The 54,637-nt window shown below is 41.7% G+C and overlaps 2 protein-coding genes across 2 annotated transcripts; both read left to right on the top strand.

Annotated features, from left to right (window-relative positions):
- Positions 1-18,427: 18,427 nt before the first annotated feature.
- LOC142841459 (DDB1- and CUL4-associated factor 12-like protein 1) lies at positions 18,428-19,837 on the top strand. Its single transcript, XM_075958335.1, has one exon. The coding sequence runs from the start codon at positions 18,428-18,430 to the stop codon at positions 19,835-19,837; it is 1,410 nt and encodes a 469-aa protein (XP_075814450.1).
- Positions 19,838-39,147: 19,310 nt separating this feature from the next.
- Positions 39,148-40,614, top strand: LOC142841444 (DDB1- and CUL4-associated factor 12-like protein 1). The gene has a single exon (XM_075958286.1). It carries the CDS (start codon positions 39,163-39,165, stop codon positions 40,612-40,614), a length of 1,452 nt encoding a protein of 483 aa, XP_075814401.1. The 5' UTR covers positions 39,148-39,162.
- Positions 40,615-54,637: the final 14,023 nt, after the last annotated feature.

Below are 54,637 nucleotides of genomic sequence, written 5' to 3'. Positions count from 1 at the left end.
TCTTCTTGCCTTAGTACTGTCAAGACTTGTGGATATTTTTGAATGTTTGTGGTTGGAGTAACTTACACAGAGTTTCAGTGCCATCATTCGATGCAGGGATATTAAGTATAAGTGTAAAATGTATAGCCGAGAGGGCAGAAAACACACTGCTCTAAGGTATAGACTGGATATTTTTGCAGTTGCTATTTTTCCTCACATATGTTATATTTGAGCATGTATAAACTTTCAAAAATCGGCCTATAATTTAAGTTAAAAGAAAAAAAATGCAAAGAAAGAAAATGAGCCCATCCAGCTCACTGTGAAAGAAACGCCCCCTCTTTATAAGCTCCAAATTAATTAGATTTCATTTTGTGAACTTCAAAGTTTCTTACTTAAAAGTGGAATATGTGCGTTACCAAAGCCTCTCATTCTGTGCCTCTAAAGGTAATAATATGTGATTGTGACAATGTTGTATGATTTTCCAATAGAGGAGCTGGGGATTAAAAAGATAGGTGTGATTGAGGAACTTTGCCATTCAGATTAACAGAGGCAGTGGGATGCTATATAGGTGCATTGGACTTGTTCTTAGGCGAGAATACTGAGAGTGATAAAGCAGCCAGGCCTTCCTCAAAACTGGCCAGGATAGGTTAGCCCAGGATTGGTATTGAGCCACGTTTACTTTCCCTTAAACATCTGACATGTATTTTGCATTGGTGTTGACAAACTACATGCTGTTCAGTACCAAACCTAAATTGCTGAAAAGAATTACTTGTGAGTTAGATATACAAAATAGTCAAACTTTTGTTTATAGAGGTTATGCAGGTTCATTCCGCAAATTATACAGTTTTGCTACATATCTGTGCAGTTCTTTTGCTTGCATGTATGGTTCCAACTCTCTTATAAGTGATTTGAGAGCAGAGATTGTAAACTGCCATCTTTTATTTCTTTATTTGTGTACGAAGGCCGAACAAAGGCAATCAGTTATTATTTACTGATTTTTTTTTTTGCCAATGGAAACCTGCACTTCAAAGTGTAATAAATACTTGCTGTTGCATAATAAAGAACCTTGCTGGGTGATTCCCTCTCCTGTTTTTCTTTAAAATTTCCCTAATACATTTTCAGGGCATGTTGTAGAACTTCATCCATTCATAAATAAAGTAATATGTGATACTTAGAAGATGAACAAAATTTCACTCTTCATATATAACTGGACATTAATCCTTTAAAATAAAAAAATTGAGATTTGAAGATTTCTTTAAAACGATTGTTTTATTTTACCAGAAATGTATTTGAAAATTTTAGAATATAGGTTTTTAATTTAGAAATAATTTATATAGGTAATTAACTTGAAAAAAATTTCCAAACTATAAGCTGCCTATTGTCTTATAAGTAGTAGGGTATTGGGGTGTTCAAGAGAAATAAGTTTGGAAATACAGAAAAGGAATCCTTCCACATTGGATGAGATTTAAAATAAACAATAGAAGGTAAAGATTTAATCTGAATTCTTCTCTGACTTGATTCCTTTTTTTCGTGTAGGGGGGGTTGTTTATTAGGGGAAATGGAATGGTAAAATGGGGAAAGGTCTGAGTGACCAGCTTCTGGGGACAGGAGTAGCAGAAGAGAAGAGAGAGGCAGAGGCAGGGAGAGAGAGAGAGAGAGAGAGAGAGAGAGAGAGAGAGAGAGAGAGAGAGAGAGAGAGAGAGAGAGAGAGAGAGAGAGAGAGAGAGAGAGAGAGAGAGAGAGAGAGACAGAGAGAGAGAGAGAGAGACAGAGAGAGAGAGAGGAAAAGTGAATGTGCACTGAAGATGCTCTACGTGGCTGTAGCTGAGGACATGTCCTGTCAAGACGCTGAGAGCAGGCCAGTACAGATGCATGAATACTAACAGCTTAGCCTGGGACTAGCTACTAGGCAATCCTTAACCTCATCGTCTGTCTCTAGCTCCAGAGTGCTAGAACTAAAGATATGTATCACTAAACCTGGCATAAATAAACCTTTATAAGAAATAAAAGGTATCACTTATGATTCTGGGGACAAATTAGGAGGGGAGGTAGACACAATTAAATACATCTGAAACAGATGCAATACTATAACTTCATTAAATGAAAATTGAATTACTGTTTAGCCTTTATGAGTGTCTATGTGACTTTATTTTATATTACAACACATATAATCAGAGCATATTCAGGTGACAAATTCTCTAAAAATCTAATATGTACAGTTTTTGAGAATTCCTTGAACCTGGGCTTGGTGGTGCTTGCCTTTAATCCTAGCAATTGGGCAGCAGAAGCAGAGGCAGGCAGATCTCTGAGTTCCAGGACAGACTAGTCTATAGAGTGAGTTCCAAAACAGCCAGAGCTACACAGAGTAACCCTGTTTCAGACAAAGGAAAAAAATTTCAGTGTTAACATAATCGCCAGCTCCCTTTAAATGTATGATATTATCGGTTATATGCCTTTTAGAAGACAATCACAAGATTTGGCTAAGTTTTAGTAGCTACACAGCCTAATTGTGATTGTATTTTGAATTTAGAAAGTTGCAATAACTTTTAAATCATGAAATTCTGAACATAAGTGTCTATTGCAGTACATGTATAAACTGAATTTTGTAATATATATTTATTCTTTACAGTTTTCTCACTTATATAAAACATGTTTTGATCAAATCCACCCCCCCCCCGCACACTGATTCAACTTTTCCAGAATTAGAAATCTTTCTCGCTATATTTCTCTATAAACTTCATGCCCTCTAATTTCAGACCACTGAATGTAATTCCTCCTGCCAATATGTACCAGAGTGTAGGACCAACTCCCGGAGCTGTAGTTCTCAACCTGTGTATTATGACTCCCTTGGGGGTCATATATTAAGCATCCTGCCCTCAGATATTTATATTATGATTCATAGCAGTAGTATAATTACAGTTATGAAGTAGCAATGGAATAACTTTATGGGTAAGGGTCACCACAACGTGAGGAACTGCGTTAAAGGTGCACAGCAATAGGAAGGATGAGAGTGAGTCACCTACTAGGGTTCTCAACCCTGAAGAAAACTGGCTTACAATCCCCAAAAGTCCTCTGCTATCAAAAACTTCTCAACTACATGTGGGGCTCTGTGAGTGACCCCCTCAAAGATACCAAGCTAGTAAGACATTGATAGGACAGTCCACATTATGTCTATAATGTATGAGTTACCTATCATTGCTGTGTGAAAACTACCAATAACCACTCATTCATTTACTCCTGAAAGCATATTTCTGACATAAATGTTTATTTTCCTGTGCTTTATTCTTTGAAATGAACTGATTTCTATAATGTTTAAAGTAGAAGAAAAGATTTTTGAAATAAACATACCCACTGAGGGGCTGAGAAAATGACTTGGTGGGTAAAAATCTTGTTCTGCAAGCATGAGGACTTGCATGGAAACTTAGAATTCACAGAAAAATCCAGACACATGAATATGTATTCTGTAGCTGCAAGTCAGAAAAAGACTAAAACCTTGCTGATGAGGCTATTCAAAAAGGATAGCTCCTGGTTCCAAGGTAAACTGCAATAGAGGAAATGACCAAATGTCTGGCTCTGACCTCGACATACATTAGCAAGTACCAACACACTCATAAATATACACCATGCATATGCACTGTACATACAACACGTACACATGCACACACACACACACACACACACACACACACACACACCACCACCACCACCACCACCACCAAAGCCAGTGAAAGCAATTAAAGTTCCTCATCTAGCAAGAACATACATGTTAAATTTAAGCATTAATGACAAACCAAATTTAAACCTCTAGAGGTTGATTTTCTCTGCCTATACTTAATGTTGTGCCAATTGTCAAAAACATTCAGTTTGTTACTTATTTAGAGTGATTTTAGAAAACAATTCACCAAACCATCCTGGATGGTTTTCTCAGAGCTTTGCAATCTCTGCAAGCATGCAAACCTAGCTGCATTAAGCCTGCCCCCATGTGAGCAGCTCAAGAGGCACAGTTCACCCAGCAAGAACATTGTGTGCTAGTAGGAAAGGGAGAATGGAGATGGCACAAGCCATAAGAGTCCTTTCAAATACTGTTTCCTGCTGGATGCTCTACCTAATTGATTAAATTCCTAGAAATAGCATTACTGAAGATTATGTACATTTTAACTGCAGTAGTCATTTTACTCCCTCCCAAGGTTTATGATGTTCACATTTCTACCAGCAATATCTCAAGAGTATTGATTTTCTTAAATATCTGTCAGAAAAAGATGTTACAATTTTAAAGATATTACCCATCTTGTGGATATTTTACTTTATACTCACTCTAATTTGGGCATTTTCTTTTGAAAACAGGTTTCGGTGCATAGCTCAGCATAACCTCAAACTCAGAAATTCTCTTGCCTAGACTCCATATTTCTAGGAATCAGTTTTTAGTATCAATATATCCAATTTAACATTTGGAACACATATGCACTACAGTGTTAATCAGTGAATATTTGGAATGCAAATGTATGTGAACACTTTGTATACTAACTACTGATACTAATTAACTTATATACGTTATGGGAATCATAAGAATTTATAAGAGTTCCTGGGCTGACATGTAACTCAGTTTGTGGAGCATTCCCTTGGCATTCAGGAGCTCTGAATTCCATCCCCATCAGGATAAAACTAGGAGTGGTGATGCACATCTATATCACATGACTTGTAAAATTGAGGCAGGACGGTTAGAATTTAAAGGCCATCCTCAGCCACATAGTGAGTTTGAGGTTAGCCTGGGGTACACGAGACCATTTCTCAATAAACGAAACAAAATTTGTGTCCTTCCTGCTGTTTCAAGGAAACTCAATACAATGTATTGCTTACCAGGGACTCTCTTAAGCTACTTAGTATTAAAAGTAAAATTAATTTTACCAATATTCAACTAACAGATACACCATTACACTAGATCTCTATGTCAGTTTTGTATATAGGTAGAGAAGAATCCATGAAACAAATGGGCTATCTTATTACATTATAAGGCTGTTTTGACACACTGCAATTCACTTAATATTGCTTTTTCGGGGGGTGAATTTATGTAAGATATTTGCAGTATTTATCTTTTACAAAAATAATCTTTCCAAATTTGATGACCTATCATTTAGTGTCAATAATACATTGATACACTTAAAAATTCCAACATACAATTACAAAATATGTGTGATTAATTTCAGCATTGGAAATTTACTGGCAATTGATAAATTTATCACCGTAAACGAAGTCTCATTGTAGATAGTTTTCAAACAAAGGGTCGAATCTATTCTCTCCTCATATAATTGTGTCCTAAATAAAAAAGTTTATAGAGTGCAAAAGTAAAAGTATAAGCCTCAGAGAAAATGTTCTATGTTTTCTTTCAGTTATGGATCCTTATTGTAATGATCTGTCTCTTTAAGAGACAAGCCACGACGATTCCCTTCCTGCTTGCACCCTCTGGCCCACTCTCTCTTCCTGTTCCCTCTCTTGGGTAGGCTTTCAACTTTCTTTCCCCTCCCTCTCTCTTTCTCTCTCTTTTTTCTCTCTCTTTCCCTCTCTCACTCTTTATCTCTCTCTCTCCCCCTTCTCCCCTTTTGCTTCCCCTCCATAATTCCCTGAATAAATGTTTAACCTCACTCCGCATGTTGTGCCTATCCCTGTCTCTGTCTCTTACCTGCCTGCCATGTGTCTCCCTGCCCGAGACCAGCCATGGCGCGGGGACCAGCATCCTTCTCTGCCTGAGACTGGATGCTCTCAGGGCCCACTGCCTGCCACCGCATGGCCCGTTACCATTGCTTGGGGACCTACAGCATTTCTGCTGCCTGCTGCCACTGAGAATCCTGCAGCATTTTTAAATTTTCCATTACATTTGGTGTCGTGACTCTCCTACTCCAGTTGCTCTCCAGAGATTGGGGTACCTAATCAGTTTATTTTTCCTATTCCCACCACCAGCTTCCCTGCTTCCATTGGTGAGTCTCCCCCTTTCTGCTATGGTTGTTTCCCTTAACTAAAATTGTGTTTGGACTGACGTGGGGTCAGTAAGCCCGCTCTAGCACTGCAAACTCTGTGAAGTACATTCAACTGGGGACCCAGGATCTCTCAGATTCTTTGTCTTTTTTCCCATTTCTTCTCTTTCTTTCTTTTTCTTTGCTGTAAAACGCCGCCTAGAATGGATTCTGGACTCTCTGGCTTCCAGTCACTACTGGATCCAGCCAGGCCTTACCTTCCCACTCATGGCCTGGAGGGATGCTCCCCCATGAGTCTTGAAGGTCACATGCTGATTCACATCCTGCCCACAGTCAAGAGATGTCTCAGAGTGTGCCTAGTGGTGTTTTGCGTGTTTTCACAATTTCAGCTGTGGGTAGCAGCCACCCATCTCTGTCCCCCAGATTTTTTTAATTCCAGCTGTGGCATGGTGCAGCTTTTTCGGTTCTAGCCCTTTGCTAGACTCTGTGGTTTGTGGCGTGGTAGCTCAGCCAAAGTTCAGATCGCACCTTTATGTCTCTCTTATTAAGCTTAAAATCCCTGCAGCTCAAAAGTTGTTGCTTTTGCATACAATATGTGACTGCTGCCATTTTGATTGGTGTCAGGTGACTTTGCCACCATCACGGCTGAGAGCTAGGTCAGGTGACCAAGTTCTGGACTCTTTACTGAGGTATTCTCTGCCTGGTTCTCCAGTGTTAACTCTGTTACCTTACCGCCAATTTAGGTCAGGTGACCATGATCTCCCACCTTAACTGAAGTATACCCTGCCTTGACCCCAGTTTTCACTAAATTCCTCTTGTTGACTCTTTCACATGATGTTTTGTGCATTGGCATGCCTTTGGTAGGGCCTACGAAGAGCGTCTACTTTGCCCAATTCCTGTTCACTCTATGTGTGTGTGTGTTCATACATGTAACTTAAATAACCCATGTTTACTATTAAATATTATAATTGTTCATTTCATCTCATTTCAGAAAAAAAACCAAGTCTTATGTTTTAAACTGGTGTGTACTTTTAAGTATCTCACAAAAATACCTTATATTTAATTCATCCCTCATTTAAAATATATTAAGCTATTCTCTTCTATTGTCAGTTCTGCCATTAACCTTATATTGCAAGCAGCTTTTTCTTCTTTCTGCCTTTTTACGAGTGCAAATCTTACCTGTTAAGAGCCATTACAGTCAAGCATAGACCCAACCTTCCAGGCAGATTCTATACTGTAGTTAAACCTAATAAACAGCCCTCAAATGCTAAGAGATCTGGGGAGTATGATATTTAAATATTTGATCTTTAAAAACTTTTCATAACAAAAAGAGACAGGTTGGCTACTAATAGCAGCAGCAACAGCAGCAGCAGCACCCTTATTCCTCAAAAAAAAAAAAGACAGAAGACAAATGGGCACACAACAATGTCCATCTTCACTGGGCCAAACTGCCTTTCGTCTGAAAGATCTCAAACTGAAGATCAAACTGAAGATCTCCTGACATGGACAAAATTACTGGAATCAACAGGCTAGCTGCTCAGGTCAATGTAAGCTTGTCTTCCTACATATTTCTCAACCCACAGGATCTTCTGAAGCCTGGCAGGCTCTGCGCTAAATAGCAAAAGGCAAATGCAGCCTTCTGCAACCACGGAGGACCCTGAGGGTGCTCTGGGTGCCAACCAAGTAAATTCTTTGCCATTTTCTAATCAGTAATTCAAGTAAAGTGTTACCATTCTCTAAGATCTCTGATGCAGTTTCTGAGCTGAGAAGTTTTGTCAGTTTAAAAAAATACAACCTCATCAAACAAATTTCAGCTCAAATTTCTCTCTCATGATGCTTTGTATAATTGTGAAAATATTTTTCATTGTGCAAAAATACCTGTCACAGTCATTAAGACATAAATATGCTACTGTTTATGCAATGTATCTGTCTAAAACTAGTTCCAGGGAACCGAATGGAAGGGTAGACCTTAAACAGGTTAAATATACCCCCCCCCAATTCCCTGATCCTAATTTATTTTTCTTAATTTAACTTTGTCCTCTGTTCTGCCAATACCTTAACCAGGTGTAAGAGATACCAGACATTTCCATGCCACAAACACCGGACAGGAGCAAATAGACCAGCTATGCCAGGATGTGGCCAGCACTCAGCCTTCTCAGGTTCCCCTGCCCCAAAGATGAAAACTACAAATAAGCAGTCTTGAGAATCTGCTGCCCCAATTTCTTTTACCTTTGGTGCTAATCTCCTGCATTTTCTTATAAAAAAGAGATGGGAATATAATGTTCTGTCTCCTTAGGAGACAAGCCACGCTAATTCACTTTCTTCTTGCAGCCTCTAACCCACTCTCTCTTCCTGCCCCCTCTCTCAGAGAGGCTGCCAACTTTCTCCCACTCTCGCTCTCCCTCTTTTACTCTCAATCTTTTCTCTCTGCCCCCCTCTCTCTCCACCTTTCTCCCCTTTTCCTTCCCCTCCATAACCCCCTGAAATAATATTCAACCTCACTCGGCATGGCGTACCTATCCACGTCTCTGTCTCTTGCCCACCAGCCACGTGTCTCCATGCCTGGGAACAGCCACTGCTCGAGGACCAGCAGCCATCTCTGCCTGGGACTAGCTGTTCACAGGACCCTCTGCCTGCCACCATATGACCTAATACCACCGCTTAGGGACCTACAGCATTTCTGCTGCCTTCCTGCCTACTGCAACCAGGGATCCTGTAAGATTTTTAATTTTTCCATTACACTTATGTTATGAATGCACACAAAAGTATGTAGGTAGACAAACAATCAGAAGATGGATGACGTGAATCCAGAAAGCGGCTATTTAGAAGAAAAGGAAATAGTAGGAGAGCAAAGGGCAGCATTCTGCCTTAGGTTCAGGGAACATGCGAAAACTCACCGGGCACACACTGGGCACAGTGGGCTGGGGTGTCCAAGCTCACTCAGATTTCTAGGACCCGGAAAAGCATGCAGAAAATCTCCTGCTTCTGCGGGCTTCAGTAATGCCTCTTATAATCCACTGTGCCTGGCCTCCGCATTCCGGGCCATGTAAACTGTCCCATGATGCACCAGTTTGTAGTCAAGTGATGAGCCCACACCCTCTCAGATCTTCTGCAAATTAGTAAACTTCAGCTTTTGGGATTGGGCTCTCAAAATAGGTAACCCTGCTTTGTTTATCTCTCCATTATCTCTTTAACAAACAAAACTAGTTAGTGCCTCGGGCCTGTTCTTTATTTGTTTCCCTGGAGATAGCTTTGCTAAGCATTTTGTTTTGTTTTGAAACTAGGTCTCATTTTGTAACCCTGGCTCACTGAGTTTGAATTAACTCAATAGAGTACCAGGATTAAAGGCATGGGCCACAACACTCATACAGGATTTTCTAGGCACAACTTACTCAACTCAGTTGGTACAATGTAAAATTAACCTTAGACAGTATAAGAAAAAGGTCTTGGTCATGTTCTGACTCGCTTTATTCACACACATTTAAAATTCATAAATTGGTCAAAGAATCCTTTTCCTTTTAACCAACAATTAACCCCCCCTCCAAAAAAAGGAAAAAACCCTCGTAGAAAGACAGTGTGCCAGGTCTGGTGCAGACTACAGGCTGCAGACCCTGGCTCTAGGTGGGTGAACTGACAGACTTGTGGCCCAGATGCGACTCACACAAAGCAGAGACAGGCAGGACCAGAAGTTCAAGTCTGATTCCAAGGAGCCAGGCATGTCAAAGCTGCGAAGTCTTAGGTTTTTTCATACTTGATCCAGTTAATACTGATAAGGTCTGTGGGTAACAAGAGCAGGGGAAAAACGACCGTGTGCCAAGGAAATGAGTATAGGAGGTTGGCAGTGCTGGAGTTGAAATCCAAAAAAGGGTCCCCCTCAAGGCAAGTGTGCTTGGAGGGTCTCCGCCCGTTTCAGGTACTCAGCTGCCTTCTTCTTCACACCATCCTGACAGGCAGGGGACATGTTACTTCAAAGAGCAGAAGGTCCAGTCCCTTCAAAATCCCTGGCCAGAATGTGCCTCCCCCTGCCCTGAGTATTTCCCATTTTATAGGGGTATTAAAAACAGAAAGAAAATTCTGTCCAATGTCTCTGTGAGAAAAGAAGGCCCTGAACCTTCCTTGTTCCCTTAAAATACATTGTAGATGTGGGAGGTCAGTGTGGAGGTCACTGGTCAACCTCAGATGTAGTATCCCCCTTTTCCATCATGACTGTTCTCTGCTACACATGCCTGGCTCACCAGTCCTGTTTCTGTCTCTGCCTGACCTTGCCATAGGAACACTTGGTCCCTGAGCATGCTGCAGGATACCACTCTGTGGGTTCTGGGCACTCTAATTCAGTCCCTCATGCTGGCACGACAAGCACTTTACACACAGAGCCTTCTTCCCTTCTGTCCTTGCCTTCCTTACTGAAATACTCACCCGAGACACCCTGTAAAAGGATGGGCACCCTATCTTGGTAGTCTTGAGCACAGCCCCTTAGGCACCAGGCTTCCCTTTCTGCAGCGCTTGAGTGATGAGCTCTGTGGCCTAGATCAGAGAAGCTGGGGCAGGTTTGCCGTCTTCAACCTCTCTCTTCTCCTGTCCTCCTGTCTCCCAGGATTCCTGGTCCAGCCTTTTGGACTGTACCTCCATGGCTTCTAGCTCACCGGTGTGGGTGGGACTGGTTCCTGTAGTTTCTATAATAAAGCAGGAGGATTCAAGCCAGACTGGCCTTCTTTCCCCGGGTCCAGCCCAAGCTTATTTTGTTCATTAGTTTACCAAACTGCCCCCACTGGAGGGGACCAGAACCTGGAAATACAAAATTCACTTGAACAGAGAAAAACAGTGGTGTTCTGTTTGCTTGGTTTGGCTGAGTAACTTTTTGGAAAGGCTTGGTTTATCATTGCTGTTGTATAAACAAGCAAGCACAGGCATTAGTGTGCTGTTGGTCCACAAGTTTTAGGAGGGTTTTTTTCCACCCTACATGGATTCTGTGATGGAACTCAGGTTGCCAGGCTCACGAAACAAGTGCTTTCTACCCCTGAGCCATCTTACTGACCCATGCTCTTGAACTTCTGGTCTTTCTGCCTCTGTCTGTCTAGTGCAATGATACAGCCATATGCCACTTCACCATTTGTTTGTCTGTTTGTTTTATTAAAGATGGGATCTCACTATGTGGTGTTGTAATTAGAGTGGCAGGGCTGCATCCCCAGCACCACGGCCGCCTGGCTTGCTTATGCCCTGAAATACTACCAAAACTGTATTAATTTAAACACTACTTGGCCCATTAACTCTAGCGCTCACAGGATAATTCTCATATCCTGATCAACCCATCTCTAGTAATCTGTGTAGCATCATTCTTACCGGGAAAGATTCAGCATGTCTGACCTGTCAGCTTGCTTCATGGCGTCTGGCACAGAGAGAGAAGTATAGCGTCTGTGAGTTCACTTCTGCTTCCTCCCAGCATTCTGTTCTGTTTACTCCTCCCACCTATGCTTTAACCTATCAGGGCAAAGGCCGTTTCTTTATTGCTTGACCAATGAAATTAACAGATTGATATATGACACTCCCACATCACTTCCCCTTTTTCTGTAAGTGATGTGGGAGTGTCATATATCAATATGTTGATTTCATTGGTTAAGCAATAAAGAAACGTCCTTTGCCCATTTTATTGGTTAGTACATAGGTGGGTGGAGTTAACAGAACAGAATGCTGGGAGAAAGTAGCTGAGTCAGGGAGTTGCCATGGTTCTCCCACTCCAGATAGAAGCATGTTAAGATCTTTCCTGGTAAGCACAACTCGTGGTGCTACATAGACAATTAGAAATGGGTTAAGAGGCTGAAATTACTGGGCCAGGCAGTGTTTAAAAGAATACAGTTTCCATGTAATTATTTCAGGTAAAGCTAGCCGTGCAGGCGGCTGGGTGCCAGGAACATAGCACGCCGCTCTTATTACAACAGAGTGTCACCCGACGTGATGGACTAAATCCACTTAAAAACCTGAGAATTCTTAAAAATAAGGGAGAAAGTGTTTAACACAGATTCTTTCTGTTTGTTGGTGGTGTGCTATAGAGAGATTTCCTGATTAGGCAACAGCAGCAGAAAAAAAAATGCTGCGTCATTTTAAAGTGCAGCTTCTTGGGGCTGTGCTGCCAGCTTGCACTCTGGCTTTAAAGCATTTCAATGGCTTTTATGGGACTAGATGTTTGTGTTCCTGCTTGGGATCAGAAGGAGAGTGTTCTGAGACCTTGCTGATGGCTCAGTGCTGCCCGCCTGCACCTGGGCAGCCGGCCGAGTCAGGCTTAGGCAGGTGGAAGAGCATGGCGGATTCCTGCCGCCATGCAGAAATGTGTTTTTAGACTGCACAGTGCTCTGCATGTCAGGTTTGGCTGTAACTTGGATGAAAAGAATTTCTGTGCTGCACGCTCAGTCTCTGAATTAAAGTGCTGAGTGCCACTCCTACCTGGCAGCCCCAGAGCTAGCACAAAATGGTACATCCTCCATTTTGAAATTTTCCTGACTCAGCAGCAGGAAAAATCTCGCTGTTTTAAAATGCCGGCTTTCTGGGCTGTGCCGCCATTCCGATCTCTGTCTGGCTCCTGCCGGAGACAGAGCTTTTGAATGGAGCATTTGGAGTAAAGTGCTACGATTTGTTTGATGGCAACAAGACTCACTGTGTGCCTAAAAGGAAGTCATTGTGTGCTGTGGCTCAGAGGCACAAGCAGCTCCACCATGCTACTGGTGCAATGTGCAAGGATCAGAGACACGAGCGGCTCTGCCATGTTGGACTGGGCAGGGCAAGCAGGCAGTACCTGTTTTTGACCTAGGAATTGTCACAGCTTAGATTCTTAAGCGCTTAGTGATTTAAAGGCCCAAAACAAAGTGCTCCTGGATAGTAAAAAAAAAATTACATATTCACAATAAAACAGATTCATACACTGTTGGATGAATGTCCATAGTCTTGGGAGAGAGAAGAAAAAGAATATAAAGAATAAAGTTATTGTCTTAAAAAAAGGGTAAAGTCTTTAAAGGGACAGAGTACAGAGAGTTAAGAGATTAAAAGAAATAAAGAAAAATAAGCCACATAAAAATGGAAAATTCACAGAGAGTCTGGATTATGTACATTGTGTTTAAGAGACATTTCATTACTTGGGCTGCCAAGCTAAACCAGAATGGATATAAGGGTATTACGATTTCAAAATTTGGGTCTAAGGACACGATGCTTTGGAGAGGGTCTTCTTTTGTTTTCACAGAGGAACAGACCCTATGGATTGATTCTATCTTGATATGGTATGACAGACTACGACCTCCTGAAAAGTTGCTGTGAACACCCTCAAAAAATTACTTCACTCAACTGCCAACTGAGATAAACCTGGCACACAGGTTACACTCTAAATGATCTGAATAACAGTGTCCCCATTCAGCAGGAAGCATTTTGGAGAGAAAAAAAAACTGCACCCATGTTCCCAAATATATTTTATAAATGTTCTTTTACATTTAAAGGGTGATATGATATAGATACGAATAATTTACATTGGTATGGATTTTAAGGTCAATTTTGTTATATGTATATGTATTTCTGATATGGATTAAGGTATTGTGATTGTGTAGTTCATTTAAAATGTAATGTATAATAGGAAATATAGGTTGCTAATGGATAATCATCGATAATAGTCAAGTTTGTAGTCACGTTAGTTAAGGTTTTCTAGATGTGCATGGATATATTTCAGATAGGCATATCTTTCAAAGGCTAGAGAATATGGCATTTTAAATGTTTTAGTAACTTAGGGTTTTTCATGACAATGAGACACTCTGCTCCTGGCAGCACCAATCTACTTCAAGAAGAAGATGGGCATCGAAGAGGATCCTTATGGAGTTTGATAGCCATTTGGGCAAGAGACTGTTCTTGCCTGGACTATTGCATAAACTGGAAACAGAGAACTCGCAGAGAGAGGACTACTGAACTTGCTTAAAGGTGAGATGATCTTTCGGGGTTCCTGATTCATGAAAGAGTCTCCAAGACATTCTTCAGGACAAGCAGATAGTGACTGCCTTTGAAATTTCCTGCTTCATGGAAATGTCTGCTGGAAACTATGGGCCTGTAGGCCGAAGATGGATGCCCCAACGGTACAGAGGAACTTTGGGTGACTGTCCAGGCAGCAAGATGTCTCTGTCATTTCTAGAGTTTGGAAATTGCTTATTTCTTGTTTGCTTAGGTAATATTGTATCTTTCTGGAGTCTTTGATGGAGTTAAGAATACTTATTTATAGTTATAGTTTTCCTTAGTTATGATAAACATAAAATAGATGTAAATTTTGCAATTTTACTTGATAACTGTTTTGTTATATGTAATTTTGCTATGTTAAAGTTAAAGCCTTCCTTTTTTTTTGTTTTAACAGAAAAAGGGGAAATGATGGCGGAAGGTCATTGGTTAAAAAAATAAAGAAACTGCCTTGGCCCATTTTATTGGTTAGAACATAGGTGGGTGGAGTTAACAGAACAGAAGGCTGGGAGAAAGAAGCTGAGTCAGGGAATGGCCATGGTTCTCCCACTCCATACAGACCCAGGTTAAGATCTTTCCTGGTAAGCGCACCTCGTGGTGCTACATAGATTATTAGAAATGGGTTAAGAGGCTGAAACTACTTGGCTGGGCAGTGTTTAAAAGCATACTATTTCCGTGTAATTATTTCGGGTAAAGCTATCGGTGCGGGCGGCCGGGTGCTAGGAACATAGCCCTCCCCCCCCCCCGCTCCAATCACAACAATGTTGGCCTGGCTATTCTGTAATTTGCTATGTAGACTAGGCTGATCTTGAATTCACATATCTGCCTGCCTTTAACTCTCTGAATGCTGGGATCAGAAATGTGTGCCACCATAGCCAGCTTTTCCAGTGTCAAAAGGTATTACATGGTGCTGGAGTGTTAGCTCAAAAGTTAAGAGCACAGGCTGCTCTTCCAGATGTCCTGAGTTTAATTCCCAGAAACAACATGGTGGCTCCCAACCACCTATAATGGAATCTGATCTCTTCTGGAATAAAGTCAATAGAACACTCACAAACATAAAATACATGAATAAATGTAAAAGAGAAATGTTTAAAAAATTAAAAAAGAGAATATCTGTGTAATAATATAACAACATAAAACCCATCCCTTTGAATGATGAATATATGCTAACAATTATAATGTAAACTGTCACATGAACAAAACATCATTGGAACCTTTATTTCAAGCATATTTCAAAATCTCTCTAAATAAGGAACCTCAAAATATAACAACTTCTTTGTAGAAGTGCAAATTGCCAAGTATAATGAAAATGTTCAAAGAAGTAGAAAATTCACTAACTATAGTATTATTTAAAATGCCAGAAGCTACAACTGGAAAGCCATACCAATATGAATCCCTAAAACATGAGCCAGAATGGGAAAAATTTATGGAAAGAAAAAGAGCTATGAGAAACTAAGGAATGCAGAGAATTGGAGAAATTTTCTGCTCAAGTAAATATCACGCCAATTGGCTTCTAATACCAAGCAGTCACCCCTGAAACATAAGAAACACAATACAGACTGATAAAGTTGTGAAGTTGTATTTCTGCATTTAGAAAAATCACACACACACACACACACACACACACACACACACCTACTTCAGAAGCAACAATTAATGGAAAAAAAGAGACCATAAGTTTGAAAGCAACGAAGAAGGGATATACGGGAAGGTTTGAAGAAAAGAAAAAGGGGGAGAGAGAGAGTATAATTACATTATAATATGAAAATAAAAGAGAAGTTATACCTGCAGTTTTTGACTGGGATTAAATATGCATGATTTAAGAAACTCAAACATAATAGGCTGTTTCTAATTAAATCTTTGAAACTTTGTGAAATATCTTTGAGTTGTGACTGCCTTTCAACTCTTAAACTGAAACACCGTTTTAAAATACAGATAAATGAACAGAAAACCAAATCCTTAAATGGCTACATCACCAAGTATTATGCAATTTTAATGGCACTAAAATATTTAAAATAAACCAGTATTCTTTCAGGGTAAGTGCATTTTGTATACTATAAATTTAAAGTCATATTTTAGAATGTTATTTTATAAATTTATTACATTTAATATACTTAATAAGATTGTTCCAAGTCACCTGCACCAAAATATTTAGGGAGCCATATAAGGTGGGGTGCCAACTTATGAAGTTACTCCTGTCATCTTGATGAACATTAAAATCCAGGAGTTACTCATATACACCACTTGAACCTGTTCACATAGCTTTCTTATTTCTGAAATGTTTGTTCATCTCATATGTAACAATGGAACATACTGAGTCTCAGTGTTTCCTCCATGAGGCACTATCTATAATTTCTCATTGAACAGACCAAACTATTTCACATTTTCCTTTGCCATAAAAAGGATAACATAGAAAAGGATCAGAACTCTGAGACTGGAGCATGTTAGGGAGTACAAAGATGAGACAGATTAACTGAGATGGTGGGAAAGAACAACACATGGCTTGTACATGGAATTTACCCTTGAAGCGAAACTGCAAAAAGTAGTAAAAATAAAATTAGCAAACTGTTTTGGGGCGTTTGGGAGTCGGAACACTATAAAATAGTTCTTTTTTTGTATTCTTAAATGTCTTATTTATTTATTTATTTATTCAGGTTTCTAATTTATTTTTCCATTCAAAAATTTAAACTTCCTCAACGTTCCAGTTTTAATGGGAACTCACCAAATCCAGTTGGACCAGGACTGAAGGAGCATGCGATCAAACCAGACTCTCTGAATGTATCTGACAATGGGTGCTGACTGAGCAGCCTTTGATAAAGGCACTGGGACTAGTTTGTACTGCATGGACTGGCTATCTGGGACCCTAGTCTATTTGGACAAAATAGTTCTTATTTAAGAACTATTTTAATCAGAAAATTTTAATCAGAAAATTTTAATCAGAAAATTTAATTCATGGCTCCCATTCTCAACAAACTACATTTTGTGGAGGGCAAATAAGATATTTAGAGTCCGTATTATGCAAGAGCGTTTATGGAATGCATCCCTAATTAATTAAAGTCACACTTGACTAAACTACCAAGTATATGTCGGTCATGAGATGTGAGATCTTGAAGCAAAAAGAAATAAAATAAAATAAACGATATGAAATTTTCCGCTGTGACTCCTGAGCTTCTAGGAGCTAGACGACTATAGTTCTTTCCATTGTGTTCACATGCTCATTTTCCTCTGGAATATTCTCTGTCTCCGCATGTCCTTAAAATCCTGACCATCCTTCTTATTCCTAACTCAGAGATTCAGTGTTCTCTAAGGCCATGGACCTCTTAAACTCATGATGGGAACTTGTATCCCCAGCTCCTCACTTGCAGTTTTCTACCACCACTTCCTTAGTTCTCATAGCTAAAAGAGATGATGGTATCTCCAAAATACCCAACTTCACTTCTTCCTAGCCAATTCTCACAACCCACTTGACGTTAAAGACTGTGGTCAGTCATCAAGGCCTGGGCATCATCATAGGCAGGCAGGATGTGAGGCGCAATGTTCTGTCATTTGATATGGTCTGCTCCGATGATTGTGTTGCAGAAGTACAGAACATTTGAGGAGGGGGAAAGTGATTCGTGGAAAATAAATTACCAACAGCAGAAGGGCTGTTAAAAGGAACAGGGACTGCTAGTTTCAAACACTTTTATTTTCTGCCAAGTTCAATATAAGACCTTAGTAAAGACTCTTATGAGCACACTTTTGTGTTCTTCCACAGACAGGAAAGATCACGGCTCTGTCTATCCCATGATTGACGACATATTGGGTTTCAGATTATATTGCAGTAGAGATTTAAAGGATTTTGGCTGCCGAAGAGAAGGTGACTGAGTTTGACTTGTTGGATCCGGAAGGTGCTGGACTACTGGCCCTAGAGTGATGTCTCCCCATTCCTCCAAGCTCCTTTCTAGCTTTTGTATCGCTTTCCTATCTTCTTGGCTTTACTACTACCTACCATCCCCTTGTGGCTGGGCACGAGCTACCCCCTATTGCCATGATCTCCCAACCCTAAAGCTCACCCTTCCTTCCAAACCTCCGAGCATCACTTCTGCCATTGATAGTCAGCCCATACCGCCTGCCTGCTCTTCCAACACCACCCTCAGAACCTGCCCCTCCCGGCCTCCTGTCATTATCCTCCAGGGACTTGTTGCTCAAGGCCCAGAAGTCCACAAGCTGAGCTGGCTGGCATCCGTGGCTCCACTCTAGCTCCTGCAGCACCGCACCCTCGGCTCTAGCCGCTCAGTCTCGGCTCTTTCCGCCAGAGCGCGCAATGCCTGCTGGGTCACCACGCAGCTTTCGCCTCCATTGCCGCCCACGAGCTCAGGACTCCGCAGGCTCTCTGAGGCTCGGTTGCCCAGCCTCAGGCTCCCATCGATTCGCTGTTTCAGGCCAACACCGCGGCGCTGCCTTCTCCAGCAGCACAGGAGATGCCACAGCCCTCAGGACCCTCCAACCGCTCGCCAACCACCATGGCCCCTCAGCAAACAGGTAGCAGGAAGCTGAAAGCCTCCAAGGAGGGCGCGGGGAGCTCTTCGTCGCCATTCCCCTCCGTGGTGGCGATGGCGGCAGCCGAAGCAGGCCAAGCCGAGGGGTCGCTGCTGCTGGTCAAGAGGCCACAGCGGCCCATGGCTCGCCATTCCTTGGTGCACTACCTGAAGGGCCGGGCCCTGGGCTACGAGGGCCACCCGAGGCTGGTGGGCTTCGAGGGCGACCTGCACAGCTACAGGGCCCTCAGGCTGCCGGAGCTGCTGAGGGAGCGCCAGTTGGCACTTGGCCCCCTCAACAAGGTGTTCGCATCGCAGTGGCTAAATGCCAGGCAGGTGGTGTGTGGCACCAAGTGCAACACGCTTTTTGTGGTCGACGTCAAGACCGACCATATCAGGTGCATTCCTCTGATTAGTGACAGGGGGCCCGACCAATCCCGTGGCTCGCCGTCCTGTGGCATTCATGCCGTGGAGCTGAATCCCTCCAAGACCCTCATGGCCACTGGAGGGGAAAACCCCAACAGCCTGGCCGTCTACCAGTTGCCCAAGCTGGACCCCATGTGCCTAGGAGATTGCCAAGGCCACAGGGACTGGATCTTTGCCATAGCTTGGATGAGTGACACTGTGGCTGTGAGTGGTTCCCGCGATGGCACCTTGGCACTCTGGCTGGTGGATCCGGACATGTTCGATTGCAGCATTGCTGGGCACGAGGATGCGGGCCTTCCAGTATATGCTCACATCCGTCCTACAGATATAGAGGCCATCCCTAAAGTCACAACCAATCCTGGTAACCGCAAAGTTCGAGCCCTTGCTTACAGCAACAAAAACCAGGAGCTGGGAGCCGTGTCTCTGGATGGCTACTTCCACCTGTGGAAAGCCAGGAGCTCCCTGTCCAGGCTGATGTCCCTAAGGCTGCCCTACTCCTGGGAGAACATGTGTCTCACTTACTGTGATGAGTTGTGCCTCTATGTTGTCGGATCCCAGTGTCATGTTTCATTCCTGGATACTCGCCAAAGCCAGCAGAACATCCGGCCATTCTGCTCCCGAGAAGGAGGCATTGGTGTGCATTCCTTGAGTGTCCACCAGCATATTGTCACCGTGGGAACAGGCCACGGTTCTCTGCTCTTCTATGACATCCGTGCCCAGAAGTTCCTCGAGCAAAGATCTGTAGCCAGTCCAGACATGTTTCCTGTGCCCTCTGGAAGGAAGCTCAAGCTCACCTGTGGCAGCGGCTGGATCAACCAGAATGGTTTCTTAGAGTATTACGCTGCTGGTATACATTTCCCCAATGCACTCTACACTCACTGCTATAACTGGCCAGAGATGAAGCTCTTCGTGGGTGGGGGCCCACTGGCCTCAGGCCTCCATGGCAACTATGCAGGCCTCTGGAGCTAAGGTTAGCTGAACTCACAGTATGCATTTATCTTTCCGGTCAATCTAACTGAACGCTGACGTTTTCGTTTTCCACATGCTGTTTTAACTCTGTTTCTCTCTTTTTTTTTCTTTCTTTTTTACTTTCAGGCAGAGCGGGCCCTGATTAACCAGTGTATTTCTTAGCAGAAAGAGAGGAGAAGACAGATGGAGCTGACAGAAATCGCTTTGAGAAATTTTCTGCACCTCTCCACCATTCTTTGAACTGTTCATACAAATAATTTCCACTAATATTAGCTGTGCCGTCTCTGAGTGAGTGATCCATATAGTCCCTATGTGGAAGAAAACCCCTGTTATAATGTTAGACTCGTGTATGTGTTGTGTTATTTTGCTATTAGCTGGTTTAAAGACACTGCTTTTAGTTTTCATCACGTGTGTGTGATATATGAACAAGATTTTCTAATAAACAGAGTTTAGACATCTCTTCTGGAGCGCTAACCATAGTTTTATGGCATTGTTCCGATTGTAACATGCATTCCATGTTCCAGATTGCGTTCTTTTGGAAATATGTCACTCGTGAACTGTGATCATGGTGTATATAGTTCGTATGTTGTTGGTGAAAAACACACTTTTCTGAAAAGTTTATTATGTCATAGAATCTTGTGTATCAGAATCTCAGTTGATGAGGACGGTTTATTTATTCAAGTGTTCAAGTATTCTGCTAATTTGAACTTTCAAAATTAATTCCAAAATCGGTATTTTACTTTCAAGCCTTATCTTAGTTTTATGCTCTGTCTTCTTACTGATCAAAGAATGTACTTGTTTTCTCTTCTTGCCTTAGTACTGTCAAGACTTGTGGATATTTTTGAATGTTTGTGGTTGGAGTAACTTACACAGAGTTTCAGTGCCATCATTCGATGCAGGGATATTAAGTATAAGTGTAAAATGTATAGCCGAGAGGGCAGAAAACACACTGCTCTAAGGTATAGACTGGATATTTTTGCAGTTGCTATTTTTCCTCACATATGTTATATTTGAGCATGTATAAACTTTCAAAAATTGGCCTTTAATTTAAGTTAAAAGAAAAAAAATGCAAAGAAAGAAAATGAGCCCATCCAGCTCACTGTGAAACAAACACCCCCTCTTTATAAGCTCCAAATTAATTAGATTTCATTTTGTGAACTTCAAAGTTTCTTACATAAAAGTGGAATATGTGCGTTACCAAAGCCTCTCATTCTGTGCCTCTAAAGGTAATAGTATGTGATTGTGACAATGTTGTATGATTTTCCAATAGAGGAGCTGGGGATTAAAAAGATAGGTGTGATTGAAGAACTTTGCCATTCAGATTAACAGAGGCAGTGGGATGCTATAGAGGTACATTGGACTTGTTCTTAGGCGAGAATACTGAGAGTGATAAAGCAGCCAGGCCTTCCTCAAAACTGGCCAGGATAGGTTAGCCCAGGATTGGTATTGAGCCACGTTTCCTTTCCCTTAAACAGCTGACATGTATTTTGCATTGGTGTTGACAAACTACATGCTGTTCAGTACCAAACCTAAATTGCTGAAAAGAATTACTTGTGAGTTAGATATACAAAATAGTCAAACTTTTGTTTATAGAGGTTATGCAGGTTCATTCCGCAAATTATACAGTTTTGCTACATATCTGTGAAGTTCTTTTGCTTGCATGTATGGTTCCAACTCTCTTATAAGTGATTTGAGAGCAGAGATTGTAAACTGCCATCTTTTATTTCTTTATTTGTGTACGAAGGCCGAACAAAGGCAATCAGTTATTATTTACTGATTTTTTTTTTTGCCAATGGAAACCTGCACTTCAAAGTGTAATAAATACTTGCTGTTGCATAATAAAGAACCTTGCTGGGTGATTCCCTCTCCTGTTTTTCTTTAAAATTTCCCTAATACATTTTCAGGGCATGTTGTAGAACTTCATCCATTCATAAATAAAGTAATATGTGATACTTAGAAGATGAACAAAATTTCACTCTTCATATATAACTGGACATTAATCCTTTAAAATAAAAAAATTGAGATTTGAAGATTTCTTTAAAACGATTGTTTTATTTTACCAGAAATGTATTTGAAAATTTTAGAATATAGGTTTTTAATTTAGAAATAATTTATATAGGTAATTAACTTGAAAAAAATTTCCAAACTATAAGCTGCCTATTGTCTTATAAGTAGTAGGGTATTGGGGTGTTCAAGAGAAATAAGTTTGGAAATACAGAAAAGGAATCCTTCCACATTGGATGAGATTTAAAATAAACAATAGAAGGTAAAGATTTAATCTGAATTCTTCTCTGACTTGATTCCTTTTTTTCGTGTAGGGGGGGTTGTTTATTAGGGGAAATGGAATGGTAAAATGGGGAAAGGTCTGAGTGACCAGCTTCTGGGGACAGGAGTAGCAGAAGAGAAGAGAGAGGCAGAGGCAGGAGAGAGAGAGAGAGAGAGAGAGAGAGAGAGAGAGAGAGAGAGAGAGAGAGAGAGAGAGAGAGAGAGAGAGAGAGAGAGAGAGAGAGAGAGAGCAGAGAGAGAGAGAGAGAGAGAGAGAAAGAGAGAGAGAGAGAGAGAGAGAGAGAGAGAGAGAGAGAGAGACAGAGAGAGAGAGAGAGAGACAGAGAGAGAGAGAGGAAAAGTGAATGTGCACTGAAGATGCTCTACGTGGCTGTAGCTGAGGACATGTCCTGTCAAGACGCTGAGAGCAGGCCAGTACAGATGCATGAATACTAACAGCTTAGCCTGGGACTAGCTACTAGGCAATCCTTAACCTCATCGTCTGTCTCTAGCTCCAGAGTGCTAGAACTAAAGATATGTATCACTAAACCTGGCATAAATAAACCTTTATAAGAAATAAAAGGTATCACTTATGATTCTGGGGACAAATTAGGAGGGGAGGTAGACACAATTAAATACATCTGAAACAGATGCAATACTATAACTTCATTAAATGAAAATTGAATTACTGTTTAGCCTTTATGAGTGTCTATGTGACTTTATTTTATATTACAACACATATAATCAGAGCATATTCAGGTGACAAATTCTCTAAAAATCTAATATGTACAGTTTTTGAGAATTCCTTGAACCTGGGCTTGGTGGTGCTTGCCTTTAATCCTAGCAATTGGGCAGCAGAAGCAGAGGCAGGCAGATCTCTGAGTTCCAGGACAGACTAGTCTATAGAGTGAGTTCCAAAACAGCCAGAGCTACACAGAGTATCCCTGTTTCAGACAAAGGAAAAAAATTTCAGTGTTAACATAATCGCCAGCTCCCTTTAAATGTATGATATTATCGGTTATATGCCTTTTAGAAGACAATCACAAGATTTGGCTAAGTTTTAGTAGCTACACAGCCTAATTGTGATTGTATTTTGAATTTAGAAAGTTGCAATAACTTTTAAATCATGAAATTCTGAACATAAGTGTCTATTGCAGTACATGTATAAACTGAATTTTGAAATATATATTTATTCTTTACAGTTTTCTTACTTATATAAAACATGTTTTGATCAGATCCACACCCCCCTGCACACTGATTCAACTTTTCCAGAATTAGAAATCTTTCTCGCTATATTTCTCTATAAACTTCATGTCCTCTAATTTCAAACCACTGAATGTAATTCCTCCTGCCAATATGTACCAGAGTGTAGGACCGACTCCCGGAGCTGTAGTTCTCAACCTGTGTATTATGACTCCCTTGGGGGTCATATATTAAGCATCCTGCCCTCAGATATTTATATTATGATTCATAGCAGTAGTATAATTACAGTTATGAAGTAGCAATGGAATAACTTTATGGGTAAGGGTCACCACAACGTGAGGAACTGCGTTAAAGGTGCACAGCAATAGGAAGGATGAGAGTGAGTCACCTAATAGGGTTCTCAACCCTGAAGAAAACTGGCTTACAATCCCCAAAAGTCCTCTGCTATCAAAAACTTCTCAACTACATGTGGGGCTCTGTGAGTGACCCCCTCAAAGATACCAAGCTAGTAAGACATTGATAGGACAGTCCACATTATGTCTATAATGTATGAGTTACCTATCATTGCTGTGTGAAAACTACCAATAACCACTCATTCATTTACTCCTGCAAGCATATTTCTGACGTAAATGTTTATTTTCCTGTGCTTTATTCTTTGAAATGAACTGATTTCTATAATGTTTAAAGTAGAAGAAAAGATTTTTGAAATAAACATACCCACTGAGGGGCTGAGAAAATGACTTGGTGGGTAAAAATCTTGTTCTGCAAGCATGAGGACTTGCATGGAAACTTAGAATTCACAGAAAAATCCAGACACATGAATATGTATTCTGTAGCTGCAAGTCAGAAAAAGACTAAAACCTTGCTGATGAGGCTATTCAAAAAGGATAGCTCCTGGTTCCAAGGTAAACTGCAATAGAGGAAATGACCAAATGTCTGGCTCTGACCTCGACATACATTAGCAAGTACCAACACACTCATAAATATACACCATGCATATGCACTGTACATACAACACGTACACATGCACACACACACACACACACACACACACACACACACACACACACCACCACCACCACCACCACCAAAGCCAGTGAAAGCAATTAAAGTTCCTCATCTAGCAAGAACATACATGTTAAATTTAAGCATTAATGACAAACCAAATTTAAACCTCTAGAGGTTGATTTTCTCTGCCTATACTTAATGTTGTGCCAATTGTCAGAAACATTCAGTTTGTTACTTATTTAGAGTGATTTTAGAAAACAATTCACCAAACCATCCTGGATGGTTTTCTCAGAGCTTTGCAATCTCTGCAAGCATGCAAACCTAGCTGCATTAAGCCTGCCCCCATGTGAGCAGCTCAAGAGACACAGTTCACCCAGCAAGAACATTGTGTGCTAATAGGAAAGGGAGAATGGAGATGGCACAAGCCATAAGAGTCCTTTCAAATACTGTTTCCTGCTGGATGCTCTACCTAATTGATTAAATTCCTAGAAATAGCATTACTGAAGATTATGTACATTTTAACTGCAGTAGTCATTTTACTCCCTCCCAAGGTTTATGATGTTCACATTTCTACCAGCAATATCTCAAGAGTATTGATTTTCTTAAATATCTGTCAGAAAAAGATGTTACAATTTTAAAGATATTACCCATCTTGTGGATATTTTACTTTATACTCACTCTAATTTGGGCATTTTCTTTTGAAAACAGGTTTCGGTGCATAGCTCAGCATAACCTCAAACTCAGAAATTCTCTTGCCTAGACTCCATATATCTAGGAATCAGTTTTTAGTATCAATATATCCAATTTAACATTTGGAACACATATGCACTACAGTGTTAATCAGTGAATATTTGGAATGCAAATGTATGTAAACACTTTGTATTCTAACTACTGATACTAATTAACTTATGTACGTTATGGGGATCATAAGAATTTATAAGAGTTCCTGGGCTGACATGTTACTCCGTTTGTGGAGCATTCCCTTGGCATTCAGGAGCTCTGAATTCCATCCCCATCAGGATAAAACTAGGAGTGGTGATGCACATCTATATCACATGACTTGTAAAATTGAGGCAGGACGGTTAGAATTTAAAGGCCATCCTCAGCCACATAGTGAGTTTGAGGTTAGCCTGGGGTACACGAGACCATTTCTCAATAAACGAAACAAAATTTGTGTCCTTCCTGCTGTTTCAAGGAAACTCAATACAATGTATTGCTTACCAGGGACTCTCTTAAGCTACTTAGTATTAAAAGTAAAATTAATTTTACCAATATTCAACTAACAGATACACCATTACACTAGATCTCTATGTCAGTTTTGTATATAGGTAGAGAAGAATCCATGAAACAAATGGGCTATCTTATTACATTATAAGGCTGTTTTGACACACTGCAATTCACTTAATATTGCTTTTTCGGGGGGTGAATTTATGTAAGATATTTGCAGTATTTATCTTTTACAAAAATAATCTTTCCAAATTTGATGACCTATCATTTAGTGTCAATAATACATTGATACACTTAAAAATTCCAACATACAATTACAAAATATGTGTGATTAATTTCAGCATTGGAAATTTACTGGCAATTGATAAATTTATCACCGTAAACGAAGTCTCATTGTAGATAGTTTTCAAACAAAGGGTCGAATCTATTCTCTCCTCATATAATTGTGTCCTAAATAAAAAAGTTTATAGAGTGCAAAAGTAAAAGTATAAGCCTCAGAGAAAATGTTCTATGTTTTCTTTCAGTTATGGATCCTTATTGTAATGATCTGTCTCTTTAAGAGACAAGCCACGACGATTCCCTTCCTGCTTGCACCCTCTGGCCCACTCTCTCTTCCTGTTCCCTCTCTTGGGTAGGCTTTCAACTTTCTTTCCCCTCCCTCTCTCTTTCTCTCTCTTTTTTCTCTCTCTTTCCCTCTCTCACTCTTTATCTCTCTCTCTCTCCCCCTTCTCCCCTTTTGCTTCCCCTCCATAATTCCCTGAATAAATGTTTAACCTCACTCCGCATGTTGTGCCTATCCCTGTCTCTGTCTCTTACCTGCCTGCCATGTGTCTCCCTGCCCGAGACCAGCCATGGCGCGGGGACCAGCATCCTTCTCTGCCTGAGACTGGATGCTCTCAGGGCCCACTGCCTGCCACCGCATGGCCCGCTACCATTGCTTGGGGACCTACAGCATTTCTGCTGCCTGCTGCCACTGAGAATCCTGCAGCATTTTTAAATTTTCCATTACATTTGGTGTCGTGACTCTCCTACTCCAGTTGCTCTCCAGAGATTGGGGTACCTAATCAGTTTATTTTTCCTATTCCCACCACCAGCTTCCCTGCTTCCATTGGTGAGTCTCCCCCTTTCTGCTATGGTTGTTTCCCTTAACTAAAATTGTGTTTGGACTGACGTGGGGTCAGTAAGCCCGCTCTAGCACTGCAAACTCTGTGAAGTACATTCAACTGGGGACCCAGGATCTCTCAGATTCTTTGTCTTTTTTCCCATTTCTTCTCTTTCTTTCTTTTTCTTTGCTGTAAAACGCCGCCTAGAATGGATTCTGGACTCTCTGGCTTCCAGTCACTACTGGATCCAGCCAGGCCTTACCTTCCCACTCATGGCCTGGAGGGATGCTCCCCCATGAATCTTGAAGGTCACATGCTGATTCACATCCTGCCCACAGTCAAGAGATGTCTCAGAGTGTGCCTAGTGGTGTTTTGCGTGTTTTCACAATTTCAGCTGTGGGTAGCAGCCACCCATCTCTGTCCCCCAGATTTTTTTAATTCCAGCTGTGGCATGGTGCAGCTTTTTCGGTTCTAGCCCTTTGCTAGACTCTGTGGTTTGTGGCGTGGTAGCTCAGCCAAAGTTCAGATCGCACCTTTATGTCTCTCTTATTAAGCTTAAAATCCCTGCAGCTCAAAAGTTGTTGCTTTTGCATACAATATGTGACTGCTGCCATTTTGATTGGTGTCAGGTGACTTTGCCACCATCACGGCTGAGAGCTAGGTCAGGTGACCAAGTTCCAGACTCTTTACTGAGGTATTCTCTGCCTGGTTCTCCAGTGTTAACTCTGTTACCTTACCGCCAATTTAGGTCAGGTGACCATGATCTCCCACCTTAACTGAAGTATACCCTGCCTTGACCCCAGTTTTCACTAAATTCCTCTTGTTGACTCTTTCACATGATGTTTTGTGCATTGGCATGCCTTTGGTAGGGCCTACGAAGAGCGTCTACTTTGCCCAATTCCTGTTCACTCTATGTGTGTGTGTGTTCATACATGTAACTTAAATAACCCATGTTTACTATTAAATATTATAATTGTTCATTTCATCTCATTTCAGAAAAAAAAAACAAGTCTTATGTTTTAAACTGGTGTGTACTTTTAAGTATCTCACAAAAATACCTTATATTTAATAATCCCTCATTTAAAATATATTAAGCTTTTCTCGTCTATTGTCAGTTCTGCCATTAACCTTATATTGCAAGCAGCTTTTTCTTCTTTCTGCCTTTTTACGAGTGCAAATCTTACCTGTTAAGAGCCATTACAGTCAAGCATAGACCCAACCTTCCAGGCAGATTCTATACTGTAGTTAAACCTAATAAACAGCCCTCAAATGCTAAGAGATCTGGGGAGTATGATATTTAAATATTTGATCTTTAAAAACTTTTCATAACAAAAAGAGACAGGTTGGCTACTAATAGCAGCAGCAACAGCAGCAGCAGCACCCTTATTCCTCAAAAAAAAAAAAGACAGAAGACAAATGGGCACACAACAATGTCCATCTTCACTGGGCCAAACTGCCTTTCGTCTGAAAGATCTCAAACTGAAGATCAAACTGAAGATCTCCTGACATGGACAAAATTACTGGAATCAACAGGCTAGCTGCTCAGGTCAATGTAAGCTTGTCTTCCTACAGATTTCTCAACCCACAAGATCTTCTGAAGCCTGGCAGGCCCTGCGCTAAATAGCAAAAGGCAAATGCAGCCTTCTGCAACCACGGAGGACCCTGAGGGTGCTCTGGGTGCCAACCAAGTAAATTCTTTGCCATTTTCTAATCAGTAATTCAAGTAAAGTATTATCCTTCTCAAAGATCTCTGATGCAGTTTCATAGCTGAGAGGTTTTGTCAGTTTAAAAAAATACAACCTCATCAAACAAATTTCAGCTCAAATTTCTCTCTCATGATGCTTTGCATAATTGTGAAAATACTTTTCATTGTGCAAAAATACCTGTCACAGTCATTCAGACATTAATATGCTACTGTTTATGCAATGTATCTGTCTAAAACTAGTTCCAGGGAGCCGAATGGAAGGGTAGACCTTAAACAGGTTAAATATACCACCCCCCCAATTCCCTGATCCTAATTTATTTTTCTTAATTTAACTTTGTCCTCTGTTCTGCCAATACCTTAACCAGGTGTAAGAGATACCAGACATTTCCATGCCACAAACACCGGACAGGAGCAAAGGGACCACCTATGCCAGGATATGGCCAGCACTCAGCCTTCTCAGGTTCCCCTGCCCCAAAGATGAAAACCACAAAAAGCAGTCTTGAGAATCTGCTGCCCCAATTTCTTTTACCTTTGGTGCTAATCTCCTGCATTTTCTTATAAAAAAGAGATGGGAATATAATGTTCTGTCTCCTTAGGAGACAAGCCACGCTAATTCACTTTCTTCTTGCAGCCTCTAACCCACTCTCTCTTCCTGCCCCCTCTCTCAGAGAGGCTGCCAACTTTCTCCCACTCTCGCTCTCCCTCTTTTACTCTCAATCTTTTCTCTCTGCCCCCCCCTCTCTCCACCTTTCTCCCCTTTTCCTTCCCCTCCATAACCCCCTGAATAAATATTCAACCTCACTCGGCATGGCATACCTATCCATGTCTTTGTCTCTTGCCCGCCCGCCATGTGTCTTCATGCCTGGGAACAGCCACTGCTCGAGGACCAGCAGCCATCTCTGCCTGGGACTAGCTGTTCACAGGACCCTCTGCCTGCCACCACATGGCCTGATCACACTGCTTCGGGACCTACAGCATTTCTGCTGCCTTCCTGCCTACTGCAACCAGGGATCCTGTAAGATTTTTAATTTTTCCATTACACTTATATTATGAATACACAAAGAGTATGTAGGTAGACAAACAATCAGAAGATGGATGACGTGAATCCAGAAAGCAGCTATTTAGAAGAAAAGGAAACAGTAGGAGAGCAAAGGGCAGCATTCTGCCTTAGGTTCAGGGAACATGTGAACACTCACCAGGCACACACTGGGCACAGTGGGGCTGGCCTGTCCCAGCTCACTCAGGTTTCCAGGACCTGGCAAAGCATGCAGGAAATCTCCTGCTTCTGCGGGCTTCAGTAATGCCTCCCATAATCCACTGTGCCTGGCCTCCGCATTCCGGGCAATGTAAACTATCCCATGATGCATCAGTTTGTAGTCAAGTGATGAGCCCACACCCTCTCAGATCTTCTGCAATTTAGTAAACTTCAGCTTTTGGGACTTGGGCTCTCAAAATAGGTAACCCTGCTTTGTTTATCTCTCCATTATCTCTTTAACAAACAACCTAGTTAGTGCCTCGGGCCTGTTCTTTATTTGTTTCCCTGGAGATAGTTTTGCTAAGCATTTTGTTTTGTTTTGAAACCAGGTCTCATTTTGTAGCCCTGGCTCACTGACTTTGAATTAACTCAATAGAGATCTGCTGCCCCTGCCTTCTGAGTACCAGGATTAAAGGCATGGGCTACAACACTCAGACAGGATTTTCTAGGCACAACTTACTCAACTCAGTTGGTACAATGTAAAATCAACCATAGACAGTATAAGCAAACGGTCTTGGTTATGTTCTGACTCGCTTTATTCACACACATTTAAAATTCATAAATTGGTCAAAGAATCCTTTTCCTTTTAACCAACCATTAACCCAAAAACAAAAAACACACACAAAAAAAAGGAAAAACCCTTGTAGCTTAACAGTCTTACAAAGAAAGACAGTGTGCCAGGTCTGGTGCAGACTACAGGCTGCAGACCCTGGCTCTAGGTGGGTGAACTGACAGATTTGTGGACCAGATGCCGCTCACACAAAGCAGAGACAGGCAGGACCTGAAGTTCAAGTCTAATTCCAAGGAGGCAGGCAGGTCAGAGCTGTGAAGTCTTAGGTTTTCTCATACTTGATCCAGTTAATACTGATAAGGTCTGTGGGTAACAAGAGGAGGGGAAAAACAACCGTGTGCCAAGGAAAACAGAGGAGGCTGTCAGTGCTGGAGTTGAAATCCAAGGAAGGGTCCCCCTAAAGCAAATGTGCTTGGAGGGGCTCTGCCCGTTTCAGGTACTCAGCTGCCTTCTTCTTCACACCATCCTGACAGGCTGGGAACAGGTTACTTCAAAGAACAGAAGGTCCAGTCCCTTCAAAATCCCTGGCCAGAATGTGCCTCCCCCTGCCCTAAGTATTTCCCATTTCATAGGGGTATTAAAAAGAGAAAGAAAATTCTGTCCAAGGTCTCTGTGAGAAAAGAAGGCTCCTGAACCTTCTTTGTTTCCTTAAAATACATTGTAGATGTGGGAGGTCAGTGTGGAGGTCACTGGTCAACCTCAGATATAGTATCCCCCTTCCATCATGACTGTTCTCTGCTACACATGCCTGGCTCACCAGTCCTGTTTCTATCTCTGCCTGACCTTGCCATAGGAACACTTGGTCCCTGAGCATGCTGCAGCATACCTCTGTGTGGGTTCTGGGCACTCAAATTCAGTCCGTCATGCTGGCACGACAAGCACTTTATACACCGAGCCACCTTCCCTTCTGTCCCTGCCTTCCTAACTGCCATACTCACCCGAGACACCCTGTAAAAGGATGGGCACCCTATCCTGTTAGTCTTGAGCACAGCCCCTTAGGCACCAGGCTTCCCTTTCTGCAGCGCTTGAGTGATGAGCTCTGTGGCCTAGATCAGAGAAGATGGGGCAGGTTTGCCGTCTTCAACCTCTCTCTTCTCCTGTCCTCCTGGCTCCCAGGATTCCTGGTCCAGCCTTTTGGACTGTACCTCCATGGCTTCTACCTCACTGTTGTGGGTGGGGCTGGTTCCTGTAGTTTCTATAATAAAGCAGGAGGATTCAAGCCAGACTGGCCTTCTTTCCCCGGGTCCAGCCCAAGCTTATTTTGTTCATTAGTTTACCAAACTGCCCCCACTGGAGGGGACCAGAACCTGGAAATACAAAATTCACTTGAACAGAGAAAAACAGTGGTGTTCTGTTTGCTTGGTTTGGCTGAGTAACTTTTTGGAAAGGCTTGGTTTATCATTGCTGTTGTATACACAAGCAAGCACAGGCATTGGTGTGCTGTTGGTCCACAAGTTTTAGGAGGGTTTTTTTCCACAATACATGGATTCTGTGATGGAACTCAGGTTGCCAGGCTCACGAGACAAGTGCTTTCTACCCCTGAGCCATCTTACTGACCCATGCTCTTGAACTTCTGGACTTTCTGCCTCTGTCTGTCTAGTGCAATGATATAGCAAGTGCTACTTCACCTTTTGTTTGTCTGTTTGTTTTATTAAAGATGGGATCTCACTATGTGGTGTTGTAATTGGAGTGGCGGTTCTGCATCCCCAGCACCACGGCCGCCTGGCTTGCTTATGCCCTGAAATACCACCAAAACTGTATTAATTTAAACACTACTTGGCCCATTAACTCTAGCGCTCACAGGATAATTCTCATATCCTGATCAACCCATCTCTAGTAATCTGTGTAGCATCATTCTTACCGGGAAAGATTCAGCATGTCTGACCTGTCAGCTTGCTTCATGGCGTCTGGCACAGAGACGGAAGTATAGCGTCTCTGAGTTCACTTCTGCTTCCTCCCAGCATTCTGTTCTGTTTACTCCTCCCACCTATGTTTTAACCTATCAGGGCAAAGGCCGTTTCTTTATTGCTTGACCAATGAAATTAACAAATTGATATATGACACTCCCACATCACTTCCCCTTTTTCTGTAAGTGATGTGGGAGTGTCATATATCAATATGTTGATTTCATTGGTTAAGCAATAAAGAAACGGCCTTTGCCCATTTTATTGGTTAGAACATAGGTGGGTGGAGTTAACAGAACAGAATGCTGGGAGAAAGTAGCTGAGTCAGGGAATTGCCATGGTTCTCCCAGTCCAGACAGAAGCAGGTTAAGATCTTTCCTGGTAAGCACACCTCATGGTGCTACATAGACAATTAGAAATGGGTTAAGAGGCTGAAATTACTGGGCCAGGCAGTGTTTAAAAGAATACAGTTTCCGTGTAATTATTGCAGGTAAAGCTAGCCGTGCAGGCGGCTGGGTGCCAGGAACATAGCACGCCGCTCTTATTACAACAGAGTGTCACCCGACGTGATGGACTAAATCCACTTAAAAACCTGAGAATTCTTAAAAATAAGGGAGAAAGTGTTTAACACAGATTCTTTCTGTTTGTTGGTGGCGTGCTATAGAGAGATTTCCTGATTAGGCAACAGCAGCTGAAAAAAAAATGCTGCGTCATTTTAAAGTGCAGCTTCTTGGGGCTGTGCTGCCAGCTTGCACTCTGGCTTTAAAGCATTTCAATGGCTTTTATGGGACTAGATGTTTGTGTTCCTGCTTGGGATCGGAAGGAGAGTGTTCTGAGACCTTGCTGATGGCTCAGTGCTGCCCGCCTGCACCTGGGCAGCCGGCCGAGTCAGGCTTAGGCAGGTGGAAGAGCATGGTGGATTCCTGCCGCCATACAGAAATGTGTTTTTAGACTGCACAGTGCTCTGCATGTCAGATTTGGCTGTAACTTGGATGAAAAGAATTTCTGTGCTGCACGCTCAGTCTCTGAATTAAAGTGCTGAGTGCCACTCCTACCTGGCAGCCCCAGAGCTAGCACAAAATGGTACATCCTCCATTTTGAAATTTTCCTGACTCAGCAGCAGGAAAAATCTCGCTGTTTTAAAATGCCGGCTTTCTGGGCTGTGCCGCCATTCCGATCTCTGTCTGGCTCCTGCCGGAGACAGAGCTTTTGAATGGAGCATTTGGAGTAAAGTGCTACGATTTGTTTGATGGCAACAAGACTCATTGTGTGCCTAAAAGGAAGTCATTGTGTGCTGTGGCTCAGAGGCACAAGCAGCTCCACCATGCTACTGGTGCAATGTGCAAGGATCAGAGACACGAGCGGCTCTGCCATGTTGGACTGGGCAGGGCAAGCAGGCAGTACCTGTTTTTGACCTAGGAATTGTCACAGCTTAGATTCTTAAGCGCTTAGTGATTTAAAGGCGCAAAACAAAGTGCTCCTGGATAGTAAAAAAAGAAAATTACAGATTCACAATAAAACAGATTGTTACACTGTTGGATGAATGTCCGTAGTCTTGGGAGAGAGAAGAAAAAGAATATAAAGAATAAAGATATATAAAGAATATATATAAAGAATATATATAAAGAATATAAAGAATATTAAGTTATTGTCTTAAAAAAAGGGTAAAGTCTTTAAAGGGACAGAGTACAGAGAGTTAAGAGATTAAAAGAAATAAAGAAAAATAAGCCACATGAAAATGGAAAATTCACAGAGAGTCTGGATTATGTACATTGTGTTTAAGAGACATTTCATTACTTGGGCTGCCAAGCTAAACCAGAATGGATATAAGGGTATTAAGATTTCAAAATTTGGGTCTAAGGACACGATGCTTTGGAGAGGGTCTTCTTTTGTTTTCACAGAGGAACAGACCCTATGGATTGATTCTATCTTGATATGGTATGACAGACTACGACCTCCTGAAAAGTTGCTGTGAACACCCTCAAAAAATTACTTCACTCAACTGCCAACTGAGATAAACCTGGCACACAGGTTACACTCTAAATGATCTGAATAACAGTGCCCCCATTCAGCAGGAAGCATTTTGGAGAGAAAAAAAAACTGCACCCATGTTCCCAAATATATTTTATAAATGTTCTTTTACATTTAAAGGGTGATATGATATAGATACGAATAATTTACATTGGTATGGATTTTAAGGTCAATTTTGTTATATGTATATGTATTTCTGATATGGATTAAGGTATTGTGATTGTGTAGTTCATTTAAAATGTAATGTATAATAGGAAATATAGGTTGCTAATGGATAATCATCGATAATAGTCAAGTTTGTAGTCACGTTAGTTAAGGTTTTCTAGATGTGCATGGATATATTTCAGATAGGCATATCTTTCAAAGGCTAGAGAATATGGCATTTTAAATGTTTTAGTAACTTAGGGTTTTTCATGACAATGAGACACTCTGCTCCTGGCAGCACCAATCTACTTCAAGAAGAAGATGGGCATCGAAGAGGATCCTTATGGAGTTTGATAGCCATTTGGGCAAGAGACTGTTCTTGCCTGGACTATTGCATAAACTGGAAACAGAGAACCCGCAGAGAGAGGACTACTGAACTTGCTTAAAGGTGAGATGATCTTTCGGGGTTCCTGATTCATGAAAGAGTCTCCAAGACATTCTTCAGGACAAGCAGATAGTGACTGCCTTTGAAATTTCCTGCTTCATGGAAATGTCTGCTGGAAACTATGGGCCTGTAGGCCGAAGATGGATGCCCCAACGGTACAGAGGAACTTTGGGTGACTGTCCAGGCAGCAAGATGTCTCTGTCATTTCTAGAGTTTGGAAATTGCTTATTTCTTGTTTGCTTAGGTAATATTGTATCTTTCTGGAGTCTTTGATGGAGTTAAGAATACTTATTTATAGTTATAGTTTTCCTTAGTTATGATAAACATAAAATAGATGTAAATTTTGCAATTTTACTTGATAACTGTTTTGTTATATGTAATTTTGCTATGTTAAAGTTAAAGCCTTCCTTTTTTTTTGTTTTAACAGAAAAAGGGGAAATGATGGTGGAAGGTCATTGGTTAAAAAAATAAAGAAACTGCCTTGGCCCATTTTATTGGTTAGAACATAGGTGGGTGGAGTTAACAGAACAGAAGGCTGGGAGAAAGAAGCTGAGTCAGGGAATGGCCATGGTTCTCCCACTCCATACAGACGCAGGTTAAGATCTTTCCTGGTAAGCGCACCTCGTGGTGCTACATAGGTAATTAGAAATGGGTTAAGAGGCTGAAACTACTGGGCCAGGCAGTGTTTAAAAGAATACTATTTCCATGTAATTATTTCGGGTAAAGCTATCGGTGCGGGCGGCCGGGTGCTAGGAACATAGCCCTCCCCTCCCCCCCGCTCCAATCACATCAATGTCGGCCTGGCTATTCTGTAATTTGCTATGTAGACTAGGCTGATCTTGAATTCACATATCTGCCTGCCTTTAACTCTCTGAATGCTGGGATCAGAAATGTGTGCCACCATAGCCAGCTTTTCCAGTGTCAAAAGGTATTACATGGTGCTGGAGTGTTAGCTCAAAAGTTAAGAGCACAGGCTGCTCTTCCAGATGTCCTGAGTTTAATTCCCAGAAACAACATGGTGGCTCCCAACCACCTATAATGGAATCTGATCTCTTCTGGAATAAAGTCAATAGAACACTCACAAACATAAAATACATGAATAAATGTAAAAGAGAAATGTTTAAAAAATTAAAAGAGAATATCTGTGTAATAATGTAACAACATGAAACCCATCCCTTTGAATGATGAATATATGCTAACAATTATAATGTAAACTGTCACATGAACAAAACATCATTGGAACCTTTATTTCAAGCATATTTCAAAATCTCTCTAAATAAGGAACCTCAAAATATAACAACTTCTTTGTAGAAGTGCAAATTGCCAAGTATAATGAAAATGTTCAAAGAAGTAGAAAATTCACTAACTATAGTATTATTTAAAATGCCAGAAGCTACAACTGGAAAGCCATACCAATATGAATCCCTAAAACATGAGCCAGAATGGGAAAAATTTATGGAAAGAAAAAGAGCTATGAGAAACTAAGGAATGCAGAGAATTGGAGAAATATTCTGCTCAAGTAAATATCACGCCAATTGGCTTCTAATACCAAGCAGTCACCCCTGAAACATAAGAAACACAATACAGACTGATAAAGTTGTGAAGTTGTATTTCTGCATTTAGAAAAGTCACACACACACACACACACACACACACACACACACACACACCTACTTCAGAAGCAACAATTAATGGAAAAAAAGAGACCCTAAGTTTGAAAGCAACGAAGAAGGGATATACGGGAAGGTTTGAAGAAAAGAAAAAGGGGGAGAGAGAGAGTATAATTACATTATAATATGAAAATAAAAGAGAAGTTATACCTGCAGTTTTTGACTGGGATTAAATATGCATGATTTAAGAAACTCAAACATAATAGGCTGTTTCTAATTAAATCTTTGAAACTTTGTGAAATATCTTTGAGTTGTGACTGCCTTTCAACTCTTAAACTGAAACACCGTTTTAAAATACAGATAAATGAACAGAAAACCAAATCCTTAAATGGCTACATCACCAAGTATTATGCAATTTTAATGGCACTAAAATATTTAAAATAAACCAGTATTCTTTCAGGGTAAGTGCATTTTGTATACTATAAATTTAAAGTCATATTTTAGAATGTTATTTTATAAATTTATTACATTTAATATACTTAATAAGATTGTTCCAAGTCACCTGCACCAAAATATTTAGGGAGCCATATAAGGTGGGGTGCCAACTTATGAAGTTACTCCTGTCATCTTGATGAACATTAAAATCCAGGAGTTACTCATATACACCACTTGAACCTGTTCACATAGCTTTCTTATTTCTGAAATGTTTGTTCATCTCATATGTAACAATGGAACATACTGAGTCTCAGTGTTTCCTCCATGAGGCACTATCTATAATTTCTCATTGAACAGACCAAACTATTTCACATTTTCCTTTGCCATAAAAAGGATAACATAGAAAAGGATCAGAACTCTGAGACTGGAGCATGTTAGGGAGTACAAAGATGAGACAGATTAACTGAGATGGTGGGAAAGAACAACACATGGCTTGTACATGGAATTTACCCTTGAAGCGAAACTGCAAAAAGTAGTAAAAATAAAATTAGCAAACTGTTTTGGGGCGTTTGGGAGTCGGAACACTATAAAATAGTTCTTTTTTTGTATTCTTAAATGTCTTATTTATTTATTTATTTTTTCAGGTTTCTAATTTATTTTTCCATTCAAAAATTTAAACTTCCTCAACGTTCCAGTTTTAATGGGAACTCACCAAATCCAGTTGGACCAGGACTGAAGGAGCATGCGATCAAACCAGACTCTCTGAATGTATCTGACAATGGATGCTGACTGAGCAGCCTTTGATAAAGGCACTGGGACTAGTTTGTACTGCATGGACTGGCTATCTGGGACCCTAGTCTATTTGGACAAAATAGTTCTTAAACTGCATGATTAATCAGAAAATTTAATTCATGGCTCCCATTCTCAACAAACTACATTTTGTGGAGGGCAAATAAGATATTTAGAGTCCGTATTATGCAAGAGCGTCTATGGAATGCATCCCTAATTAATTAAAGTCACACTTGACTAAACTACCAAGTATATGTCGGTCATGAGATGTGAGATCTTGAAGCAAAAAAAAATAAAATAAAATAAACGATATGAAATTTTCCGCTGTGACTCCTGAGCTTCTAGGAGCTAGACGACTATAGTTCTTTCCATTGTGTTCACATGCTCATTTTCCTCTGGAATATTCTCTGTCTCCGCATGTCCTTAAAATCCTGACCATCCTTCTTATTCCTAACTCAGAGATTCAGTGTTCTCTAAGGCCATGGACCTCTTAAACTCATGATGGGAACTTGTATCCCCAGCTCCTCACTTGCAGTTTTCTACCACCACTTCCTTAGTTCTCATAGCTAAAAGAGATGATGGTATCTCCAAAATACCCAACTTCACTTCTTCCTAGCCAATTCTCACAACCCACTTGACGTTAAAGACTGTGGTCAGTCATCAAGGCCTGGGCATCATCATAGGCAGGCAGGATGTGAGGCGCAATGTTCTGTCATTTGATATGGTCTGCTCCGATGATTGTGTTGCAGAAGTACAGAACATTTGAGGAGGGGGAAAGTGATTCGTGGAAAATAAATTACCAACAGCAGAAGGGCTGTTAAAAGGAACAGGGACTGCTAGTTTCAAACACTTTTATTTTCTGCCAAGTTCAATATAAGACCTTAGTAAAGACTCTTATGAGCACACTTTTGTGTTCTTCCACAGACAGGAAAGATCACGGCTCTGTCTATCCCATGATTGACGACATATTGGGTTTCAGATTATATTGCAGTAGAGATTTAAAGGATTTTGGCTGCCAAAGAGAAGGTGACTGAGTTTGACTTGTTGGATCCGGAAGGTGCTGGACTACTGGCCCTAGAGTGATGTCTCCCCATTCCCCCAAGCTCCTTTCTAGCTTTTGTATCGCTTTCCTATCTTCTTGGCTTTACTACTACCTACCATCCCCTTGTGGCTGGGCACGAGCTACCCCCTATTGCCATGATCTCCCAACCCTAAAGCTCACCCTTCCTTCCACACCTCCGAGCATCACTTCTGCCATTGATAGTCAGCCCATACCGCCTGCCTGCTCTTCCAACACCACCCTCAGAACCTGCCCCTCCCGGCCTCCTGTCATTATCCTCCAGGGACTTGTTGCTCAAGGCCCAGAAGTCCACAAGCTGAGCTGGCTGGCATCCGTGGCTCCACTCTAGCTCCTGCAGCACCGCACCCTCGGCTCTAGCCGCTCAGTCTCGGCTCTTTCCGCCAGAGCGCGCAATGCCTGCTGGGTCACCACGCAGCTTTCGCCTCCATTGCCGCCCACAAGCTCAGGACTCCGCAGGCTCTCTGAGGCTCAGTTGCCCAGCCTCAGGCTCCCATCGATTCGCTGTTTCAGGCCAACACCGCGGCGCTGCCTTCTCCAGCAGCACAGGAGATGCCACAGCCCTCAGGACCCTCCAACCGCTCGCCAACCACCATGGCCCCTCAGCAAACAGGTAGCAGGAAGCTGAAAGCCTCCAAGGAGGGCGCGGGGAGCTCTTCGTCGCCATTCCCCTCCGTGGTGGCGATGGCGGCAGCCGAAGCAGGCCAAGCCGAGGGGTCGCTGCTGCTGGTCAAGAGGCCACAGCGGCCCATGGCTCGCCATTCCTTGGTGCACTACCTGAAGGGCCGGGCCCTGGGCTACGAGGGCCACCCGAGGCTGGCGGGCTTCGAGGGCGACCTGCACAGCTACAGGGCCCTCAGGCTGCCGGAGCTGCTGAGGGAGCGCCAGTTGGCACTTGGCCCCCTCAACAAGGTGTTCGCATCGCAGTGGCTAAATGCCAGGCAGGTGGTGTGTGGCACCAAGTGCAACACGCTTTTTGTGGTCGACGTCAAGACCGACCATATCAGGTGCATTCCTCTGATTAGTGACAGGGGGCCCGACCAATCCCGTGGCTCGCCGTCCTGTGGCATTCATGCCGTGGAGCTGAATCCCTCCAAGACCCTCATGGCCACTGGAGGGGAAAACCCCAACAGCCTGGCCGTCTACCAGTTGCCCAAGCTGGACCCCATGTGCCTAGGAGATTGCCAAGGCCACAGGGACTGGATCTTTGCCATAGCTTGGATGAGTGACACTGTGGCTGTGAGTGGTTCCCGCGATGGCACCTTGGCACTCTGGCTGGTGGATCCGGACATGTTCGATTGCAGCATTGCTGGGCACGAGGATGCGGGCCTTCCAGTATATGCTCACATCCGTCCTACAGATATAGAGGCCATCCCTAAAGTCACAACCAATCCTGGTAACCGCAAAGTTCGAGCCCTTGCTTACAGCAACAAAAACCAGGAGCTGGGAGCCGTGTCTCTGGATGGCTACTTCCACCTGTGGAAAGCCAGGAGCTCCCTGTCCAGGCTGATGTCCCTAAGGCTGCCCTACTCCAGGGAGAACATGTGTCTCACCTACTGTGATGAGTTGTGCCTCTATGTTGTCGGATCCCAGTGTCATGTTTCATTCCTGGATACTCGCCAAAGCCAGCAGAACATCCGGCCATTCTGCTCCCGAGAAGGAGGCATTGGTGTGCATTCCTTGAGTGTCCACCAGCATATTGTCACCGTGGGAACAGGCCACGGTTCTCTGCTCTTCTATGACATCCGTGCCCAGAAGTTCCTCGAGCAAAGATCTGTAGCCAGTCCAGACATGTTTCCTGTGCCCTCAGGAAGGAAGCTCAAGCTCACCTGTGGCAGCGGCTGGATCAACCAGAATGGTTTCTTAGAGAATTACGCTGCTGGTATACATTTCCCCAATGCACTCTACACTCACTGCTACAACTGGCCAGAGATGAAGCTCTTCGTGGGTGGGGGCCCACTGGCCTCAGGCCTCCATGGCAACTATGCAGGCCTCTGGAGCTAAGGTTAGCTGAACTCACAGTATGCATTTATCTTTCCGGTCAATCTAACTGAACGCTGACGTTTTCGTTTTCCACATGCTGTTTTAACTCTGTTTCTCTCTTTTTTTTTCTTTCTTTTTTACTTTCAGGCAGAGCGGGCCCTGATTAACCAGTGTATTTCTTAGCAGAAAGAGAGGAGAAGACAGATGGAGCTGACAGAAATCGCTTTGAGAAATTTTCTGCACCTCTCCACCATTCTTTGAACTGTTCATACAAATAATTTCCACTAATTATTAGCTGTGCCGTCTCTGAATGAGTGATCCATATAGTCCCTATGTGGAAGAAAACCCCTGTTATAATGTTAGACTCGTGTATGTGTTGTGTTATTTTGCTATTAGCTGGTTTAAAGACACTGCTTTTAGTTTTCATCACGTGTGTGTGATATATGAACAAGATTTTCTAATAAACAGAGTTTAGACATCTCTTCTGGAGCGCTAACCATAGTTTTATGGCATTGTTCCGATTATAACATGCATTCCATATTCCAGATTGCGTTCTTTTGGAAATATGTCACTCGTGAACTGTGATCATGGTGTATATAGTTCGTATGTTGTTGGTGAAAAACACACTTTTCTGAAAAGTTTATTATGTCATAGAATCTTGTGTATCAGAATCTCAGTTGATGAGGACGGTTTATTTATTCAAGTGTTCAAGTATTCTGCTAATTTGAACTTTCAAAATTAATCCCAAATTCGGTATTTTTCTTTCAAGCCTTATCTTAGTTTTATGCTCTGTCTTCTTACTGATCAAAGAATGTACTTGTTTTCACTTCTTGCCTTAGTACTGTCAAGACTTGTGGATATATTTGAATGTTTGTGGTTGGAGTAACTTACACAGAGTTTCAGTGCCATCATTCGATGCAGGGATATTAAGTATAAGTGTAAAATGTATAGCCGAGAGGGCAGAAAACACACTGCTCTAAGGTATAGACTGAATATTTTTGCAGTTGCTATTTTTCCTCATATATGTTATATTTGAGCATGTATAAACTTTCAAAAATTGGCCTTTAATTTAAGTTAAAAGAAAAAAAATGCAAAGAAAGAAAATGAGCCCATCCAGCTCACTGTGAAACAAACACCCCCTCTTTATAAGCTCCAAATTAATTAGATTTCATTTTGTGAACTTCAAAGTTTCTTACATAAAAGTGGAATATGTGCGTTACCAAAGCCTCTCATTCTGTGCCTCTAAAGGTAATAGTATGTGATTGTGACAATGTTGTATGATTTTCCAATAGAGGAGCTGGGGATTAAAAAGATAGGTGTGATTGAAGAACTTTGCCATTCAGATTAACAGAGGCAGTGGGATGCTATAGAGGTGCATTGGACTTGTTCTTAGGCGAGAATACTGAGAGTGATAAAGCAGCCAGGCCTTCCTCAAAACTGGCCAGGATAGGTTAGCCCAGGATTGGTATTGAGCCACGTTTCCTTTCCCTTAAACAGCTGACATGTATTTTGCATTGGTGTTGACAAACTACATGCTGTTCAGTACCAAACCTAAATTGCTGAAAAGAATTACTTGTGAGTTAGATATACAAAATAGTCAAACTTTTGTTTATAGAGGTTATGCAGGTTCATTCCGCAAATTATACAGTTTTGCTACATATCTGTGAAGTTCTTTTGCTTGCATGTATGGTTTCAACTCTCTTATAAGTGATTTGAGAGCAGAGATTGTAAACTGCCATCTTTTATTTCTTTATTTGTGTACCAAGGCCGAACAAAGGCAATCAGTTATTATTTACTGATTTTTTTTTTGCCAATGGAAACCTGCACTTCAAAGTGTAATAAATACTTGCTGTTGCATAATAAAGAACCTTGCTGGGTGATTCCCTCTCCTGTTTTTCTTTAAAATTTCCCTAATACATTTTCAGGGCATGTTGTAGAACTTCACCCATTCATAAATAAAGTAATATGTGATACTTAGAAGATGAACAAAATTTTATTCTTCATATATAACAGGACATTAATCCTTTAAAATAAAAAAATTGAGATTTGAAGATTTCTTTAAAATGATTGGTTTATTTTACCAGAAATGTATTTGAAAATTTTAGAATATAGGTTTTTAATTTAGAAATAATTTATATAGGTAATTAACTTGAAAAAAATTTCCAAACTATAAGCTGCCTATTGTCTTATAAGTAGTAGGATATTGGGGTGTTCAAGAGAAATAAGTTTGGAAATACAGAAAAGGAATCCTTCCACATTGGATGAGATTTAAAATAAACAATAGAAGGTAAAGATTTAATCTGAATTCTTCTCTGACTTGATTCCTTTTTTTCGTGTAGGGGGGGTTGTTTATTAGGGGAAATGGAATGGTAAAATGGGGAAAGGTCTGAGTGACCAGCTTCTGGGGACAGGAGTAGCAGAAGAGAAGAGAGAGGCAGAGGCAGGGAGAGAGAGAGAGAGAGAGAGAGAGAGAGAGAGAGAGAGAGAGAGAGAGAGAGAGAGACAGAGAGAGAGACAGAGAGAGAGAGAGAGAGACAGAGAGAGAGAGAGGAAAAGTGAATGTGCACTGAAGATGCTCTACGTGGCTGTAGCTGAGGACATGTCCTGTCAAGACGCTGAGAGCAGGCCAGTACAGATGCATGAATACTAACAGCTTAGCCTGGGACTAGCTACTAGGCAATCCTTAACCTCATCGTCTGTCTCTAGCTCCAGAGTGCTAGAACTAAAGATATGTATCACTAAACCTGGCATAAATAAACCTTTATAAGAAATAAAAGGTATCACTTATGATTCTGGGGACAAATTAGGAGGGGAGGTAGACACAATTAAATACATCTGAAACAGATGCAATACTATAACTTCATTAAATGAAAATTGAATTACTGTTTAGCCTTTATGAGTGTCTATGTGACTTTATTTTATATTACAACACATATAATCAGAGCATATTCAGGTGACAAATTCTCTAAAAATCTAATATGTACAGTTTTTGAGAATTCCTTGAACCTGGGCTTGGTGGTGCTTGCCTTTAATCCTAGCAATTGGGCAGCAGAAACAGAGGCAGGCAGATCTCTGAGTTCCAGGACAGACTAGTCTATAGAGTGAGTTCCAAAACAGCCAGAGCTACACAGAGTATCCCTGTTTCAGACAAAGGAAAAAAATTTCAGTGTTAACATAATCGCCAGCTCCCTTTAAATGTATGATATTATCGGTTATATGCCTTTTAGAAGACAATCACAAGATTTGGCTAAGTTTTAGTAGCTACACAGCCTAATTGTGATTGTATTTTGAATTTAGAAAGTTGCAATAACTTTTAAATCATGAAATTCTGAACATAAGTGTCTATTGCAGTACATGTATAAACTGAATTTTGAAATATATATTTATTCTTTACAGTTTTCTTACTTATATAAAACATGTTTTGATCAGATCCACACCCCCCTGCACACTGATTCAACTTTTCCAGAATTAGAAATCTTTCTCGCTATATTTCTCTATAAACTTCATGTCCTCTAATTTCAAACCACTGAATGTAATTCCTCCTGCCAATATGTACCAGAGTGTAGGACCGACTCCCGGAGCTGTAGTTCTCAACCTGTGTATTATGACTCCCTTGGGGGTCATATATTAAGCATCCTGCCCTCAGATATTTATATTATGATTCATAGCAGTAGTATAATTACAGTTATGAAGTAGCAATGGAATAACTTTATGGGTAAGGGTCACCACAATGTGAGGAACTGCGTTAAAGGTGCACAGCAATAGGAAGGATGAGAGTGAGTCACCTACTAGGGTTCTCAACCCTGAAGAAAACTGGCTTACAATCCCCAAAAGTCCTCTGCTATCAAAAACTTCTCAACTACATGTGGGGCTCTGTGAGTGACCCCCTCAAAGATACCAAGCTAGTAAGACATTGATAGGACAGTCCACATTATGTCTATAATGTATGAGTTACCTATCATTGCTGTGTGAAAACTACCAATAACCACTCATTCATTTACTCCTGAAAGCATATTTCTGACATAAATGTTTATTTTCCTGTGCTTTATTCTTTGAAATGAACTGATTTCTATAATGTTTAAAGTAGAAGAAAAGATTTTTGAAATAAACATACCCACTGAGGGGCTGAGAAAATGACTTGGTGGGTAAAAATCTTGTTCTGCAAGCATGAGGACTTGCACTTGGAAACTCTAGAATTCACAGAAAAATCCAGACACATGAATATGTATTCTGTAGCTGCAAGTCAGAAAAAGACAAGTTCTAAAACCTTGCTGATGAGGCTATTCAAAAAGGATAGCTCCTGGTTCCAAGGTAAACTGCAATAGAGGAAATGACCAAATGTCTGGCTCTGACCTCGACATACATTAGCAAGTACCAACACACTCATAAATATACACCATGCATATGCACTGTACATACAACACGTACACATGCACACACACACACACACACACACACACCACCACCACCACCACCACCACCACCAAAGCCAGTGAAAGCAATTAAAGTTCCTCATCTAGCAAGAACATACATGTTAAATTTAAGCATTAATGACAAACCAAATTTAAACCTCTAGAGGTTGATTTTCTCTGCCTATACTTAATGTTGTGCCAATTGTCAAAAACATTCAGTTTGTTACTTATTTAGAGTGATTTTAGAAAACAATTCACCAAACCATCCTGGATGGTTTTCTCAGAGCTTTGCAATCTCTGCAAGCATGCAAACCTAGCTGCATTAAGCCTGCCCCCATGTGAGCAGCTCAAGAGACACAGTTCACCCAGCAAGAACATTGTGTGCTAATAGGAAAGGGAGAATGGAGATGGCACAAGCCATAAGAGTCCTTTCAAATACTGTTTCCTGCTGGATGCTCTACCTAATTGATTAAATTCCTAGAAATAGCATTACTGAAGATTATGTACATTTTAACTGCAGTAGTCATTTTACTCCCTCCCAAGGTTTATGATGTTCACATTTCTACCAGCAATATCTCAAGAGTATTGATTTTCTTAAATATCTGTCAGAAAAAGATGTTACAATTTTAAAGATATTACCCATCTTGTGGATATTTTACTTTATACTCACTCTAATTTGGGCATTTTCTTTTGAAAACAGGTTTCGGTGCATAGCTCAGCATAACCTCAAACTCAGAAATTCTCTTGCCTAGACTCCATATTTCTAGGAATCAGTTTTTAGTATCAATATATCCAATTTAACATTTAGAACACATATGCACTACAGTGTTAATCAGTGAATATTTGGAATGCAAATGTATATGAACACTTTGTATTCTAACTACTGATACTAATTAACTTATATACGTTATGGGAATCATAAGAATTTATAAGAGTTCCTGGGCTGACATGTAACTCAGTTTGTGGAGCATTCCCTTGGCATTCAGGAGCTCTGAATTCCATCCCCATCAGGATAAAACTAGGAGTGGTGATGCACATCTATATCACATGACTTGTAAAATTGAGGCAGGACAGTTAGAATTTAAAGGCCATCCTCAGCCACATAGTGAGTTTGAGGTTAGCCTGGGGTACACGAGACCATTTCTCAATAAACGAAACAAAATTTGTGTCCTTCCTGCTGTTTCAAGGAAACTCAATACAATGTATTGCTTACCAGGGACTCTCTTAAGCTACTTAGTATTAAAAGTAAAATTAATTTTACCAATATTCAACTAACAGATACACCATTACACTAGATCTCTATGTCAGTTTTGTATATAGGTAGAGAAGAATCCATGAAACAAATGGGCTATCTTATTACATTATAAGGCTGTTTTGACACACTGCAATTCACTTAATATTGCTTTTTCGGGGGGTGAATTTATGTAAGATATTAGCAGTATTTATCTTTTACAAAAATAATCTTTCCAAATTTGATGACCTATCATTTAGTGTCAATAATACATTGATACACTTAAAAATTCCAACATACAATTACAAAATATGTGTGATTAATTTCAGCATTGGAAATTTACTGGCAATTGATAAATTTATCACCGTAAACGAAGTCTCATTGTAGATAGTTTTCAAACAAAGGGTCGAATCTATTCTCTCCTCATATAATTGTGTCCTAAATAAAAAAGTTTATAGAGTGCAAAAGTAAAAGTATAAGCCTCAGAGAAAATGTTCTATGTTTTCTTTCAGTTATGGATCCTTATTGTAATGATCTGTCTCTTTAAGAGACAAGCCACGACGATTCCCTTCCTGCTTGCACCCTCTGGCCCACTCTCTCTTCCTGTTCCCTCTCTTGGGTAGGCTTTCAACTTTCTTTCCCCTCCCTCTCTCTTTCTCTCTCTTTTTTCTCTCTCTTTCCCTCTCTCACTCTTTATCTCTCTCTCTCCCCCTTCTCCCCTTTTGCTTCCCCTCCATAATTCCCTGAATAAATGTTTAACCTCACTTCGCATGTTGTGCCTATCCCTGTCTCTGTCTCTTACCTGCCTGCCATGTGTCTCCCTGCCCGAGACCAGCCATGGCGCGGGGACCAGCATCCTTCTCTGCCTGAGACTGGATGCTCTCAGGGCCCACTGCCTGCCACCGCATGGCCCGCTATCATTGCTTGGGGACCTACAGCATTTCTGCTGCCTGCTGCCACTGAGAATCCTGCAGCATTTTTAAATTTTCCATTACATTTGGTGTCGTGACTCTCCTACTCCAGTTGCTCTCCAGAGATTGGGGTACCTAATCAGTTTATTTTTCCTATTCCCACCACCAGCTTCCCTGCTTCCATTGGTGAGTCTCCCCCTTTCTGCTATGGTTGTTTCCCTTAACTAAAATTGTGTTTGGACTGACGTGGGGTCAGTAAGCCCGCTCTAGCACTGCAAACTCTGTGAAGTACATTCAACTGGGGACCCAGGATCTCTCAGATTCTTTGTCTTTTTTCCCATTTCTTCTCTTTCTTTCTTTTTCTTTGCTGTAAAACGCCGCCTAGAATGGATTCTGGACTCTCTGGCTTCCAGTCACTACTGGATCCAGCCAGGCCTTACCTTCCCACTCATGGCCTGGAGGGATGCTCCCCCATGAGTCTTGAAGGTCACATGCTGATTCACATCCTGCCCACAGTCAAGAGATGTCTCAGAGTGTGCCTAGTGGTGTTTTGCGTGTTTTCACAATTTCAGCTGTGGGTAGCAGCCACCCATCTCTGTCCCCCAGATTTTTTTAATTCCAGCTGTGGCATGGTGCAGCTTTTTCGGTTCTAGCCCTTTGCTAGACTCTGTGGTTTGTGGCGTGGTAGCTCAGCCAAAGGGCAGATCGCACCTTTATGTCTCTCTTATTAAGCTTAAAATCCCTGCAGCTCAAAAGTTGTTGCTTTTGCATACAATATGTGACTGCTGCCATTTTGATTGGTGTCAGGTGACTTTGCCACCATCACGGCTGAGAGCTAGGTCAGGTGACCAAGTTCTGGACTCTTTACTGAGGTATTCTCTGCCTGGTTCTCCAGTGTTAACTCTGTTACCTTACCGCCAATTTAGGTCAGGTGACCATGATCTCCCACCTTAACTGAAGTATACCCTGCCTTGACCCCAGTTTTCACTAAATTCCTCTTGTTGACTCTTTCACATGATGTTTTGTGCATTGGCATGCCTTTGGTAGGGCCTACGAAGAGCGTCTACTTTGCCCAATTCCTGTTCACTCTATGTGTGTGTGTGTTCATACATGTAACTTAAATAACCCATGTTTACTATTAAATATTATAATTGTTCATTTCATCTCATTTCAGAAAAAAAACCAAGTCTTATGTTTTAAACTGGTGTGTACTTTTAAGTCTCTCACAAAAATACCTTATATTTAATAATCCCTCATTTAAAATATATTAAGCTTTTCTCGTCTATTGTCAGTTCTGCCATTAACCTTATATTGCAAGCAGCTTTTTCTTCTTTCTGCCTTTTTACGAGTGCAAATCTTACCTGTTAAGAGCCATTACAGTCAAGCATAGACCCAACCTTCCAGGCAGATTCTATACTGTAGTTAAACCTAATAAACAGCCCTCAAATGCTAAGAGATCTGGGGAGTATGATATTTAAATATTTGATATTTAAAAACTTTTCATAACAAAAAGAGACAGGTTGGCTACTAATAGCAGCAGCAACAGCAGCAGCAGCACCCTTATTCCTCAAAAAAAAAAGACAGAAGACAAATGGGCACACAACAATGTCCATCTTCACTGGGCCAAACTGCCTTTCGTCTGAAAGATCTCAAACTGAAGATCAAACTGAAGATCTCCTGACATGGACAAAATTACTGGAATCAACAGGCTAGCTGCTCAGGTCAATGTAAGCTTGTCTTCCTACATATTTCTCAACCCACAGGATCTTCTGAAGCCTGGCAGGCCCTGCGCTAAATAGCAAAAGGCAAATGCAGCCTTCTGCAACCACGGAGGACCCTGAGGGTGCTCTGGGTGCCAACCAAGTAAATTCTTTGCCATTTTCTAATCAGTAATTCAAGTAAAGTGTTACCATTCTCTAAGATCTCTGATGCAGTTTCATAGCTGAGAAGTTTTGTCAGTTTAAAAAAATACAACCTCATCAAACAAATTTCAGCTCAAATTTCTGTCTCATGATGCTTTGTATAATTGTGAAAATATTTTTCATTGTGCAAAAATACCTGTCACAGTCATTAAGACATAAATATGCTACTGTTTATGCAAGGTATCTGTCTAAAACTAGTTCCAGGGAGCCGAATGGAAGGGTAGACCTTAAACAGGTTAAATATACCCCCCCCAATTCCCTGATCCTAATTTATTTTTCTTAATTTAACTTTGTCCTCTGTTCTGCCAATACCTTAACCAGGTGTAAGAGATACCAGACATTTCCATGCCACAAACACCGGACAGGAGCAAAGGGACCACCTATGCCAGGATATGGCCAGCACTCAGCCTTCTCAGGTTCCCCTGCCCCAAAGATGAAAATCACAAAAAGCAGTCTTGAGAATCTGCTGCCCCAATTTCTTTTACCTTTGGTGCTAATCTCCTACATTTTCTTATAAAAAAGAGATGGGAATATTATGTTCTGTCTCCTTAGGAGACAAGCCACGCTAATTCACTTTCTTCTTGCAGCCTCTAACCCACTCTCTCTTCCTGCCCCCTCTCTCAGAGAGGCTGCCAACTTTCTCCCACTCTCGCTCTCCCTCTTTTACTCTCAATCTTTTCTCTCTCTTCCCCCTCTCCACCTTTCTCCCCTTTTCCTTCCCCTCCATAACCCCCTGAATAAATATTCAACCTCACTCGGCATAGCGTACCTATCCACGTCTCTGTCTCTTGCCCACCAGCCACGTGTCTCCCTGCCTGGGAACAGCCACTGCTCGAGGACCAGCAGCCATCTCTGCCTGGGACTAGCTGTTCACAGGACCCTCTGCGTGCCACCATATGACCTAATACCACCGCTTAGGGACCTACAGCATTTCTGCTGCCTTCCTGCCTATTGCAACCAGGGATCCTTTAAGATTTTTAATTTTTCTATTACACTTATGTTATGAATGCACACAAAAGTATGTAGGTAGACAAACAATCAGAAGATGGATGACGTGAATCCAGAAAGCGGCTATTTAGAAGAAAAGGAAATAGTAGGAGAGCAAAGGGCAGCATTCTGCCTTAGGTTCAGGGAACATGCGAAAACTCACCGGGCACACACTGGGCACAGTGGGCTGGGGTGTCCAAGCTCACTCAGATTTCTAGGACCCGGCAAAGCATGCAGGAAATCTCCTGCTTCTGCGGGCTTCAGTAATGCCTCTTATAATCCACTGTGCCTGGCCTCCGCATTCCGGGCCATGTAAACTGTCCCATGATGCACCAGTTTGTAGTCAAGTGATGAGCCCACACCCTCTCAGATCTTCTGCAAATTAGTAAACTTCAGCTTTTGGGATTGGGCTCTCAAAATAGGTAACCCTGCTTTGTTTATCTCTCCGTTATCTCTTTAACAAACAAAACTAGTTAGTGCCTCGGGCCTGTTCTTTATTTGTTTCCCTGGAGATAGCTTTGCTAAGCATTTTGTTTTGTTTTGAAACTAGGTCTCATTTTGTAGCCCTGGCTCACTGAGTTTGAATTAACTCAATAGAGTACCAGGATTAAAGGCATGGGCCACAACACTCATACAGGATTTTCTAGGCACAACTTACTCAACTCAGTTGGTACAATGTAAAATTAACCTTAGACAGTATAAGAAAAAGGTCTTGGTCATGTTCTGACTCGCTTTATTCACACACATTTAAAATTCATAAATTGGTCAAAGAATCCTTTTCCTTTTAACCAACAATTAACCCCCCCTCCAAAAAAAGGAAAAAACCCTCGTAGAAAGACAGTGTGCCAGGTCTGGTGCAGACTACAGGCTGCAGACCCTGGCTCTGGGTGGGTGAACTGACAGACTTGTGGCCCAGATGCGACTCACACAAAGCAGAGACAGGCAGGACCAGAAGTTCAAGTCTGATTCCAAGGAGCCAGGCAGGTCAGAGCTGCGAAGTCTTAGGTATTTTCATACTTGATCCAGTTAATACTGATAAGGTCTGTGGGTAACAAGAGCAGGGGAAAAACGACCGTGTGCCAAGGAAATGAGTATAGGAGGTTGGCAGTGCTGGAGTTGAAATCCAAAAAAGGGTCCCCCTCAAGGCAAGTGTGCTTGGAGGGTCTCCGCCCGTTTCAGGTACTCAGCTGCCTTCTTCTTCACACCATCCTGACAGGCAGGGGACATGTTACTTCAAAGAGCAGAAGGTCCAGTCCCTTCAAAATCCCTGGCCAGAATGTGCCTCCCCCTGCCCTGAGTATTTCCCATTTTATAGGGGTATTAAAAACAGAAAGAAAATTCTGTCCAATGTCTCTGTGAGAAAAGAAGGCCCTGAACCTTCCTTGTTCCCTTAAAATACATTGTAGATGTGGGAGGTCAGTATGGAGGTCACTGGTCAACCTCAGATGTAGTATCCCCCTTTTCCATCATGACTGTTCTCTGCTACACATGCCTGGCTCACCAGTCCTGTTTCTGTCTCTGCCTGACCTTGCCATAGGAACACTTGGTCCCTGAGCATGCTGCAGCATACCACTCTGTGGGTTCTGAGCACTCTAATTCAGTCCCTCATGCTGGCACAACAAGCACTTTATACACCGAGCCACCTTCCCTTCTGTCCCTGCCTTCCTAACTGCCATACTCACCCGAGACACCCTGGAGAAGGATGGGCACCCTATCTTGGTAGTCTTGAGCACAGCCCCTTAGGCACCAGGCTTCCCTTTCTGCAGCGCTTGAGTGATGAGCTCTGTGGCCTAGATCAGAGAAGATGGGGCAGGTTTGCCGTCTTCAACCTCTCTCTTCTCCTGTCCTCCTGTCTCCCAGGATTCCTGGTCCAGCCTTTTGGACTGTACCTCCATGGCTTCTAGCACACTGGTGTGGGTGGGACTGGTTCCTGTAGTTTCTATAATAAAGCAGGAGGATTCAAGCCAGACTGGCCTTCTTTCCCCGGGTCCAGCCCAAGCTTATTTTGTTCATTAGTTTACCAAACTGCCCCCACTGGAGGGGACCAGAACCTGGAAATACAAAATTCACTTGAACAGAGAAAAACAGTGGTGTTCTGTTTGCTTGGTTTGGCTGAGTAACTTTTTGGAAAGGCTTGGTTTATCATTGCTGTTGTATACACAAGCAAGCACAGGCATTAGTGTGCTGTTGGTCCACAAGTTTTAGGAGGGTTTTTTTCCACACTACATGGATTCTTTGATGGAACTCAGGTTGCCAGGCTCACGAGACAAGTGCTTTCTACCCCTGAGCCATCTTACTGACCCATGCTCTTGAACTTCTGGTCTTTCTGCCTCTGTCTGTCTAGTGCAATGATACAGCCATATGCCACTTCACCTTTTGTTTGTCTGTTTGTTTTATTAAAGATGGGATCTCACTATGTGGTGTTGTAATTAGAGTGGCAGGGCTGCATCCCCAGCACCACGGCCGCCTGGCTTGCTTATGCCCTGAAATACCACCAAAACTGTATTAATTTAAACACTACTTGGCCCATTAACTCTAGCGCTCACAGGATAATTCTCATATCCTGATCAACCCATCTCTAGTAATCTGTGTAGCATCATTCTTACCGGGAAAGATTCAGCATGTCTGACCTGTCAGCTTGCTTCATGGCGTCTGGCACAGAGAGAGAAGTATAGCGTCTGTGAGTTCACTTCTGCTTCCTCCCAGCATTCTGTTCTGTTTACTCCTCCCACCTATGCTTTAACCTATCAGGGCAAAGGCCGTTTCTTTATTGCTTGACCAATGAAATTAACAGATTGATATATGACACTCCCACATCACTTCCCCTTTTTCTGTAAGTGATGTGGGAGTGTCATATATCAATATGTTGATTTCATTGGTTAAGCAATAAAGAAACGTCCTTTGCCCATTTTATTGGTTAGTACATAGGTGGGTGGAGTTAACAGAACAGAATGCTGGGAGAAAGTAGCTGAGTCAGGGAGTTGCCATGGTTCTCCCACTCCAGATAGAAGCATGTTAAGATCTTTCCTGGTAAGCACAACTCGTGGTGCTACATAGACAATTAGAAATGGGTTAAGAGGCTGAAATTACTGGGCCAGGCAGTGTTTAAAAGAATACAGTTTCCATGTAATTATTTCAGGTAAAGCTAGCCGTGCAGGCGGCTGGGTGCCAGGAACATAGCACGCCGCTCTTATTACAACAGAGTGTCACCCGACGTGATGGACTAAATCCACTTAAAAACCTGAGAATTCTTAAAAATAAGGGAGAAAGTGTTTAACACAGATTCTTTCTGTTTGTTGGTGGCGTGCTATAGAGAGATTTCCTGATTAGGCAACAGCAGCAGAAAAAAAAATGCTGCGTCATTTTAAAGTGCAGCTTCTTGGGGCTGTGCTGCCAGCTTGCACTCTGGCTTTAAAGCATTTCAATGGCTTTTATGGGACTAGATGTTTGTGTTCCTGCTTGGGATCGGAAGGAGAGTGTTCTGAGACCTTGCTGATGGCTCAGTGCTGCCCGCCTGCACCTGGGCAGCCGGCCGGTTCAGGCTTAGGCAGGTGGAAGAGCATGGCGGATTCCTGCCGCCATACAGAAATGTGTTTTTAGACTGCACAGTGCTCTGCATGTCAGGTTTGGCTGTAACTTGGATGAAAAGAATTTCTGTGCTGCACGCTCAGTCTCTGAATTAAAGTGCTGAGTGCCACTCCTACCTGGCAGCCCCAGAGCTAGCACAAAATGGTACATCCTCCATTTTGAAATTTTCCTGACTCAGCAGCAGGAAAAATCTCGCTGTTTTAAAATGCCGGCTTTCTGGGCTGTGCCGCCATTCCGATCTCTGTCTGGCTCCTGCCGGAGACAGAGCTTTTGAATGGAGCATTTGGAGTAAAGTGCTACGATTTGTTTGATGGCAACAAGACTCACTGTGTGCCTAAAAGGAAGTCATTGTGTGCTGTGGCTCAGAGGCACAAGCAGCTCCACCATGCTACTGGTGCAATGTGCAAGGATCAGAGACACGAGCGGCTCTGCCATGTTGGACTGGGCAGGGCAAGCAGGCAGTACCTGTTTTTGACCTAGGAATTGTCACAGCTTAGATTCTTAAGCGCTTAGTGATTTAAAGGCCCAAAACAAAGTGCTCCTGGATAGTAAAAAAAAAAATTACATATTCACAATAAAACAGATTCATACACTGTTGGATGAATGTCCATAGTCTTGGGAGAGAGAAGAAAAAGAATATAAAGAATAAAGTTATTGTCTTAAAAAAAGGGTAAAGTCTTTAAAGGGACAGAGTACAGAGAGTTAAGAGATTAAAAGAAATAAAGAAAAATAAGCCACATAAAAATGGAAAATTCACAGAGAGTCTGGATTATGTACATTGTGTTTAAGAGACATTTCATTACTTGGGCTGCCAAGCTAAACCAGAATGGATATAAGGGTATTAAGATTTCAAAATTTGGGTCTAAGGACACGATGCTTTGGAGAGGGTCTTCTTTTGTTTTCACAGAGGAACAGACCCTATGGATTGATTCTATCTTGATATGGTATGACAGACTACGACCTCCTGAAAAGTTGCTGTGAACACCCTCAAAA

The sequence above is a fragment of the Microtus pennsylvanicus genome, chromosome X (genome assembly GCF_037038515.1).
Source record: "Microtus pennsylvanicus isolate mMicPen1 chromosome X, mMicPen1.hap1, whole genome shotgun sequence".
NCBI lineage: Eukaryota > Metazoa > Chordata > Mammalia > Rodentia > Cricetidae > Microtus > Microtus pennsylvanicus.
Note: the sequence above shows the minus strand (reverse complement) of the source record. Positions and strands in the feature narration are given on the sequence as shown.

Excerpts from the sequence above, each read along its gene's own strand:
- LOC142841444 (XM_075958286.1), top strand. The coding sequence starts at position 39,163 with ATGCCACAGCCCTCAGGACCCTCCAACCGCTCGCCAACCACCATGGCC.
- LOC142841459 (XM_075958335.1), top strand. The coding sequence starts at position 18,428 with ATGGCCCCTCAGCAAACAGGTAGCAGGAAGCTGAAAGCCTCCAAGGAG.